At 41.5% G+C, this 72,089-nt stretch overlaps 1 protein-coding gene and 2 long non-coding RNA genes across 3 annotated transcripts in view; all 3 read right to left on the bottom strand.

The window, feature by feature from the left end:
* Positions 1–13,778, bottom strand: part of LMO4 (LIM domain only 4) — a 15,163-nt gene extending 1,385 nt beyond the window's left edge. Inside the window, exons 1-4 of the mRNA XM_030226382.2 lie at positions 13,426–13,778; positions 10,926–11,164; positions 4,032–4,128; positions 3,512–3,667 (exon numbers count right to left, since the gene is read on the bottom strand). Of these exons, the coding sequence (XP_030082242.1) occupies positions 3,512–3,667; positions 4,032–4,128; positions 10,926–11,161 (489 nt within the window). The 5' untranslated portion in view covers positions 11,162–11,164; positions 13,426–13,778. The remainder of the gene's footprint in view (positions 1–3,511; positions 3,668–4,031; positions 4,129–10,925; positions 11,165–13,425) is intronic.
* Positions 13,779–17,443: 3,665 nt separating this feature from the next.
* LOC127059842 (uncharacterized) lies at positions 17,444–26,849 on the bottom strand. The gene is made up of 3 exons (XR_007778041.1): positions 26,426–26,849; positions 25,116–25,147; positions 17,444–19,423 (listed from the first exon to the last, which is right to left on the bottom strand). It is a non-coding gene; the product is annotated as an uncharacterized LOC127059842 (long non-coding RNA).
* Positions 26,850–39,712: 12,863 nt separating this feature from the next.
* On the bottom strand, positions 39,713–58,072 carry LOC115483922 (uncharacterized). The gene is made up of 4 exons (XR_007778039.1): positions 57,867–58,072; positions 44,626–44,777; positions 40,467–40,603; positions 39,713–40,250 (listed from the first exon to the last, which is right to left on the bottom strand). It is a non-coding gene; the product is annotated as an uncharacterized LOC115483922 (long non-coding RNA).
* Between the last annotated feature and the right edge of the window lie 14,017 nt (positions 58,073–72,089).

The raw sequence follows: 72,089 nt of genomic DNA, 5'->3' as shown, positions 1-72,089 counted from the left end.
AAATAGGAATGATCATCCATAGTCTTCAAATACAATCTGTTTGCAATTACCAAAATGAAATAATATATATTACATTTTTATGGCTTTTAAATGACATTTTGCACTTCCCAGGAAGTTCTTTTCTCACCCTTTCTCTAAGTTACTAAAAGCCTGAGGTCTATTAGTAACTGCAACCCCCCACTTCCAAGCTAATTAAAGTAGTAGAAGCTTGGAGGTTTAATTCCCCAGAGCCAAAGCTCAGTGTGAGAAAGGTAATTTGTCTGTCCAGAACAAAGATTAGGGAGCAGCCAGGAAGCATATTTAATAAATGAGCATCAAATATCTTCTACTATGGACACAGACAACACCAATTATGTAACTACAAGGGAATTGTTGAGTGATATGTAAACTACAAGATTTTTAAGATCTTCTCTAAGAGACGTAATGTAACTCATACTTTATTTAAAAGTAGGGAAGCTGAAGACAAAGATTTGTTACAAACACCGCAACCAGCGGAAAACGTACACTTTCAGTAGGTGGTAATACTGTTACAAACAAGAAATACTACAGGAATACTACCGGTACAAAAAAAGCAGAGAGAACTCTTGACAATACAGCCCCTTCAAGTGAAGGGGCACACAGGAGATCACAAACGAAGTCTGCACTCAGCAGGCAAGCAGTATTGAGTTTAGAGAAAACAGGGATTTTTAAACTACAGGGCAAGTGATGGGAAGTTATAATTTACATGTGTGAATTGCCTCGGGCAGGCAAAAGGCAGGAATGGCAAACATCCCTTCGTTTGTCTCCTTAAAAAAACCCCCAAGCTTTTAAACCAAGTTAGGCCATGCAACCTTTCCTGCCTGCACTGGTCACCTGTGAACTGCAGTGAGACAAGACTAAGTTCATCACTGTCACCTTCAATGTGTAACAAAAATGTGTTTTAATGCTGGAAGTGTCTCAATCTCTTTGGTTAATTAAAAAAAAACAAACCTGTGGATATTCTGCTATCTCTGTAATATCTAGTGATAGAATAACATGGAAAATGATTGATTTGTAATGCTTAATAAAAAGTATCTGTTACAGCCAACTGTGTTACAGTGGAAGACTATTTTAATCAGTGGCCCTAAAACATGCAGCTTCTTGTAAAAGATCTCTGATGTTAAAATCTTTAGACTGTTAAAAAAGCAAAATATAAAACTAAAAAAAATGTAAAATATAAAAAATATATTATAAAAAATAACTCTCTTAGAAACTGCCCCTGTAGCTCCCGAAGTTCCAGAAACCTGACACATACATGAAGTATCAACTTATCTCTTTAACTGTGTTTGTTTTCTGGTGTTACGGTGCTCTGCAAATTGCCTTTGAAAAACAGTAGGAGAATTCAAAACAATTTCTAGAGATCCTGTATTATAAAGAAAAAAACCCTCAAGCTCGGTCCCCTCAACCTTCTCCCCCAACAGCTGCTCATGTGCCTCAGCTCTGGCTGCAGCAATGCCACTGCCAGTCAGTGACAGGAGCTCACAAAAAGCTGCTCTCACCACTCCAGCATTTTAGCCCCCACCAGGTAGCTAGTCACAAGCTCTGCAAGCCCAGTCCCTTTTACTTCTCTTTGCCATGTTCTATGTTCCTCATCATGTCTGCTGCTTTTATTGCAACTAAATCATTTTTATGTTTTGCTAAGGCAGAGAAAGAAACTGATAAAACTAAATGACAATTTAGACACCTATTTGAAGTTACATTAAACTTTACATTCGTAGAAGACAAGTGGATAAACCACTCTCAGAATGGTAAACCTTTTACTGCAGTGTATAAAGATGAATGGTTTTACCTATATTTTGAAATGGGATACCTATAAATATTCATTTAACAGAATCACTGCTAGCTACTCTATATTACAGATTTGTTTCATTAAAATTCACAACAGTATAAATCTATGAATCTTTAACTGTATTTGTACTTCCGTGAGAAGAGGCTGCACATTCTCTTCCAATCTTAATTATCTTTGTTCTGCCTAACTATGTAGCATTTTTGTACTCAATTCTCTCATCACCTCCATTGACAAATTAAGTAAATAAAAAAGGTCCACGCTTTATTTTGATGTAATTACACTGTATAAAAGACTTGAAAGAATACTTAAAATTAATCAGCAAATTTATGCACAGAAAAAAAAAGCAAACACAGATATTGAAATGTAGCAACACAACAAAAAAACCCCATAAAATAAAGAACAGTTTCTGTTTTCTCAGACATATTTCTCCACTGACTAAAACCACTACAAAATGCACTGCACACTACAGAATAGATCAGCCTAGCATTTGTCCCAGATTTTTTTTTAATCTTCCAAATTCCTACTTGCAGATAAATGTTATTTTTTGTGATCCTTACAGACATTAATGAAGTTCCTATTGTAAATCTATAAAGAATTACCAACTGAAGTGTGCACTTTTTGTTTCATTGCAATAACTCAGTGCTGTGTGATTGCCTGGGTTAATGATGAAAAAGTCAAATATACTATCAGAGCTGATGGAAAAATCTATCACCAATCTGAAATTAAAATTCATCTGTGGTCAATAAGATTTAATATCCATGCAAGTGGAGCTGTAAAGAGTAAATGAATCAATGTCATCAATACATAATCAGTATGAAATATGATGTGAATAAAATTATGTGCAAGAGTCATACATCCACTCTTTTCTGGACCAGGGTGGAATGAACAGTCTCTTAACTCAAGGTTGACAGTAATTGTTACAAATTAGGCACAGCAGTTATCAAAATGCACTCACTTGCATAGCTTTAGGACTGATTAAGAAGATTAAAATACAGCTAAAACTATCTAGTTTCAGAGTTACAAGACAACTGTTGATCAGAATATTTTTTTCTGCTTCTTCACTCTAGAACCTGTGCAATCATTATTTACTCATTTAGCTAGAAACAAAAACTGTCAACCACAGAGATACACAATCTCTAGCTGAGATATTAGTGTTACGGAACGGTAAGTAAATAGCACTTTGGTTTTAAAATCTGAGTTATGACACACAAAACAGGCAAGAAAATACTTCTGAAAGAGTACTCCAGCATCCTTCCTCAACTAAAATCTTAATATTAAAATAAAATACATTAGCTTAGTCCAGGAACTTTCTCTTCACAAGGCATTTATTTCCATATTAAAGGATCTAATTTTCCTTCCTCAGAAACCTGCCCTTTTGTAGCATTTAATTTCAAGATTATAAAATAAAATAGTTCTCTCTCTTAAAAGTTTGTATTAATGTATGCTCTCCATTTTGCTTTGTACATAAGGAGTTCAACACCTGTACAGATGCACGTGCCCAAACCAAAATAAACTGACTCACCCTGTATGTCATATTTAAAAGGTTACTAATTTGTCCCCAAACCCTGTGCCTAAATAACTTAAGGTAAGTTCAGCTACTTAAAGGTCTCTTTGCAGGGGCAGGGAATGTCCACTATTAGAAGGAAAAGAAATTGATCTTCATTTAGCTCTAAGAAAGCTTATTAGTAATTGTGGAGTATTCACCTTCTGGTCTGGCAGTAGTGGATTACTCTGAAGTGAATTCAAATGGCCATTGATGAGAGCTGTAGGTCTATCATGTTCACAAAATAAACTGCCATTGATGTAGTGAAACCGATCTCCAGGGACCAGGCGATTCCGGCAGGTAGAGCATGTAAAACACTGGGAAAGGAAAGAGACAGCAAGTGAAACTACAGCACAAATTAGGTATGCTGCAGGTTTGAAAATTACACTTCAGAGACTGCAAGTGCAGTTGAGATATGGAGCTGCTTGGTTTCTAGTATCTCCAAATATGGCATTAGTCTTACCTGTTGGGACTATGCAGTACATAACTCAAGCAGAGTTTTACCGATTACGAGGGAACAAAGCTACGCACTTGCACTAAGCGAAGCTTTATTATAGATACTCCTTCTTCTAGTTATTATTTTGCATTTCATTCATAAGCAGATGCAGATTTTACACTAAAGAGGCATGGCAATACTAATCAGCTGCTAAAAACGAAAGTACACAAGAAAAAAACCCTCACCTTAAGATGATAGACATTGCCCTGTGCCCTCATGACCAGCTCACTAGCAGGAATGGACTGTCCACAGGCACTGCATGCACCACTATTTCCAAATAACCTGAAACAGAGGTGATGATCATGAATAATTTAATACACAGAAGGCTCTAGGCATTTTTGCACATCACTGCCACGGTTTATTACACAACTATTTTAGACTTCTGACCCCCATCTTCCAACTTGCTTATGTTTCATAATATGAAAAAGTTTATTTTTGTGTAACAACTGGTAGCTTCACCTTACCTTGGATGTGGTTGCACAGGATTTAATCAGAAATATTGACTTACACCTCTAGAAACACAAACAGTTCTGTACTACACACATTTTATCAGATTACTGGGTTCATCATAAAAAAAAAAGATACAATTCATGACTGGAGTTTAAATGCATTGTGTCCTTGAAATTATATGAAGAACTCTTTTGTACTTTAATCATATCTTGAGATATGAGTCATCAAAAGGGTTAAGAGGATTTGATTGTATATCTAAGAAGACATCATGCTCAGTGTATTGAAACTCCAGTAAACCTCCATCAGTGCAGAGTTTCCATTAGAAACTCTCTGCTATCCAGGTTGATATATAATGTGTATGGGTTAACCTTTTCAATCATGGTGTCAACACTTTAGATTTGCCTCTGCTCATCTCTTTCATCCTAACCTTCTCTCTCTCTTGATAATGAAATGCTTGCTCCAACTTCCCTCTATCTGCTCCTGAGTCCACAATTTAGATTACTTCATCTCTGCTAGCAACAAACTGAATGAAATTTCGATTTGAGCAGAAAGTAATTTACCGGGATCTGGACCCATTTGTCATCATATCTCTCTGGGTGTTTGCTGTATCACTGCAGTTTTCCTATGCAATCAAATGAGACCACAACATCTGCCATTGGGGGGGGGCACACGCAGTGGGGGGAGGGGGGATAGGCAGAAGAGTGGTGAAGAAAAATATATACATAATTCTTCAAATCCATTTAAAGGCACAATGCATCGATTCAAAATATAATACAGTAATGATTATTGAGTTCTACTTTTACAGGCTGCCTTAGCTAGAATTAGAAAAACCTTTATTTGCTTTTGTGCGAGTCTCTAATAGACACAAATATTTATAAAGACTACCACAATTCATTTTGCAGTAAAAAAGGAAATTGAACTAGCTGGCAGGGTCACAGACCCACTTTTCTGTATGATGTAAAACATAGCAATAGGATTTACAAATTAGCGTATTGGTGTCATAATAAATATTAATATTTGCATCTCCTTCCTGTCCAAATAAAGTCATAAAATTCTGTTTGTGTCAACCTAGGACACACATTACAACAGAATACCCGTAATCTGAATGATTGCAGTGTGCCTCTGTATAAAAATAATTGCTTTGAATTTTCAGAATCTGAGCTTGCAGAGGAGGCTTGTCATGTTCAAACTACTAATTTGCTGTCGCCACTTTATTGAAAATAGCCTGTAAGTTGTTATTAAATGTATCGACTGAACGACAGAGAGAGTAGTAAAACTGCCCCTTAAGATGGCTTTTAATAGGAAGCTGAGAAACAAATTTTGCAGCAGCATCGATTTGAAGAGTTCAATCAAAACTCCATTTCAAAACTAATTAGTCTGAGATCCACGACACATTGACACGTTCTTGCAGAATCACAGCGGTTACAAAGGGAAAGCTGAACTAATACATTGTCAGGACCTCCCCGCCAAAGGGACTAAACTGTCTGGAAACTAAAGGTCCATTATTAGGGCATCTTCCAAACCAGGACCAGTTCACAACAGTTACATGATATACCGAGGTTACTTCCAAAGCATTGCAATATGCATTTTTGTTCCTTCATCATTACTGGGAATGAAGTTGGCACTAGAGACAGTGCACGGGGAATGGCTGTGAGAGGAGGCAGGCACTGCTACACTTCCAGAGCAAAGATCCAACAATCCAGAGTAAGGAGGTGGCAGCAAGGACATTGCCGGGTAGAAAGGCAAAGATGGACAGATGATGTCAGCTGTCCAGGAGAATCTGAACATGGTAAGCTGTCTCTCACAAGCCCCCTCCTTCCCCCTGTACAATTGCACGACCCAAATGAAAACACAGCTTTCAGAATGCTGATCTCATTGCACTACTTGTCTTCATTAAGCATTCGCTATTGTATTCTCTCTGAACTAGAGTGGTCCCACACCTTGAATGTCTGTGAATTCTAATAAATGGAGTCAAACTAATCCCGAGGCTTTCCACACATTCAAGTTTTCCCTAGGCATGTTCCCAGAATAACTCTACTTTGGGAAGCCACTTCAGCTGAATCTTCTGCTAAAATTCCTAAAAATTACTTAAAAACTCAGAACACCTTTCTGCTGCTTATTATTATTTACCAACAAAATTAAACTTATTTCTCCATAACTACTGTTATGAATGGTCTTGTTCTGCGATGCCATTAACAAGAAGAAGTTTTATCTTTAAAAAAAATTGTTATTTCTTCTTACCAGCAAAGGAAGTCTTCCACATTAACTATTCTTTACTGAAAAAGTTGTTTTGCATGGTTTCTGGGAAGCTGGAGAGCTAATTATCTAACCAGGGGGACTGTCCAGGACAGTATTTGATTTAAAAGGCTTGAGGCTTTAGGTGCTCAATTAAGTAGCTATCGGTCTCAGACTGGACTTTAATGGGCTCTTTTCTCTTTAACTGCAGCAATGGGTAGAGATACCCCAGGTCAGGCTAATTAAAGCCAGGGGACTCTTTAATTGTGATGACAGAATTGGTTTCAGTTTCCTCTTTGGGTCCTCAGTCCAAGAAGGTCATTAATATTTCAACATTTGGGCAATGCAATCAATCACAAACATCAAGAGGTTCCCTTTACGGACAAGGCAGCTCTTCTACACTTAGCAGCATTTTACTGAGCCACCTTAAATTAACTACTGTGCGGTTCCAACAGAGCATTCCCCGCACCCCCAAATGATTCTAGTTTTTTGGTTTTTTTTTGCTGGTGGGGTTTTTTTCAGAACTTTCTGTAGGAGAGTAGGAACGAAAGCAGCAAGAAATCTTCTCAACCCAGTTTCCCATCTTCCTGCTCAAAATTCAGCATCAGCAGAAACACGTCTCTAGCAACTTGTACTAACAAAGTAAGGTTCCACTGCTTTCCAAAATCGTGAAGACAGATTTAAGACTCTTGATTCTTGCACGACATGGTGTAGATTTGTGCCCACATACATATATCCAAGTCCTAGCAAAGAGAAATGCACATCCAGACCTACTGATCCAGAAGGAATCAATGTTTTTGTACATTCCCCATATTTAATCTAAATTCTGCACCAGCTATATTAAATGTAACAAAGAAAGGCAACACAGAAATTATGCCTGAAGCCAAGTCCATTAAAGGTACTTCAGAATAACTAGAGACCAAGCACCTTAAAAGCACCAGAAGCTATTGATACTTAAAAGGGGGGCTGTGCATAATGGCAAGTGCTGCATTAGAGAAGAGGAAGAAAAAAAAGGGAAAAAAAAAACCAGCCAAATTACGCTTGGTTAATTCAGAGTAACAGATCTGCCCCCAAGTGAATTGGAGGCCTTGAATTAATTCTGTTATGACAAATCAAGATAAACGTTCCCCCTAAATTGCATGCGATTTAATTAATTTTTGAGATCCTGTTTTTTTTTTTTTTTTCCTAGCTAATAGTTCACATGCTCCTGTGCTGTCATTGTGCTTGAGTGGGCAGACTTCAAAGTGATATTAAATAACCAACTATTAGATTTACCTAGCACGTCCTATTGGAAAAGTGCCATTTAATTACCTAGCCTGTTCAATTAAAGGGACAGCATTCCCTGAATATAGCAGCTTGCCGCTGATTACCAGGGAAATGAACTGGCTGCCCGGCGGCCCCCTCCCCGGAGCGGCCTCACTGCGGCGCGGCCGGGTCCGGCCACCCCACCGCCCCCGGGGCTGCGCCCCCGCCGCGCTGCGCGGAGCGGCCGCCCGGGGAGGGGCGCCGGGCGCTGCCCCTTTAAAAGGCGCCCGGGCAGTCTTCCCCTCTCCCCCTTCCCCACCACTCCCTGCTCTCTCTTAGAGGCCAATTTTGTTAATTAAATGTTTTGTTTGCGACGCGGCTCTCATTCATTTCGGACACGTCATTCCGAGCAGATCTAAGCCAGCGACCAGATCTCATTAGATAAAACCCATCAGAACTAAGAGAAAATGGAGGAGACACTAATTAAAGCTTTTAATTGTGCGGATTCGCTGCCACGCTGCTGCTTTATCTGGCATCTCAAGGTTGGGAGGGCTGCGCTCCACTCCTCTCCCTGAGCGGGTTGATCGCCGTGGGGAGGGAAGGGAACGGACTAGGTTTTTTACATCCCTCTTTTCCCAGGAACCTTGGCCTTCAATGAAAGCTGCAGCTGTAGCTCTACGGCCAATTTGTTTTCAGGTTTTGGAGGGGAGAGAGAGAAGGAAAGGGCAGCGTTGTGTTGGTTAAGCAACAAAAAAAACCCCACATACAGCCTAAGACAGCTAAAAAGCTCATTAATAAATGGCCCTGTGGTCTTGGCCCGAAGGAGTCAAGTCCCTTTCACCTGGCGCCTGCCGGGCCAATCAATCCTCTTTCCCATTTTGCCAGTCACGTCCAGCATGTCCCGCATCTCTGACTGAGAACTGCGCCCGTGGCTCTTGCCTGGGGAAGTGAATGCGCCACCACAAAAACCCGCCGGAAAACTAAGAGAGGAGAAGGATGGTAGAGGGGAACGGGAGAGACTCGCTGTCAGAGCAGCACTGCCTCCCCAACCAAATGGAACCATTTCAAACACAAGAAGGGCAAGGGTTTCGCTCACGCCAGCCTGACCCACAAGCAAGCCTGCAAAGTCCATTTCCAGCGGGAAAGCTCCAAGTTAACTCAGCCCTGGCAGCGCCAGGCCATCCTACCCCACCTTGAGTGTACAGTGTCCAGTTCAAGTTTCAGCAAGCATCTGTCAGAGTTATTTTTGCAAGTCAAATTACACAGATCTAAAGAGAAGTCAGGCGACGGGACAAGGAGATCAATTGAAACCCCTCATCTGATAAAGCATCCTATTCATAATTGCCTACATTAAAATAAACGAGTATTAATTTTTGGCAACACAAAACCAGAGGACTGTGATAAGCTTGCCTGAACTTGCCTCTGGGACACAGTGGACGCATCTTCTCTTTTTAATTAGTAGTAATCAGACATGAGGGTTGTTTGATGGTGTTGGTCGAGTGATGAATCTGTACTATGCAGTGCATCTTAACAGTAGTGTCAATTTTTCCACTTCAAACAAGACTCTTTCCCTAACACTGTTTTGCTCTATTTAATTACTATTCTGCAGACTTAGGCTTGTTGCTTAGGACGATGACCAAAATACACCACTGTGCACCCACAATGTGCTGATTTTTTAGCACTTCTCTCTAAAAATACCTCTGAAACTAGCAAAGCTAAGGCTTCGATTCCTCAGACATGGCACAGGACCTGTTTCTTCATGTACTTAACTAAACGAAGCCACGGCCACGTTCTAGGTCAGAGACTGCACTCAGAGTAACCAAATCTTACCTCCACCCTCTTAACTACAGAAGTGCCTGTGCTCAATCCGCATCTTCTCAAACCTAAGTTTTACAACACAACCAAACTTGTATCATTTGATGGCTGCTTTTGGTAGGGTTTTTTTTTCCTTTAGAAAGGAAAAGAAAGTGGAGCTTCTTGGCCATCAGAAAGAAGGGAAATTCTGGGTTAACTCTTGACATTTACTATTAATGAGGAGCCAGAAGCATTTAAACAGAACCCAATTTGTTTTAACCAAGCATTTCTGTGATGCTGGGAAGGTATGGGGCTTTTTTGTTGTTTTTTTTAATTACTGAATGTTGAAACAGAACACCTCCTTGAAGCATTCATGTGCATCAGTCTATCAAACCATTTACTCAAATTAAATGTGTAATCCTTCAAAATGCCTCCTTTTAAATTAATGAGTTTAAGTAGCTTGAGTTCACCTGAAAAGATCATATGGGCACCTGACCTCATGAATTCTATTAATTATATTGGAAACTTGTTGGAAGGGATACTCTGCATAATCTTACTGTACCCCAACAGATGTGAGATTAGCGAGGCTTAGTTCCCCCTACCCAAATCTGTGGCATTTAAAGCAAACAGCTTCAAAAGAGGAAGAGATAAGAAATAAAGGGCAAGAGCATATGCCTCCTCTGCTATCTCCTGCACTGTCTACGCTGGAAGTTAAGAGAAATATCGGTTCAAAGCTTCTCTGTAACATTGCTGAGACAAACATCATACCACTGGTTTTTTGCTATAAGTAGAATCCATGGCCCTCCAACTGATGGTTAATCAGCTCTTTCACAAGGAGAACAGAGAATGAGTCATTCTGTTTCCACTCAAAGGAGTTTAAAGGTGCTTATGTAAATATCATAATTAATCAGATACTAAAGGCAGGCATTTCATTATTTAGCACCACTGCCACAGCCTTATTTAAGCCCTACGATTTTAACATTTACTGTTCAGATATGCACACTTCTCCTTCAACACTACAACAAAGCAGATTAATTTAGCCTCTCTGATTGCTGTTTATTTTTAGTTAGGACTTGTTTTGTGCTGACAAACCACTTTAAAGTTACAGTCGTCGTTCAGCCCCCCCCACCTCTTCCCTCCACTTGGCAGTCGCAACTCGCCCTGGGCTAGGCGCTAACATCCGCACCCGCACGTCTCTCCCTCCTAAGGAAGGAGGCATCCTGAGCCAGCCCGCCCCTCTGCCCTGCAGTCACCCACCACGAGAAATAAAGGGGGGGGGGGGGAAGAGAAAAATAGAGAAAAAAAGCAGCAGGAAAGGGGAAAAGCTGTTCTCACCAGCCTGGCCGTCGCCTCACCTGATGTAGTCGTTTCTGCAGAGAATCATCCCGCTCTTGGTGTAGCAGGAGGTGCCGATGTCCCCCAGCTGGGCCTGGCAGCAGGAGCACTTGAGGCAGCGGCTGTGCCAGTAGCTGTCCATGGCGTAGAGCAGGAAGCGATCGGCGATCTTCCCCCCGCAGCCGGCGCACCTCTTCCAGGAGAGGGAGCCCGCCGTGACCGGGGGCGGCTGCGCGCTGCCGCCGGGGTTCACCATGGCCTGCGCGGAGAGAGGGGCGGGGACGGGTCAGCGCCGGGACAGGACGGGCCGGGGCGGCAGCGCGGGGCCAGCGCCGCTCCGGGGCCTGCGGGGGCAGCGGCGGCCGGGCCGCGGGGCAGGGGCGCGGCCGCGCAGCTGGCGGGGAGCGGCGGGCGCGGGGGGCAGAGCGAGCGCAACCCGCCGCCCCCCCGCTCCGGGCTTGTGCAGCTGCAGCTCACAAGTCAGGAACAGTCCCGGGGTTTGTTTTGCTTATGAAAAAAAGTGTGTGAAGAGTGGAGGGGGAAAAAAAAAAAGTTGTGAAACTGGTTTTTCAGTCTAGGAGAGGCTCCGCAGGCTCGGGGCGGTAACGAGGGGCTCCGGACCGGCCCTCGAGGCCTTGGGATTTTATTTTCTTTAGATTTATTTTGGAGAACTAAATACACCCCGAGAAAACACTCCAGATTGAGGACACTGGCCCGAATAATAGATCATTGAACTTTAGGACGCCTGTTAACTTCCTACACAAACATACTCAACTTTTGTCTCGCTAATCTGCCCTTGATCAGCAGTTTAAATGCTAAAGCTTTGTTACCAAAAAAAAAAAAAAAAAAAAAAAAAAAGGAAAAAAAAAAGGAAAAAAAAGGAAAAAAGAGAAAAAAGTTTACCGACCCTAGGAAAGCAGTAGAGTAATGAGGCTGCGGTTACTCTGGCCGCCCCCGAAACTGCTACTAAGGGCATTTTTTCACTTTCTAATAAATGCTTTATGCAAGCAGGACAACCGAGAGATAATATAGGAATCAATTCATAAAGCTTACTCTAAACCGATTAATTTGTTGCCTTCAATCCAGGGTCCAATAAACTCCCGGTGTTCCTCTAGTCACTTATACTATAAAAAGATCAAGTTATTTACTGCCAATTAAGCAGCATGTTTTGTCTTTGTCCTTTGTAAGCCGTATGTGCTCATGCCGAGGCATCTGGCTATCTGCTAAGGACCTTCAGACTGATACGTCCAGAGCAGCGAGGACGAACTTTTCCTGACACTGGCCCAACTCGGCTGCAGAACTGAGACCGATTTAAACACACATTTCCTCAGAAAGAGTACCTGGAGGTATGTCCAGTGACCGCACAATAAACCAGGAGAACTGCACCAATTAAGCTGTAACAAAAACCCCGAGACTTTGGAACGAAAACCACTCTAAAAGCCATTAGCATTGCATTTATCCGAACGCATCGTGTACCTTTATGTAAATTGATTTCTGATGCATTTGTTCAAGGAATTGCCTTTTGTTACAGTTTCCAGCTACAGCCTAATGAATCTGCATTTCCTGCTCCGAGTCTTTAAACCGTTTTCCTATGCTTTAAATCACTTCGAATTTCTTAAAAGAAAGAAAAAGGCTCCATGCCACCACCTTAACTTGTCTTTGTCGAAGACAAATATGTATAAATATAAAATGGGAAACGTTACACTGAGAAAACCATCCAGTAACCCCATTAAGCTAAAGCTCTTAAGGACAAGCAATACCTTAATGCTGATTAAATCTAAAAAGATGAATCAAGAGGACTGACCAGAAAGTGACTCCCTTGATAACTAAGGACGGGCCCTCATCAAGTTTCATTTAGAGTTGGGGGGGGGAAGCTTTTAACTTAAATAGGCTTACTCTAGTAATTACAGAGCCAAGCAATTTTGGTCCTGGGATAGGAGTCAGTGAAATAGAAAGCAGAGCTAGAAGCTAGAGGCAAAATACCCCCCTTTTAACAGCGTCTCTGGTGCTTTTTTTAATGGAGACCAAGGGAGGGACAAGCGGAGAGCTGGAAATTTGTAGTACAAAAATGGATGCTTAATTCATGTCTTGGTTTTAATTAGGTGATTCACCGATTTTCTCCTGGATTGAAACAAAAGACTGTGTGTGGGGCAGGAAGGGAACCGGAGAGGAGAGAAATAGAGAGCTCACTTTGATCTTTTCTGCCACTGTTTCAGAACAGTGTTTACTACAGGGGAAGCGGGTGCCCCAGCCTCCCCCCACCCACCGCCCCCCCCGTCCCCTCCATTCACAGCCGAGGCAGGCAGAGCCCTTTCCCGGCGGCAGCTGGGAAGGGGGGTAAGGGAAGGCGCTCCAGCGGCGGCCGCCGCCAGGCTTTGTACGGGGGGCCGCGACAATGCCCGGGGTCCGCGGCGCCCCGCTCCGCGCCCCTCCGCCCGGCGGGCAGCGGGACGGCGGCGGCGGGCGGGCACCGCGCATACGAACGCTGCGAGACACGGGGGAGGGACCGGCACTTCTTACCTGCTTCCCCTCTATATTGCAAAAGGCCGGGGAGCGCCGCTCGGGGTGCCTGAAGAGGTCTTCTTGCAAAGAAATAAGCACAGCGCTCGCCCTCTCGCCGGCTGGAGGCAGCCCCCCGCCCGGCAAGGGGCAGCCCAGGCTGGAAAAATATAGATATTGCTATGAGAGGCGTCTGCCCGGGTCCTTCCTCCAGCTCCCGCTTCCCGGGAGGGGAGCTGCAGAGCTCGGTCCCCGCCGCTGAGCCGCACACGCAGGGCGCCGCCGCCGCTCGATGCTGCAATCGCCGGGCAAGTTTGGCAATGTGGCTTCACTTTGTGCCGCTTCCCCCCCGCTCCCCCACCTCCGCCCCCTCTCCGGGCTGCGGCGGCTCCCGAGCCTCCCGCGGCGCGGAGTCGGCCGGCCGCGGCCCGCCGGAGCGCCTCAGCGGAGCGGGCGGGAGCCGGCGAGTTTGAGCGGGGCCAGGCGCGGAGCTGCTGCCGGGATCCTGCGGCGGCGGCGCTGGTGGGGCGCGGGGGGCGGCCCTTGTGCCCGTCTAAGCGTGAGGCTGCAAGTGCGTGTGTGCCCGCACGGTGCGCGTGTGCCCGCTGCCCTCACACATGTGTTACTGACAGAGCAGAATCCCAACTACACTCCGGCTCCGCGCCCTCGTCAGCCCGCCGCAGCCAATCCGCCCCCGGCTTGTTCAGGCGGAATAATAAAACCTGCCAATCCCCGGGAAGACAAAGGAATGAGTGAGAGGGGAGGAAAAAAAAAAAAAAAAAAAAAAAAAAAAAGAGAGAGAGGAAGGGAGGGGGCGAGGAGGAGGAGGAGGGGAATGGAGAGGAAGGAGGGAGTCAGGTGGGCAGCGCTGGCCGCGCCGTCCGCCCGTGCACTGAGGGGAGGCGCGCGGCCGTGAGGGCACCGTCCGTCCCGCCTCGCCCCGCCCGCCAGCTCCCGGCCACCAGTTGAGAAACTTGGCGGCGAGGGGTCATCCCGGCTGTCCCGGAGGGCAGGCCCGCTCCGCTCGGGGAGCGATGTCCGTCGGAGCCCTCCCCTGCCGCTCGGCGCTTCCCCCGCCACCGCGGCCCTGCCGTGCTAGGGCAGGCGCCGGGGGGGGGCGCGGCCACAGGAGCCGCTGCTTGCCGCCTTCGTGGCGCCCCCCGCTGCCGCGTCCGGCCCTGGTGCCCGCACCCCATTCTGGGATCCCGCGCTGGAGCGGGGAGAGGCGGCGACGGGCCGTGCCCAGACGGCCCTGCGAGCCGCCGACTGTCACATGTCTTGCGGGAGCTGCGCTGCGGGACTCAGGCGGGCACGGCCCGCGGTGGCCGCCCCAGTGGAGGTTTCGGTGGGTTAAGCAGCCGCAGCTGGCGGCACCGCTCGTCAGCAGAGTAGGCAGCTGCATTTCCGAGAGAGAAGCCCGGGGATGACGGCAAATCGCAAGAAGTAATGTTTAGTGGGGACGCTTAAAACTATGAAAAACCCACTACGTATTAACTGCACGCCTGTGAGGCCTAAGTGCAGCACACAGGATAAGCACAGCCGCGAATCGCTGGAACACACCCCCGGAATAACAAAGTGCTCCCAAATGCGGGTGCTGTCCGCGGCTCAGCTCCGCGCTCGGCGGTGCCCGGCACGGGGGACACACGCCCCGCTGTCACCCCGCGCACGCGGCCGCGCGAGCGGCGGAGCCCCCTCGGCGGCGCATTGCCGGGATCTGTTAAAGGACAGAAAAACTTGGGAGCAGGAGTTTCTCGATTCCAGACCGCTGACGTAAGCCGCAGCCAATGCAGCGCTCGCCGGACGGCAGCAGCGCTCGGGCCGCGCTCGATATGAGCCGCGGGCAGGGCAGGGCGGCCCCGGCGCCGGCGGGCACGTTGGCTGCCCTGTCAAGTACGTGGTGATGGCAGCGTGACCGAGCTACGAGCTCCGTGCGCACCCCCGATGTCCGAGACAACAAAATATTTTAAACCTGCCCCTGCCGGCGGCTAATGCAGACGCAGTGCCCCGCACGGGCACACGGAACTCTTCCCGGGAGCACTTCCTAAGGAGTAAGCGCCCCGGCGCAGGAATGCTGCCTGCCCGCCCGCCCGGGGATAGCTAGGCGGTGAGGCCGGTCCGGCCGGCGCAGCCCAGGTGTGCTTTATCCACATCGCCACCTGTGGGTCTCCCGCAGCCCTGCAGCCCCGGCCTGGGCTGGGCGCGGAGCCGTGTGCCCAGCAGTCATTTAGAATTGAAAGGAAAATCGTCTACCTGGGAGAAATGTACTTGGGAAAGCGTAGGATAGCGAAGATACATTTTGCTTCTAAATATGTAGAAAATAAAATATCGACATTTGAATGACACCACAGATATGATTTAAACACGGGAGAAAATTCTCTTTCTATCTTTCTCCATAGACTGGGATATGTTCAGTCTGCTTAAAGCAGACTTGAAAGCTTCCATAGGGAAAGGGGGGAGGACCAGTGTTATGGTTAATTTTTTTTTCATAGGTCTATGAAATATATCATCTGGATGTAATCTCCATGTACATATTATGTTTAAACGTACTCAGCAGTTTCAGATTTGTTATGTAGGGTCTGGTACAATTTAAAATATATAAAGCAACAAGGCATGCTACAGATAATCAACAATCACTGATATTTTAGCTCTCTGACAGTTAAGAGCACAAGAACAGAGCAAATGCCAAGCTCAAATAAAAGCTACATTGTCTAATTATCTAAGCCTGTAATGGCTGGAAGCTACCAAATTCAGACTCTGGGAGAGCCATTAGGACCATTCCTTATTGGAAAAGATATTCCACCAAGAAACTCTGCCATAGGCACTAAAATGTTTACTAGCCTTAAAAATGAGAGTGATACAAAAAACAGGAATTACCTTCTCAAGGAGCAGAGTTTTAAATGGCTTAATGATATCTTCCAAATTGCATTACAATGTTCATATCTTTTTTTGAAATCTGATCATCACTAATTTTTGTGATTAATTTTAACAGAGGAAATCTTAACTGAGAGCATTTTGCAGAGCAATATTTTTCTAATTTTTCTTTTGTGCAGCATCTGCTGTTGCTGTGCTGTCATCTTCGTTATGTTTTTCATTGTCTATGTGCCATAATGTAATTAGTTAGTTCAACATCATCTGTGCTATTAGATGAGATGTTTCTATGGTAAGTTAACATAGTTCTGTGTAATTGGTAGATTTCAGCAGTAGGCATGAATGTATCCATCAACTTTAGGTCGATTTGAGTCCACAAGATTTAAATTCACTTGGCATACGTTATCCTAGAAGACTGTTAATTTTGGCTGAATGGATAAAAAACACAATGCAGAAGAAAATCTGGCTGCTTATACTGCGGTACTGTTGGAGTCAGGGAAGGAAAAGCATAAAATTGCTGGCTTAGTAGTTGCAATCTGAATGTCTGGAAAATGTTACAGCCTGGGATCCAAATAATTCTTAAACTGAGATGTGCCCCTAAGATACCAGGTAGTCCAGAATTCATCAGTTGTCTCTCCATTCACAGAAAGACTCTTGGTTCTCTCCCTAAGTACTGCTTCCCTATGGGACCTCTAGGTTCTCTCCCTGAACAGTGCACACCTAAGGGACTTTCTTTTCCTTTTCTTATTAGGGAGAAATGTTGAAGCTGCTGCTTTGAGATCTTTCATGTGGCACTTTGCCAATCCACGTGTCTTCTAAGCTACACCTTTTGAACAAACAAACTTCTAAAACAAACCCTCTGACCCCAGCCTGTCCCGAAACAGTGATGAAAAATCAACAGACATTCCTTACTTTAAAGTAATGCATCCTTTTACTCACGTAGGATCTTCTGGTTCAGGCCTCAATCAATTTAAAAATGTGACTGGATAAAGTATTTAAGTCGGACATCCAGCGATATGGCAGAGTCACATCCTGGCAGAAGCTGGGAAGAATCCTGGATAGCTTCACTCTTAACATTCTTTTCTAAGCAGCAGACAGTACTGTTTGCCCAAAAGAGTAAGATAAGTTACATTTAGAAATATGGATATAGATTTTGACTTGCTTATAAATATATGAGTAACTTTATTTACAGGAACCCAGAACCATGGGAGGTAATTAGTAAGCACAGTTTGCTTAGGTAAGGGCTTGCAATGCCTTTTATCATCACTGTATCTATAACTTAGGATGGGAGCCAAATAATATAAATGCCAGTAATTACAGATATATATTTACATTAACAATAAAGTCCACTTTTGAAGAGCTAAGGCTGTCTTTGTAATGACGTCATATGGCTGAAAATTACGTTCACCAATTTGTCCTGTGCACATTTCTGTCAGGAGAAATTGATACATTACCACAAGCCATCAGTAGCAGCAAGTACTGCAAGTGGGTTCTGTGACTACAGGCAAGATATCAGACTTTGACATTACATATAATTTTTGTTTTAAATTAAAACTCTTGAAAGGTCTCTAGAATATGTGTATGTGATAACAAGTTCACTACATTAAAAAAAAAAAAAAAATTGGAAATACTATGAGAATTTTGAAAGACGGCTTTACATTCCAGACTATAGGAATTTTTTTTGCAAATCAGTTAACACTGATTTGCTACTCTTAAACATATACTGACAATTGATTTTTGTGGTGACATAACGGTAGGGATATTTTTTCTCAAATATGAGTATTTTTAGGACTCATATGTCTCCAACTTAAAAAGTGAAAAAAGTCCTTTGAGAAATACCTAATATAAACTCATACAGAACTTACCCTTTGGGGTAAAAAAGTGTTTTCTTCACAGATATTTTTATAGGACTGGCATTAATATGTTGCCTGTCTTCACTAGTCACTGTAACAAATGGAAGGGTGGGAAAGCACAATTTGGTGCTGTTTGGAAGGCCCAAATTATAGGTAGTCACAGAGCTACTTTAAATTTACAGTACAAAAAAGGTCAACTGGAAAGGAATTACAAAAATAAAAATCTGACTCAATCAGCTGACCAAAATGCACTTACCTAATGCAGAGGTACATGTTTATAACACTATCATTTATGCAATGTGCTGCAATGAAAAATGAAAACTTAACTCTAGCATTTATTATCTAATTAATTAGCCAAGTAACTTTAACTATGCAGAAAAAATTAGTATATTATCCCTGAAAGAATAAATAGCACATTTAATATTTTTTCATGGTGTTGTCCACAAAAAATACCTTTATAATTGCATTGAAATTATTTTCAAATATGTGTGTCCAGTAGCAAATCCTGTGTAATTAGAATATCTGAGTGTATCCAAGAAATTAATTATTTACATGTAGCTCATTGCAATGGAGGAATATGTCTGATAAATTGATGAAGTTCCCATGATCTCTGAACAATGCTGTAATGTACAAAAAAGGTCCAGGAGCAATGTTTTCTGCCTATTTTGCTGCTATCCACAGAGAAGATGTTTGGCTTGGGCTGCAGTAAACCAATCGAGGAACATTTGCTCAAGCTGTTTTCTCTGTAGGTCTTCAGGGGTTGTTCTCAACATTGAACTTCATAGGGTCTTGTTGTATGATACATCATTAATGGGAAGGCACAGGTTTAGCTAATCCATCTAGATGTTTGTGGTGACTGTTTCTGGTGGAAATTTGACACTGGGCGTTGATTTGAAAAGCTGAGAGAAAGCAAGGTACAGGCTGAGCACTGAAACACACACATCACAGAGATCCCCTGTTGAAGTTGTCTTTTTTAATTTAAGGGCTACCAGCAATGGCACGAGAAAATGGAGGGTTACAAAAATGAAGAGGAAGAGCAGCCTGGTGACTTCTGTCTGGCAGAAATTCCTCTATCGTATTTGATTTGAAATTTACATAGATGCCAGCAGTTATGACACAACTGTCACTTTAAGTTCACTTAACTGGACATGAAACAATAATGACAACCAACCAGAATGACAGTTCTTCTATTCTGCAGTGAGGTTCTTCGTATCTCAATTCTGCAACATTTCTTCTGTTCACTCCACCAGACAAATATGTTTCTGTTATTATGATTTCTCTGGCTTGGTGCAGCATTGCTAAAAGCAAGAGGAAGAGTTTCTAAGCTTTCTATTTTGTTTTTCAGCCATACCATTATCAAAGAAAGAGTTTCTTAGTAAGAGTTTTTAACATTAACTCTTTAATAGCTACCTTCCTGATGTAATCCATTATTTTAAAAGATTATATTGTGTAAGAATATTACATTATTTTTAATATAAAAATATAGCTTTATACTCTTAGGTTATTTTTCGTAACTGGAGGGACTACTATACTCCATGACCATAACTCTTTTTATCATTCTAGTATGATTCAGTAGCTTTTGCTGTCTTATAAACAATCTTACAATTAAGAGCTAATGTTAATGGAATAGATTGTTGTCATAGTATAATGGTTTCCTGCTGCTAGATAAATGCTGTGGCAATGCTAGGACATTTATTGAAAGTAATAGTGAAGACAAAGCTAGGAGATTTATTTTTAAAGCAGGTGCCACAGATCCAGTGACACCATTCTGTTAAAATTGTTTTATTTCTATTTCACTAAGAGACTGATGAAGATGGAAGCATTTTGCCTGATGTATGCAAGTGCAGCAAAGTGACAGTGGCTTATTTCACTGTAACTGAATAAGCTGCATTGCACTTGGCTTAGGAAGAGATTTATTGTGTGGCTCATCCAATCAGAAAACAGTTTATCCATTAACTATGGCTTTCAAAAATGTTGTATTTCCATGAACAAGATGGGGCTTGATGCTTTCTTTCACAGAAAGAGTTATACAGGGTTCACAGAAAAGTAGGAGAGTGGGGCCCTTCGGTGCTTGTTCCACCAGTCATTCCAGAAGCCCGCCCTTTCCTCCATGCCGCAGGGATGGCAGGCTGGGGAGAGTGAACCTGTCTGTAGTGTGTTCCCCTCCTCCTAAATCAATGGTTCCTTGTCTCCCTTCTGCATTGGAGGGTGTTGTCTCAGTGTAAGCAAATCAGAAACAGCAAGATTGTTCTTACCAGTGCTGCTGTGCAGAGGGTGGACAGGAAAGTTTTTGTGTAGTGTAGTGTTTCCTTTGTCTTTGCATTCACAGGATCTCAAGGTTTTGGAAAATTTGCCTTCTTCCTTTTCCATGACTTTCAAAATTACTCACCCCTGAATTCTCTAACAGAGAACTGTGAAAAGCAGAGCTTGTAGATCTTCATAGGCCCTTTATCTGCTCTTGTGGAATTGTAATAAAACACCTTGATTGCCCCAAATATACAGCTCCTACAAAACTGGAGTCAGTTGTCAGGAAGTACATGGAATGCATTCAATTCAATGAGCTTTCTCTGGACAGATATGCCCTAATTGCCTGACTTAGGCTTCAACAAATCCTTTGTCTTTTCTTTTGAACTGTGGAGCAGCTATTCCAAGTGGCAGTGCTGTAGCTATGACAGCTTGAGGATATTCCACAAATAATAAAAAACATGATCCCTTCCTACAAACTCTGATCATTGTGAAGCATCTTTAAAGTTGTGTTGTAAAACAGTATAATGACTTTATATAACAATAAAGTCCCTGCTAGGGTTTCCTTAAGAAACAAACTAATTTTATGATTAAGGCCCACGGACCTTGACATCAAACCAGCAATTCACTGCTGCAAGGACTTACTACTCTCTGTAGCTGCTCAAAGCACAGTTCTGAATTAACTTCTAAGACCAGAGCTTGAAGGCAGTAAACAACTTTAACCTTTTCTTGACCCCGGACACATCTCACAAACAGGAGTTCAGTAAATAGAAAAATGTTCACTTTAACCCATGTGCAGGTATTCTGAGAACTACTTCATTCTTAAATTTCTGAGTTTTAAGAAAATGTTTATACTAACAAGTGGGCAAGTGTTACAGTACTTGTTCCAAAGGGCCATCAGGTCCTAAGGTTCATAGGGAAAAACAGAAACAGGAGAGACCTGCAATCATGACAGAATTACCCCTTGCAGCTGTGAGTCTGCTGGGTCATCACACAGTGCAGAGCTCCAGCAATACATATTCTTCCATATCACTTGGAAGATCTTCTGCTTGTGACTTCTAGTATCAATCTCCTATCTGAAGTTTAGGATTCACAGAAATGATCTCGGAGGGGGAGAATTTCCACATCCTTAAATCACTGGAGTCATTCACCTGAGTACCTTTAAGGATGTGACTGTAAGCATTGTAAAGTCTTATGGTTTTACTAAAATATTTGGTGTACCTGTTTAAAGTGCCAACTCTGAAATCATGTCTAAATAGAAATCTGCTTTCAACTCTTTTAGTAGCAATTTTGAGTCTTCCTGGTTAGGCAAAACATTAGCTTTTAAAGATCAACCAGAGACAAATGAAAATAATTTGTTCCCATTTAGCATTTTATTTTTAAAAAAATACTCTCCATTTGATCTAATAAATAGTGAAGAGTCATGATTTCTGGATTTTTGGGATTGCCAGTACAGTAATTGTATGTCCTATCACCACGTACTGAATCTGCCCAAGAAATCCTCCTCAATTTAAGGAATTATTAAACCTATTTTGTTGATAGGTTTCTCCACATCACATGGGACTGCACACAATCAATCAGTATTTTATTTCTATACCCCATACTGCTTCCCCAAGAGAGGCAGAATTCCCCATGTCAGTTATCCTATCCTAAGGCAGATCCCCAGCCTCTTGCAGCTCTTTGAACTAAGGAGGCTGTGTATATCCCACCTGGATCTGGCCCAGATGCTTTATTTCTATTGCATGAGATGATTAATTATGTGGTTTCTTTCTGTTTGTCTGATAGAAGCTGAGGTAAGAGAATGATGGTTGCTTAGTGCACTGTTATTAAAAAGCTGCTTTTGATAGCCCTGAACAGGCTTGAGTTGTGTGCTACAACTAATCATAAAGCTGCTTGCTTGGCAATGTAATGCTTGTTAATACTACACTGTACTTTTATAAGTAAACGAAATTTTGATTGGCTAGAGTTTAACTATAATCAGTAATTAAGGGTCAGCCATCCAGTAAACTCATTAGTTTACACCAATTACATTTGGTATAGTAACTAATGATTTCAGGGATCAAGCCATTTATTTCTAAGCTTTCAAAGTATAATTATTGTGTAAATCAGATAGAGTGTAAATCTTTTCCATACGTTTTGGTTGGTAATTGAGAAATAAAATGGTTTCCAAATGTATTCTCTGTCCAGTTTTTGTTCTGCAGTAGATCTCTCTGGGGACTCTTTAAAGTATATGGAAAAGGTGATGTCAACAGAAGTGTACGCTGGGCAAACTGAAACAGGATTAATTAATAGAGATGAAAGAGAAAAGCCAGCTCCTTGCAAATCGTGGTCCAGGTCTCAACTTGGACATCATACCTTAAAATGATAGTTTACAATCTTAAGCATGAGTCATACAGATTGACAAGTATTCAAAATAGAAGAGAATTAAAAGTCCTTTATGTTTAATGTATAAAGGCCTTTCCAATATGCAGTCTTTAAGATGGTGTAATCTCTGGAGCATTTTGCTTTGAAGTTTAATATGTAGCTCCTCACATCCACAGAACATTTTCAACACGTTAAACAAATTAGTCTCTGGTTACAGAAGTTTTTAGATATTTACAAGTTGCCGTTTAACTAAATTTAATATGTGCCAGCAAAGTTGCTCATGCACTTGTTCATTTAGAAAAATGCACTTTTGGAATGATTAATAAATAAACCAGCCTTTCCTATGCCTTCAACTTTGGTGTTTATTTGAAAGCAATTTACTTTAAAAAGACATTAATATCCCTAGAATTATTATTAGAGTAATTGCTTTTACTCTTCTTGGAACACACATTTTTTCTCATTTCCCTTCAGCTCAGACAGCTTTTGACTCAGATATAAACTTCCTATTATTATTCCCCACTCCCCACCCCAAAAATGAAGAATAGGAATTATACACTTTTCACTAAGGAATAATTAATTTGTCTCAAGTATTAGAACAGAGAATTGTAGAATGACTTTGAATGGTAGTCTCTAAGGAATAGCATTGTTTGTTCTCTTCAGTCTTTAATGAGCTTTAGTAAATGGCCAGGAAAAATTACCTTCTTTCTGTAATATGAGAGAAGCGAAGAATGAAGGAAGCTATAGAATCTCGAGGAGAAAAGGAGCAGCCACACACACACACACACACACACACACACACACACCCTGTACCACATCACTTCTAATGGTTAGTGTTCTTCTTTGGAACTGAGAACTGGAGCTCTAGTTTTCCATTACAGTTAAAACATATAATGTCCCTAATATTTTTCTAGGAGAGAAAATTCCTGGATGTCTCCCACACACTGACAGTATCTGGCTTGTATTGGGGGACGACTGCCTATAGCTGAGTTCTGGAAGTCATTCTGGCTTTCTCTGTTTTGGCATTGATTTTGTATTTTAAGACTCTTTAGTCTATTTTTATTGTATTTCCACCTTTAAAAGCAATTTGCCTTGTAATGCTCCAGTGTGCTGCCCTGTCTTTTAATAGAATTCTTTTCCCTCCACCACATATTTGCTGCCACTCCTGTCCAGAATGGTAACTGAGGCAGCACTGGCAGATGTGTGTTTCAGCTACAGCTACAAACTTGCCACCATGGATAACAGAGTGGAGGAGCACACTTCCCTTCCCTCCCCTGAAGTCTCCCCACGTCCTCACTACCCAGTCCCATGTCAAATCAGCAGTGCTGAGGCAGCTCCATGGCTGCCCTGGGGTATGAGGGAACTGACCCATGGCAGTCAAGTGAGCTCAGCACAGTTCTAAAAGGATCTTGTTGAACAGGGTCTTTCTCCAGTCCATCCTGTTGGAGCTGTTCCAGCTTGTATGGAATAATTAAATGGATTAAATTGATTGTTCTGTGTGGTTGTTGTCAAAGCACTACTGAGAGCAAGAAACCTGGGGTTTGCTACTGTCTTCCAGGGAATACCTCCATACTTGGATTTAAGTATTGACTGGGGCAGGTCCTGGCTGACGTGGTTTCCCCACCCAGGTAAGTGTCTCCACTACAAGACTGAAAAGTCAAGCTCAAGCTTTCCCATTCAAAGAAAGGACTTGGGTCACCCTCCTCACAGAGGAGTTGATAATGTCTTGGGTAGGGTGCAAATTCAGGGGGCAAGAGATTCAAGTTCGAATTGCCTCAGGCAGAGCCTAAATACAAGTCTCCCATATCCTGGCTAAACTGCACCAGCCAGGAGACTGAACCACAAAGCTCAGGAGAGGAAGACGGGCACAGGAGCGAGGAGGAGAGACGTGCAAAAGGTGACAGTGCTGTCATTATTATTCTGTGAGAAAAACCTGGCACAGGTGTGCAGTTCCTAGAAAGCGGCAGAGCAAGCGTGGTAAGTAAAGCAACACAGTGTTACAACACCTTAGTCTGATTGTGGCTTTGGATAATGGGAAGTGCTCTCATGGCAGACATCAGATTGCTGACTAGAGCTCAGGGTCACGAGGGATGTGAAGAGAGATGATGAAAGTGGGGAGAGCCGCCTGGACCCATCCCAGACATTCAGGGAAAAGATAAAAGTAAAAAGTGGCTGCCAAAGTAAAAATAATTTCTATCATGGGCTCTCTTCAGTGCAATTGTTAGAGAAGAATAAATGGAGAAAGATGGTTGAAAGATAGATAGGAGACAGTGAGAATGGGACTAGTAAGTGAAGCAGAAATGTTGAAAAGAAGACAAAGAGGAAGAAACATCAGAGAGCAACAGGAGGATTGGACAAAGAAAATGGAAAAAACCCATTACTTACCAAGACACTTCACCTCTCATTGCCTCAATCTGCTGGCAATAAAATAATAACAGTAAGAGAATCACAGAGCATTTCAGTGACTTTAAAGTCCATAAATATTTAGGAGACATTTAAGTGTCCTGTTGATTTGGATTGTGTTTAAAAGAGAACAGGAAAATTTAGGAAAATGTTTTGACAAGTCTAAATCAGGGCTATCAGGAGGAAAAAAAGGAACAGGATTTATACGCTTAATTTTGTATGTGTAACCAAGTATTAAAATCCACACCCAGAACACTTATGCTTCTTAATAGTAGAAAAAAATTGAGCCTTTTTCAGACCAGAAAGAACACATGGTTTAAGGCATGCAGCCACCCTTTTTTCAGTAACAACCCACTGTAACTCCTATAATTTATTTCTCCCAAGATTCATTTGAACATCTGCAGTATCATTATTTGAGTTTGTTATACTATTAGCTTTAAAATTTTATAAGCCATACAGTAGGATAGGTGACAAGTTGAAAAGTTAAGGAGGGTTAATTTAAAAGTTTTAAAGCAAAGCTATTTTTGAGTTATATAAGTAAAAAAAAGCATCTGAATCCAAACTTCCATGGTTACATTTAAGTAACTCAGAAACTGCTGAAAGGATTTTCTTCAAACTTCACTCAAGACAAATCCCTCTGCGCTAAGACCAAGCATGAGAATTTAACTCAAAAGGTGATTGTTGTCTGAAGGGAGTTTTCTTTTTCCTTTTTTGTTCCCTCCCCTCTTTTTGCTTGTTTTGTTTTCAATGATCTGAAAAAAATAAAGCCTCAAAAATAGTAAGGGTCTGGAGTGTAACTGTTTCATATCCATTTTATCATTATAGTAAGAAAAATGCTGTGCGTAAACTACCTTCTCATTAAAAGCAGATCTCCTGCCTTGCCTTGCCCTTCTAGCAGTCTTGGTACCCATCTCTAGTGAGCATTTGATAATGCTGTAACTGGTGGCTGAACAGAGAAGTATCAAGCTGTACTCTCAGCCCCATCTGCAGCTCCTCTGCATGCCTCAGCAGCTCTGAGCAGCTCTGATACTGAGGATTCTCCCTAACAGGAAGCCTTCAGAGAGCAGACAATCAGCAGCTCTGCAGCACTCTTCCCTTCGCTTCCCCATCCCCAGTTCATGGGAGGTGAAACATGCTCTGTACCTGCACACTGACCTAAACCATGGCTCCATTTCTTGCTGGTCTAAGATTTGGAAGGCAAGAAAGACAGGCTTTTCACACTCACTGTTCATTTGGGGCATCTGGCACTGTTATTCAGTCTTCCCATTTACAGTTGTAGCCAAGGGACTCACCTCCTAGTTTCCTTTTCCCTCTAAAGGAAAAACCTGAACAACAAAAGTGGAAATTTCTATTTTCTTTTTCAAAGGCCTGAAGTCAGTCGTCTTTCATAGCAGCATCATGGGTCCTGCTAACATGATTATCTGGATAAAAAAAAAAAAGGCAGTGGAATTTTTTTCTCCTGTTCATTTCAACTCTCTCCCACATTTTGGTTTCTACAAATTGTCCCAGGGCAGACAAGAGCCTTTCCCTCCGCCTTCTACCAGGCTTGCTTCTGATTTTCTGGCAGCACATCCCAGTTACTCACTCATTTGTTTGTTTGTTTTTCCATTTGCAACTTTCGCCCCCTCCAAAGAGCTGGCTTGCCCAGGGAAATTACAGTAACTTATTTCATTTCAAATGCATTCAGAAAGGCATTTTAATTGGTTTTTTTTTTTTTAATTTGAAGCAGCATCCATATTAGGAATTTGTGAAAAACTGAAGGGGAGGGTTTAGCATGTATTTCCTGCACATTTAACCCAGGCAACTCAGACATATGCAGAATAAGCTTCCCTTGCCTCTCTTCCATATACATGACCTGAATTAAAAGCTGCTTTGGGCAAGGACTAATTCATTGTTTGTGGCCCTAACACAATGTGGCAATACTGTAACACCTAGGGATTTGTTTCAGGAGTTCCTGCTTTTGGAATCAAAATGCTTGTTTCCTGATGACTGCTAACAGTAAACAGTGGGAAATATAGCTGAAATGGGCACACAGAGATGCATCAGGAATCCCCAGCCTTAGATTCAGTTCTTTTTTTTAATTTTGGGAAAGAGTACTGTGGCAAAACAAAGAGGCCTTCAAGTTGATATCAGGATGTGGTAGCCTGCAGAGGAACAAGCACCTCCTGGAAGCTTGCAGCTGCACCACCCTACAGGCACAGGCAAATTTTGGAAAAAATAGAGAAACATAGAAAAAAAAATAAAATCACAATATTTAAGCAATCAGAAGGGTTTTCCATTCATAAATGTCCCATCTACTCTCCACCACCAAATTCTGGGTATCATTTTTCAGTCAGCAATTGGCATTCAGCACTTTTAGCTGTCTGCTGCTATCTCATTCATACAGCTTTTTCATTACAGGTCAATATTATCTGACTAGGTTCAGATTAAATCTTAATACACCGTTCAGCTGAAAAACACCAACTCCAAGCACATTGAAAAATTGCAAACATAAACAGTATAGTTTTCATGGATGAGAATGTATTAAAATGTTTTCCAAATGGAAGAGTAGGAGGAAAAAGAGGAATGTGTAGTTATGATCACAGAAGAGAATGCCCTTTTTTCAACTGGGATTTTATGTAAGAGTGAGAACGAATGTGGCAAAGAGAAGAAGGGTTTGTCTCCTCACTGCTGCTTCTCTAGCAAAGATGATTTTCACATCAGCCATGGTAAAATTAGACAGAGGAATAGCAGATCTGAATATTGTATGGGAAGATGTGAAATGAGGAAGAGTTCAGTGCAGTTCAAGGATGGCAAAGTATAATGAAGGCAAATGGAAAGTAAGAGCTGAAACTGGAAGAGATGAACTGAAGGAGCCTAATATGAAGACCCCAGTTTAATTAAAAAAGACAGGCAGAGCAAGCTGAACAGAGAAGACTCATTTAAAATGTCAAAATATATCTTTAGTTCTGGCAGCTAAAGTAAAAATAAAGGCAACATCCATAGAAAAAACATGGAAGTTGAGGGGTGCAAGATTGGGTTCAAGGATGGGAGTGCTGTGAAAACCTGAGACTATAGGAAAGCTCCTCTGGGGGATGACAGCAGTGTTTATAGCACTTATTGCTGTCTTCCAAGAACCCAACATACTGCTCCATTAGCAAAAGGGATCACAGATCACCTAATCTGTTTAAGCTAAGGCAGCCAGAGTCATTTCACCTGGTGATGAACATGGATATGAGCTAACCAGGCTGGCTTTACTTGTAATGCATTAGGGAATGCTTGCTTGGCCTCTTCTGATGGCAGAGATATGGGGAGGGACCAGAGCAAGCAGCAAAATGTGGTGTGGTTTTCAGCTGGTAAAGGGTATCTAAAGGCACTGGTGAAGATATTTGTTTGGACTAGGTGAACACATAAACATGAAGTCTGGAACCAATACAATCTTAAGGCTGAATAAAACTCAAGGAAAAAGTTATCATCAGCAACACAGAGAACAAGAAAATGTCATCTTTCCCCATCTCACTGATATGAGCAAGGAACACTTGCATCAAGTGAATTGGTAGAGTTAGGAAGCACCCCAAAAAACTAAGTTTCCATACCAATAATTTACTCCTACCAGAGTGGTTCTGTTCTTCAAGGTAGGTAGATCATGGGAAGTTTGTTTCACTTCAGCTATTCCTACAACAATTCAAAGAGAGAGGGAACAAGAATTTTGGTTCTAAAAGTGGAGAGATTTTAGAAACATTAAAATAACATTAAACTGAAACATGGAAAACAGTAGTCACCCCTGTGTTGCTCCCTTAATTATAGCTGAGAATCACAAACACACATTTCGTTGAGAAGCCACCCCTTCTGTATTTTTAGGGGGTCTGAAGCTCTAAAACCTTTGCCATTAACTTCCTCTTCCATGTTAGCATTTATGTTGAGGCCCTTATTATCTGACTCTGTAGGCCTTGTGTTGTTTAGTTTTCCACCATTTATCTCCTTATTCTGGTTGCCTGTCATTCGCATTTCTGTAAAGTTCAGCTGAAACCAGTAGTTCCTGTTACTGGTACTTTGCATTGCAAAAATTAAGCAGTAGAATTTGCAATAAAAGTCGTTCACAGAACATTCTTATACAGCACATAATTTGCCAACAGCTAAATTAATCTTGCTTCACAATATGAGGCTGTGTACATGTGGTTTCTGATACAAAAGGCTCCAGTGAAATCAACAGTATGGGCATCATATTAACTCAGAACCAGCTTCTTCAGGTCCATGAAGCTTAGCCATGTGCCTGCTAATTTAGAACTCAAAAGGTAAGCAAGAATCTCAGCTCTCCTTTTTAAACAGTGTGAAGTTTCAATCCAATTTACCTTGCGTAGATGAAAACATAAATCAGTACTGGTCTCCACTGCACATACTAATTTAATAAGCTGGGCTTTGACCACATGTGTGTACACGCTCTGGGAACCTGAAGACCTTTCCCTCTATACTGCATTAGGTTTGGATACATGCCAAAGAACTATCTATAAGCTCAAGGAAATGGGGAAAGGCAGTCTGGACCACCAGTCAGCACCAGGGTCTAAAATAAGGGTATGAGACACAAGTCAGGGGTCAGGCACCATTCATAACTTCCAACTGATGATCAGCTGAAGATATTCAAGAGCTGCTGCAAGTAGCACCAGAGCCCAGACAGCAGCCCCAAAACCTATCTCAGGACAATGTCTAGGGTCACCACAGCCCAACTGGAAAGGGCTAGATCCAGTACAACACAGAAAATCTGGAAAAAAATTCCAAGAAGTGGGTGACACAAAGGTTTTCTCAGACCTACATTTCGGCTCATTGCCTAGGGTACTACAAAACAAAGCACATTTGGGGTTTTATTCCTAGTAGTCTTCAAAAAAGGTGTGTAATGACAGCTCTGACAGAATGCAAAATGAAGTTTATAATAAAAAGACAGAGGATAAATATTCATGCACAGCCACCAATTCTGCTTTGGCACCATTCACATTGTGTGATGTTTGTTAACCTGACAAAACTGTGACCCAAAATACAGACTTCAAGACAGCAGTGTCTCCTCAACCCCTGTCTCCTCTCTGTCTTGCCCCACAAACCACTGACCCAGAGGGATGAAGCCTTGCATTTATCATTCTTAGACCTCCATGCATCTGAGTCCATTCACAAACAGCTCCCTTCTGTAGTATCAGTCTAAACCAATTCTCCTCACACACTTGTCCAGGCAACAACTCATTCAGTCCCAAGCTGTTCTTTCAGATGTGCAAAACAGTGAAAATAGACTTCTCTGAGGAGATGTTCCTGAGCAGATAATCTTAAAAACATGACTACCAATATCAGGTGTCTTTGGATTCACAGAGGAAGTTAAAGTAAAGCCAGGAAAAGGCAAAATAAAGGCAATGGATATGGGTACAGCACAGAAAACCAAAACGCAGATGGAACATCAATTCATCATACAAAAGCAGAGATTGCAAGGCACATTCAGATAGTACTGGTTAAAGTTACACTCCTCTCTCTACCACACAAAGAATGAAATCAATGTCAGCTTTTTGCTTAGGTGTGAAAGGAAAAACAAAATTATATTAACCATCTCAGAGAACATGAACAACAGAATTAGAAATTTATGCCTGAAATTAATTTAAAAGCATGCATATCTTAGCTTATCAAATCATACTTACTAAAAAGAAAAAATCAGAAGTTCTGTGATGTGAGAACAAGTTACACTGGGAGCGGAATGTCAGGACATCCCCAGCCTGTGGGGGATGGACCATCTGCTATCAACATCTAGGACTCTACTTTCGGTGGGAAGTTTCCTTGTTGCCTCTGTCTTTGTTAGAGTAACTGAGTTTGGCTCTTATTGCTCTGGTTCTATCCATAACTTGAGTTCAGAGTGCCTCAAATCTAGGCCTTGCTGAGGACCCAAGCTCACTGCCCTCTAAAAGGGGGTAGTCCTCTATGCTGGGATCTTTTGGAGGAGTCATGCTGAAATCAAAATAACAGCACAGGGCACAGGAGAATCCCTGGTGCCAGGTCCCAGACCATAGAACAAGTAACGCTTGCCTAGAAAACACAGGTTTTCTGCCTTGAAGAAAAGCCAGCAGAAATAATTTCATCATATTTCTCCCTTAGCTACATGAGAGTGTAATTTTCTTTTGCATGTCTTCATATGCAAAGTCACACTGGACCCAACAGTGCAAGTATCCCCTTCATTATGTTGGTGTTTGGTTTCTTATTAGAAACGTTACCAGAAGATAAACACAATGCAATGCACAGGAAGGTTTGTTGCAAAGTAATGAGGTTTCAATACCGTACCACATCGTGCCAACAACACGAAAATATTTTAACAGGTTAAAAATATTTGTGGTAATTACAAAGAAACTGAAAGAAAAAACATTCCTTAGCTGACAATATACATTTTAAACAGAAAGAGACAAGATATGAGACCATGAAAATTGTACAGACACAAATATTTGAGGTGTATCTGAAAAGCAGAAAAATATATTAAAATGATTGTTGATTGAGCAACATGGAAAAAATTCTCTCAGCAGGAAAAAACAGATTTTTATAGATCTCTGAAGAAGCAGAACAGACACTATTTGTGTGACAATACATAACACTTTCACCTGAAATTTTACAGCCACTTCCAGATATTGATGACTGTCTCTTTTGATATAGCTATTATTGCTTTTTGTTTTTTACAGATAGAGAAACCAGGTTTCCAGAAAGACCAATAGACTTTACAAAGGTCAAACAGTAAGTCAGGGACAAAGACAGAAACAGACTCTTCCCAATCTTATTCTCAGTCTCCCCCATTAACAGATTGCACAACCATGAAAAACGATCTCTTCGCGGTGAAAAGGTAGATTTTGCAAGGAAGATAACAAGTTCCACCCGTCTCTCCAGCTGATACTAGCAATAGTGAAAATTTCATTCTGCAGAAAAACTGCCGATGCAGCACTTGTAAAAAACCTCCAAATTCATGTGCAGATCAGAAACTGCCGGAGCGCTTTCAGCAGCTGCAGCTACCACACACTTGCAGAGAGTCATTTGAACTCATCAGATCTGACTCCGGGACAGACAGCAAAGCCCAGATGGCTCGGCTGTACACAAAGCCCTGCAGCCTCACGTGGGTGAGGCACGGCGTGGCTGGGGCCCCGCAGATTTTCTGGGCGCCAGGTTACGATGGAGAGCCCAGTGCAGCAGCCCCACGGCCGCCCGCAGTGCCGCTAAATGGGGGACGCCGGCAGGACACGCACACGTGCAAGCGGTTAAATATTTGTTATTGGGGACTACACGAAAGCCTATAATAGATATTTTGCCTTGGGATGTTTTCACTGCTCTGTGGCAAAAAAAAAAAAAAAAAAAAAAAAAAAAAAAAAAAAAAAAAGAAAGTGCTAGTCTGAGGGCTCTTTTTCTGCTTAACCAGCCCCTTTATTACTGCCCAGCTTCTCTCAGTAAATACCCTTTCTCCTGACAAGCCTGTACTGCTCCAAAGGGCAAAGCTCGTATCTCAGGCAGGGGTTCCCCACACACACATTTTCACGTGCCTGACTTCACTGCAGGTCAGACTGGGATGGATTTGAGGGCGCCTGTCCACAGGCCTGTGCAAAGCTGACCCCTTCAGCCCGACCAGGTAAGTGACCTCAAGCCCAGCCCGGCTGCGCAGGGAGAGTGAGAGCTGTGCCAGCCCTGCATCCAGCCCCACCGCCCCGCCCGTGGCGCTGGGAGCACCACAGCGAAAGGGTTTTCAGCAGCGCCGGCCGTCCACATCCCCGGCAGAAACCAGCTGGAGGAAGCTTGGAAAGCCCGGCCTTTTTATTCTCCAGAATTAAGACTTTGATTAGCTGCTGGCACAAGACCAAAACTCCATCTGAAATGCTTTAGACAACCCATCTGCACTGGGTTTGGGAGTCTGAGGAGCGCATGCTATGGCCCGCTCTTCACCCGTGCCAGGCAAAAACAAGGGGGAAAGCAGGGGGTGAGGAGCTGCCTGGGGAGGAACGCCCGGGGCAGCGGGAGCGCTCTCGCCCCCGCGCCCGGCCGCCTCTTGCCGCCGCTCCGGGCAGGCCCCGCCGCACAGCTGCAGCCCGCGGGGCCGGCCCGGGGCTCCATGGCCACCCTGGGGGTCGCAGGCAGCCCCTCCCTCTGCTTGGGGGGAGCCCGGCCTCCGCTGCTCCTGCACCCGACCATGGCTGGGGCTCCTTCCCTTCTCTTATCCTCCCGCATCCCCGTGGTTCTTCATGAGCACCTCGTGATAGATTCCATAATTATTCAGCTCTTACTACCAACACCAAAATGCATCGCTCAGAGTAAGTTAGCCGAGATTCATTAGAATAAGACATCTACTAGGCACATGTGCTTTATTAGCCTCTTACACCAATAGTTTTAATTAGGTACATATTTCACAACTCTGAAGCTGCTCGAGTGAAGGGCTCCTTTTATCTCTTTTATTTACAGTAACAAGCTATCAAACAAATACCACCATAATTAAACTCAGATGAGAAAAAAAATTAAATTTTCACTAATGGTGACCTACTCAAGCCTTAGGTTTGGGAAACTCTGTATTTTCAATTGAGGAAGGAAACACCCTGCAGCTCAACAGAGCCCTGGGGCGGGTGCCCCTGGCTCCAGCCCTGCCTCCATGTCACCTTCAGGTGCGGAGGAGAGCGCTGCCTCGGGTAGAGACCGTGGGGATGAGAAAAGTGATTAAAATCCAGAACGTTGCTAAATTATTAATGAGGAATTTAAATGGTGTTATAAAAGAGGGAAATACAGGCGAAAATGTTACACATTCATGGAATTTTTACTCATGCATAATAATAAGTTGAAAACACTTTGGTTGTAATGCTGCCGAAATTGCAGGGCGGGCAGGGGGTGGGCGCCGTGCGTTTCTCGGGCCCGCCCGACCTCACGCCACTCGGCGAGCAAGGGCGCCACCTGGCGGACGCTGCGGCGAACGGCGCGAGGGGCCGCCGATGGCGGGGCCGCCGCGATGGGCCCTGCCCCGGCCCCGGGGGCTCTGCCCCGGCCCCGGGGGCTCGGGCCGCTGGCGGGCGGTACTCCCGCGGCGGCACCCTGCGTTATTTGCTTTCTCACCTGCGGCACAGGCAGGTTTTCACTTCTCAGATGCTGGCAGAGCCCGCCTGCCTGGGGAGAGCAGCTTGTCTGCATACATTCGACCACCTTGTCAGCCTCTGAGGCTAACGCTGCCTATGCTGGAAACAAACAAATAAATAAATGCAATAGTGCAGAGAATAGGCATATGAAAGAGCCCCTTGCTTCCCCTGCATTCTCCGAGCCCACCTGCTCCTGGGCAGCAGAGTGGGCTGCTTGAGCCCGCCAGCCCTGCCAGTGGCTGTGAACACCTATCCAAAACCTCACCAAGCCACCTCCTTGGGAGCAACAGCAGCAGTTGGGACATAGCCAACAGAAGGTTTCCCCACAGCAAAGCTGCAAGTGCCATGTACCCCACAGAGCTGTGTTTTTGTCAAATGTCTATATAGGCTTTTCTGTAAAGACTTACCACACTGTCTCTCAAGTCTCCCCATACTGAAGTGCAGTTTGTCTCACCTAAAGAGTCTCATGACACTTGAGGGCCTCGTCTTTAAAGACCTATTCAGTGTTTTACACAATCAGGCAGGCATTTGTATCACCTGCCACAAGTCCCAGTCATCATTTACCTCTTTCGTGTCAGGGAAAGAAACCTGCAAGCTCATAAAACTGGAACACAATCTTAGCCACAAAATCTCTCAGACCTGTATGGCCCTCTGGATGAATTCCTTGGGGACATCCTGTATTTCCAGGTGCCTTTCAGTCTGATCAAGCCGGTTTTGGTAGCTCTGCAAAGCAGGGAGCCACCAGCTGATTATAGTGGAAGCAAATAAGGCAAGAACAATCCCAGGCCATTCTGGGCTGTAAGGTCTATACAAATCCTGGAAGTCCTGGTGAATGCTAACTGGCAGCAAGCACCAATTACTGAGTAATGGGCTCTCCACATGCTCCTTTACTTAATAAGCAGACACAGCCTGCACTCGCTTTTGGAGCTCAGTTGTCTCTGGTTGTAGCACCAAGTGAATGCTTTAGAGAGGGCCAATCTCACAGTGACTAAAACTCAGATCGTTATAGCAAAGCCTCAACCAAAAGAAATTGCCATGCTCTTCCCAATTGGAGCAGATGAAATAAAGGCCCTTGGACACAGTTCCTACGTAGGAGCCTGCCAGAGCCTAAAAATTGCAACATGCTGTGACTCTAAAACAAATGTGTCATGGAGAGATACCCAGGCTAATTCTGAGGGAGTTAAATTTGCCTGGACAAAACTCTTCATTAGCACAGTGTTATTTCAACCACTGCCCCAGCCACTTGTGTTACCTTTGCCCATGTCACTGCACAGAGTACACTTGCTATTGTGAGCTGTGGATGGCAGCTATAGGGGTCCCTCTGGGCAAAGCAATGACATTCAGTCCTGAAAAAAATTGTGCTTTCCTTCCTCCTTTGCTTCCTATGAAATCTCAATTGACCATATTCTCATTATTCCTTTGCCTGGACAACACTATGTAACATTTCTGCTGAATTTTGGGCACTATGGTCCTTTCACATTTTCTGTCACAGGGCAGCCCAGACTTTAGCTAGACAGAGATGCAAACCAGGTTTCACTGAATGCTCAAGCACCACATTTTTCTCCCTAGATCTTCAAAGGAATATGCTGAAGAGAAGATAACAGAGAAGATCTCTGTGAAATCATGGTGCAAAAAGAAGTTACTGCCAAATAATCCCAAAGCATCTGAGATCATTTCCACAAAGAAAGCAGCAGGGACTCCTAAAACACAGTTTGTATACATCCTTATTAGGAAGGTGACACCATTACTATCACAGCTAACTCTATGAAAGGCTGCTGAAATGTTCAAAGGAGCTTTGGTAGGTTTATTTTTCTCTTTGGGAAACAAAAGTTATCGCTAAAGGTCTTATAAAAGGTAGGAAACTTTGACAACCTTGAATCTGTGCAGGCAGCAATTACATGCAAAAGGTTGCCCCCAGTTTATATCCCTTAGCTGTTTTACATTTTTGACACTGAAAGGAGGGTGTTTGTAGTCAAGTAGTTAACATCATGTTTTTGTTATAATGAAACCAGCTGGATAATTGTAATGCCATGTCTGAGACTTTTTTATATGTAAGCAAGTCAGTGGATTCAGAAGCATGGTTTTGCAGCAGCCGCGATTTTCACCCCATGTATTATGGACTATCTGACAGTATTAGAGAAAAGGAGCCATCTCTGTGTGTGCCAGAAGTGAGAAACCAGCCACTGCACTGAAGCCCAGCTGAAGTTTTAGGTGTCCCAAAAGACACATTAAATTCCAACGCCACAGATTTATTACCATACATTTAATTGATGTGGCCATTTTTATCTGAAATTAGTTTCGTCCTAATTTTGTATGTGCAATAATAATGTGCAACACAGCGAGGTAATCATGACTGTCCCATACACATGTTTTAGTTCTATGCCACAACATCCTGTTAAGTAGTTACCAGGATGGACTTTCCTTTGCTTTTAATTCTGAAGTGCATACAGGAGGTGAAATAGAACTCACTGACTGCACTAGTTCATTGTGTGAGCCAGGCAGCCAATACAGATGTGGAACTCCATATTCATGCCTCAGCATGGGTATCTCTTCTGTATCACACCTGCAGGCATTTATATGATCACACACTGAAATAAATGCAGCATGTGTGGGTGTGTAGAACTGCACCTGTACATATAATGAGACATTCAAACAAATACACTAAGTTTTGTTGGAATCCTACTTGACAACATTCTTGTCCATTTTGTCCTGCATGTTCTGTGTTCTGTAGCCTTATCCTTGATGCTGCTTAATCTTTTTCTGGTCTGGACTGGACTGGACTGTCCTAAATACCCACCAGCCTCTCTCATCCCAGGGTAAAAAACCTCCTACTTTGTCACTTGCTCACCTTTTTCATTCTAAAGACTAAATTTTGAGAACCCTCTGCCCACCCAACTTCTGCTAAGCTTGAAGTAGCTGGAAATTAAACTGAGTACAGAAGGCAATTCCCACCCCTTTGGGTCGGCTTATTTGCCTGCTTCATAAAGATCATGTGGGCTTTTCCTATAGGACAGCTACTGACTGGCAAGTCCTGCTCTGGCACAGAAATATTACACATCCTGGGATTGGTTTTGAGAGCCCTCTTGTGTCCTTTTTGAAAGGACACAAACCCAAAACTTCATGGGCTTTGTGCAGTGTTGAGCCTAGTATGTAGTATAGTAAAAATAATATTACATCAAAGAACACAGGGAACACAGACATCATTCTCCCCATTTTTCAGAGGAGGAAACTGAGCCAAGGTATCCAAGTAAATTGCCCAAGAAAGCATCAATTAGGCTAAATGTTGGAACATCCCTTCTTACATGGATTTTCAAGCTGTGAAGTAATTTAAAGCTCCTTAAGACTGAACATGTGCCTGCCAGAAAGGTTAGACATCACATTATTGGTGGTAACATAGACTGCAAGAGAAACTCTAGGAAAATGAAACCATTATTGCTATGCGAAGGTTCTGAAGCCACTGGATGGAGACTTAGAAATGTTTGGACATTATGTTGTGGTCCCACTCCACCATCAAGACCTGAAGACTGCATGTCTGTATATATTTTAAGGAAACAGGAATATGAGTTGCTCCTTAAAACTTCACAGGCAGATTCAGCATTTCCCAATGGCAAGTGTAGGAGAAAGTGCTACTTAGTCTTTAGGCCAAAGGACTGTGAGTAGAGGAACAAATTCCCCTCTGATTTTTTTTTTTTTTTTGCTTCATAACTGGCTCAATCAATCAATCAATCAATCAATCAATCAATCAATCAATCATTCCATGCCTTAGTTAACATATCTATATCACAGATAACATCTCGAGGTATTTCCTTTTTCCAAAGGGGAGGGCCCCTCTTTGCCCGGTCACAGATTCTATTTTCCCTTCCCTTCTGACAGATGCTTTGGTGAAAGAGATTTGTTTTATGACATTTACTGCATTTGTTGTGCTGACATCACAGAGCCAACGAGAACAAGTATTTATACTTCTATTATGCCTTCATTGAACTGAACAAGGTGTTCAACAGGACATTTTAATTATAATCCCACTTCTAACAGCATGAGTAAAGGTGTTTAAAAAACACAATCAAGCATGAAATAGAACAGTAAACATGCCATTTCAATTACAAAATTATGTATAAGCACATCCTTGCACAGCATAACATTTGAAGACTGCAAGAGATGCTAAAATCCTCACTGAAACCCTGGGAGGTATTGTACACAGGATTGAAGGAGCCAAAATACTCCTTCCTCACACTCTGTAAATTCACACTGCATATTTGATTCTAGAGAGAAATTAATAAAGCCCCAAACTGGCAAATTTTGGTAGAGATTTCCATAGAGAAAAAGTAGCCTTGAGCCTTTCTTTCCCATTGCACTGTCATGTCAGACACCTGTTCTGTTTGCAGAGCTCTTTTTCACTTCCCAACCCAACACTGCAAGAATTTCAAAGCAAATGTCCTGTCATATCCTTGCACTGCTATCAGCCCACCTACCTGTACCAGTAAAATGCTCTCCATCAGGAATGTAACAGAGGAAATACTATTTCATGTTTATAGTTACGTGTGACCCACCAGAAACTAATGGACATCTGTGCCCCTCTGAGCACAGGAGGAGGCTGAGCTGCCCTGCAAAGCCCTGTAAATCCCCCAGGCTGCCACTGATGTACTGTGACTTCACCTAGTCCCTGGTCCAGGAAACTGATGCAATACATTGTTTTACAGTGGATCTTCAGGGAATTTTGTTTCCAAAGCTGCACCCTGGAAACAGCTGGGAAGCTGCCTTCTGGTTGCACAGACACTCACTCCAGGAGCTTCTAGTGAGTATATATGATGTTCAGTTTGGCAAATTCCACCCTCTCTCTCCCTTCAAGTGAATCAACACACACTGCTTAGAATAATCCAACCAGACTGTCACAGACTGACAACTGTGACAGGCTGCTGTAACTCAGATATTTTCAGCATTCTAAACAAAAGAGGATGTTGATGCTTCCAATGGTTAGGGCAGGGGACAGGACAGGGAGGCCAACTCTGTCCAGTGTCTTGGGGTGACTGAGACACTCTGGGGAGACAAGCATGAAGAAAAAGGGCTGCTGAGGTGGGAAGATAAAGGGCAGGGGCAGATTTGCCAGCATTCTGCAGCCAGATGAGGTTGTGGACACTGCTAGGTGTGACTTTCCCCTGTCCTTTAGGTAAACTGCTCTCTCCAAAGTGGCAGAACAATGCCTTCCTGTTTCTCCACACAGCCCCAGAGAGGAGAAAATTGGAACAACTTGCATTTCTGCCATGCAGATTAGACTTAAACCAATGCTGTATGCATTAAGCTCAAAAAGACATCTGGAAATCATAATGTGAAATCTGGTGCTATCTCATGATCTGGAGAATTATCTTTTCCACAAACTGTACGGTTCTGTTTAATAGACTATGTGATTGTCCATGGTATAGACTTGTCTAGAAAATTTGACCTGAAAATTACTCCATTATTGTAATTTGAAATTACTAACTTTCTCAAAAATTTTATGGTCATTTAAAGGACCCTGTAACTGCAGTCAATAATTAGGTAAGGTATGTAAGTATCAATATTTAATAAGCTGCCAAATATGTATGTAAAAGCATTTAACTTACAAGTAATTGTATGGGCATCCTTACGTATTTAATAGCACAGACAGCATTAAAAGTTTGACTGTCACCCCTTTTTTGAAATACAATTTATTATTCTTTCACTAGCCTTTCAGAACTGAAGGAAAAACTCAGTGTATTTTTTCCATTTCTGGAAGAAGCTGTCTTAAAATGCCAGAGCACCTCATTAGTGGAAGGCACGGTTAGCTTGTAGATAGCTGGCAGAGGTGTTTTGTTGTGCTTGTTTCCACTTCATTTTTCTTCGCTATTATGAGTAACTAGAAGCAAAAGCACAGTTTTCATTGCCTTTAATGGGAGCAGAATCTGCTTTTACTTCATGGCTATTTTCCATTCCTCTTCTGGCACTCCACAGAAATGCATGTGAGGCGAGATGCAGTAGAGAGGTGACTTGGTGGTGAGGGTTCCAAAAGCCAACACTAAACGCAGATAACATATTTTTTACTAGTATTGCACATCTACAGGCCCTATATGGAGAAGTCATTAACTAGGATTTAAATTTTGGAAACTGGGGAAATATGGAGGAATTTAAAATTAGAGGCTCACATTTAACATCTCTCTCCTTAAAGCAAGTCAGCAAATGAGGCAAAGCTATGAAGTTCATTAATACTAGAAGAAATAAACATGAGTCCTACCTGATTCCTGAAGTTTCCCCTTGAATGTACCATTTTTGTTAGAGGGCAGTTGTGCTCCTAATTCTCTCTTTCAGAATGGGTGGACACAGTTCAGGGCGTCCCCAACTTCTGGATAAATTGAGTTTCAACATCTACAACTGAATGAACACATAGAAGGTTTTAAATAATTTTCTCACCACTAGATATAACTCAGGGCATAATTGTAAATTGAGATCATAACTAGTTTGTCCTGAATAGTTATGAGAGGTAACGATGCATAGGAAGGAAAACATCTCATTGATGAAGAGAACCTTATTGTCAGGGTCAATTTTAGAAAGCCATATGTTTTATCTATACGTTCAACACAGAAACAAGCATAAAGCTTGGCATTTGAAAGGTCAGATTTTAAATTGAAGCCATTGTTCAAACATCTTCCCTTGCAATGAGAAGCAGAAACAGCTTAGGCAAAGCAGTCTAAGTCTGCCCTTTCTGAGATTGCTCTTGAATCCAGTTCCCTCTTGTGCACGAGGGAACTGGATTCAAGAGCAATCTCAGGGCTGGTCTATCTGTGCCTGCCTCCGGTAGACATTTGTTTCTCCTCCCCAGTGACAGGCATGCCCAAAGGATGAAACCTGTGCAGGATGAGTTCCTGACCATTGCTGCTGGGCATTGCTGAGGCCCAGAGCCTGGACCATGGTTACCATGTACTGCTGCAGGGCTGGGCACCCGGAGCACCAGCCAAGGCCACAGGTGGGGACAGGGCCTAGAGGGGTGACATCGGCTCATCAGCAAGCCCAAGAGGTGTCAAGACCCTGCAGGCACAAAGGCAGAGGGGAGTGGAAAGGAATTAGCTGAGAGATGATACAACTGCTCTGCAGAGCACAGCCACAACGGGAGCTGTAATCACAGAGGAAACAGAGAGTCTGTCTGAAACACTATTTCTGCTTTTTTTGGTGTAAATATAGGAACTATGACTTCATGTCTCGCACTTTGAGAGATGTACTCTTGGGCTTGTTTTATTCCATATCAGAGCTCTAAGAAGTCCAAAACATGTCTCTCTATTTCAGTTCTGGCTGGGGGTTAATCTCTAGAAACAAGTAATGTAACATTTCCATCTATCTTTTCTACTCTTTTGGCAGTTTTAATTATACTAATATGCTATGACAATTTAAACAAGACACATCTCAGCTTCTGGCCTGCTCTGTAATGGTTCAGCTGCTACATGTGCTCCAGCATATTTTGCTCAGACAGGCTGCTGCTGGAGGCATGGGGGAGGCAGAATAGTGCCCTTCTGTCATGAGAGGTTTCATTGCACTGATCATTGTATGTTTGATAGATTCTTTGTCAATGTCAAGTGTCTTTTGTGGTTAAGCCCAGTAAAGCTAAAACAAAAGGTCTCCTAGATATTAGATATATAGTGACATTACTGAATTCACTTGGAGGCAGTAATTTTTTGTCAGCCTATGAAAAGAAAAATGGCGCTAATGGCAAAACAAAAGAAAGATGCCGGCATGCCTTTTTAGCTATTTTTGTTTATGTCAGACATTGTGATTGACATCTGGCCCAGAACACCCCTTCAACCATTGAGCCTGGTGTCATGAAATAGAACAAAGAGAAATTGCCAGCCAAGAAAACACTACTGGCTCAGAAAGCACTGCTTTTTGTTTATTTTCATTTTCATTTTCAGTAATCAGTATTGTTACACAAAAGTAGTTCACTCACATGCACCCCCCAATTACTACTTGGTCTTTTAAGTTTCCTTCATGTTTGCTTTTTTCCTGCTTGCTTGAATGGCAACAGAATGCTGGTTTGGTTGGATGACAGTCTGTCATAACAGTGATGTTTGAGGTTAGTGAAAACTGACGTGAAAAATACAATCCACTGGCCTTTAACCGAAATAGCAGCTCTGGTTTTTGTGGAGTTGGCAGGCAACGTTTTAAAACCCCTTTCACAGTGAAGGCAGTTACAACATGTTTTCCTCTGTATCAAGCAGTTCCATCATGAAGTACATTATCTACCTCTGTTGTCATATCAGGATATTGCCTTTGAAGAGCAGTCTCCTGTTTCTTATATGAGCACTGCTCTTTTGAAGTGTCCTAAAAGGGTTAAGGTAATTTTATGGCCATTCTCCCGGGCCAGGACAAATACAAAGCTTTAAAATTTGTTTAAGAATTATTTTAGGGAAATACCAGAGAGCAGAATATGTTGTGCAGACAGAACACCAAGGAGTCTTTGTCACCATTTCTTTACAAGTGCTGTAGAATTTCAGAGACCCGGTCAAAATTATGTATTGGCAGGAGGAAATTATTCCTTAAATTTCTAACTTGGTTTTAAAAGTATGATGCTGAACATAATAGCAAAATAAGACTTTTCGGAAGATGACAGCAAGACAGTCCACTTCCCTCCATACACTTATATGCTGAAATTGTATCATAATATTTACCCTAATAAAAAACTGCCTTAATCACTTAAAAAAAAATCTGTGGAGGTTGGTCCTTGAGTGCATCACATGTGCCAAAGTTAAACATTTTTGCACCATTTTAAAAGGGTGCCCTTCAGGAACACTTCAGGGGTGTATTCTCCTGTAGAAGCAGACACTTAACTCCCCTCAGCATTAACAGCAGATATGCTTACAGTTTTAGTGGAGAATTTCTCTCTGTCTCTTTGCACAGTGCTCTAAGAAGAACTTTGAAGAAATTGAGAAAAACAGAGAGCACAGTATATTAATTTTAAGGAGATGAAAGCAGTACATGTCATTCCTAAATTTCATGGAAAATGCACCGTTAGTAACAAAGATGAGTAGAAAATTTCGAAATCATTCTGAGCAGCATTAAAATCAGTCTTCCCTGATTTTCTGTTTTCCCCTTCTTTTCAAAGCACATACATTAAACTCATTTTATGCTTATAATGTATATAATGATTCTAGACAACATAAGAAGGACACTGGGATTCTTCCTATTTCAACGTATAAAGTGGCAAGCCAATTTATGCAGCTTAAACCATTGCTAAAGAAGATGTATCAAAAATTGCCTGTGATCATTACAAATAACAGCCTGAAATGTTCACAAGAAGCTGTTTGCTTATCATATTTTCATTAAAACATCTTTTCACCTGATTTTCTTTTCCCATGCCTGTAACCTGCATTGTAATCAGTCTTATTAACTGAGAACATAAATATGATTTATTATGGTCTGATAATGGAAGCTACATGGACCAAGAGAAGGGATATATTGTCCTTTGATAAAATAGCTCTTTTCTCTCAAATAGAGCTCTATCATGAGAGCATGCAGAATGTAGTGAGTGATTATTTCCTGAGGGTGAATGATGGCAGAACCCTACAGAAAATCTTCTTGTTGGCCATGACAGCCTCTGAGTGTCCCCAAATCTCACTGAGTTTGACAACCTGCAGACACTTTTGATGAACTGTATTCTTCTGTCAGAGACAGCCTGTCTGGGAGGAGAAAAGGGAACCTTTATCGTCTGATCTGCTATTATTGTCTTGATCTTTTATAAGCAATCTCTAATGCACATGAATATAATATCCTTTCACAGAAGTGCCAAACATAATAGAAATGTAGTTAAAGGACCCTTTTCCCGGTTATGTAAATGTCCTAATACCATAATTAGAAAAGATGGGTTGTGAATGATAGCAGCAAGGAAAGGGTAATCAAAATGTTTTAACATTATCTTTCTGTTTTAAAGACCAAAATCTGTGATAAATAGCATTTATGGTAGATATGGGGAACCAGCTTGTGCTGAAGCTTTTACCTAAAAAGAAAATAGTTCTGAGTGTAAAACTGTTATATTTTCATAAAACACATAAATGGCAGCTGGTCTTAAGCCAGGAATGATTACTGGCAGATATGACTTAAAGAAAATGAGTATTCCACTCAAAATCCCTCCATGGCTGTTACAGAAAGAACAAAGAATTATTATTATGTAGTGTATTTGAACAAAGGGGTGTTCAAGACTAACTAAGTTTGCCAACAAAGCTCTCTTTTATCTACATCCAGAAGAACAAGTATACCCAAATCTTTTTCAATTAACAGCTGTACACATTAGCAAAACACCCGTCTTTCGCAGCTCAAGCAGTCTGGCTTATTTATCAAAAAAAATGAACTCTTGGGGGGAAAGTTTCCAAGTTCCCCAGCAAAAGCAAGATACTTGATTTTTCATTAACCTTTTGACATCTGGAGCCGGGATGTCCCAATATTAACTACTAATGGTCTTCTGCATTACCAGTTGGTGTTGAGAGAAGTCCCAATTGTCAGAGTCAAAAGGTTAATCAGCAATTTCACACCGGTGATGTGGTCAGAGTTCGCATGTTACTGCCTAAACAGGAGGAAGAAGAAAATTAAGTCATTAACAGAAAACTTCATCCCAACATTATTAAATCCCTCTTGTATTTGTTTTTTGCTAGAAAATATTTTATGATAAATATTCTGACTTTTTAGAGAATTTTGCAAACCTTTGCTGGGAAGTCCAAGTCCAAATATGTGACAAACTTCTTTGGTTTATTCTACTTTTGAAAAGGGAAAAAAGTAAAATTTTACTTGCTCACCAAGTGCTCAGTCCAGACCAGTGTGAAATATGAGTTTTGTGTCTGTAACCCATGGACATTTTGGTAAGCCTCTCCAAATAGCCTAATTCAGCCTGAGAGTTGTGTCTTCCCTTCTGGAAGTGAAGACATCTGAGTGTCCATTCATTCAGGGTGAATTTCATAGTGCAGATGCTGTATCAGAGATAAAGAACACTGCAGAGCAAAACCCAGTGTAGACTTTTCCCTCCTACTCCTCTTTCTATTTTGATTGTAGAAAATAAGTCAACAGCAGCATTCCCTTAACAAATATGGACAGCAATATTATTTCATGAGAAAGTACCCACATAAACAGCCAGGCCAGTACCTCAGCTGGTGTCACTTTACCATAGCATACTTTAACTTGTGGCTCAAGAGTTCTTTTATACATAGAGAAAACAGATTTATTTTCTAAAACAAAATATAAAATATCACTGAAAACATTACAGCTTAGCATTTGCTAACAATAACAATGTTCACACCAAATTACTTCTTATTTGCCCAACTATTATCTGAAACTGTTAACCATTGCTTGTCTTGCATTTAGCCCTGACCAAAACCCTTCTGCTATCACCACATTTTTCAGGAGTTTTATGGTCTTGAGACATTATATCTTTTTTCCTGCGTCCAAGACAAATAAGTAACGAATCTTGCCCACAACAACCACCTTCATCCTGGATATTTTCTGCATCAGATAGTTTCATCTGTTTCTCTGGTTCCAACAGAATCTATAGCTAAAATCTTTCCTCTCTTGATTGCCTCAGTTTAAGTGGGGACAGGATTTTATCCTAGAATGTTCTGAAAAAATACCAGCCTTTCCAAGTGCCCTATTGCTTAATCCACCAATTAGCTGCTCATGGAGCCTGAGTGTCCTTGTACATCATCCCAGTCACCACCTGCATACTTGGCTGCATATGTTTAGGCAATTAGAAATTGTGAAATTAGTAAAATTAGGACAAACCTGAGCTATAATTCTGTTTAATTTCTCAAACTGGACTGTTGAAAACTTGTTGAATTCCCCAAGCCTATCTCAGGTGCCAGTGAGTGAGTCAATATCCTACCAAAGATCTCACAGCATAGCAAACATAAATTCTACTTCCAGAATCTCATACACACCCTCAAATAATGAATCTAATGTCTCTAAAGTACTTTCAGGAGAAAAAAAAGCAGTTTCCTCCAATTACCAGCCTTGTACTCAGTGGCCCAGAGTGCAAAGAACACAGGGCAGATTTGTGTGGAGAATGAGTGGTCACTTTAAAGGCCTGTGCCTTCCTATACTGTATTTGTGTATATGTACTGGAGCAATCCAAGTCTCCTGCCTGCAAGGGAGACCACTGACATTAGCATACTTGGCTTTTCTAGGTCCTGTTGGCAAAACCTAGGTCCTGTTGGCAAGAAACTCCACATGATGGGAGAATGAAAGTTTGTTTCATCTCAATCTGATGCCTCTCCAGACTTTACTTTTAAAAGCCTGTTTTTTACTTTGTTTTATAGGGTGATGGTAATTGGTGGCTTGCATAAAAAAAATCACCAATCTAGAATAATCCCAGATCACTTCAGAAGTGTGACTTTGGTTGAAATAAGAAGGAATTTTCCTTGAATGGGAGAACAGAATTATTTAGAGTTGAAGCACAGTAGCTCAATTAATAACTCTGCTCTTGGAAGAAAGACCCCAAGCTCTTTTAATTCAAGTTGTGAGGGCTTTGGGTTTGTATCTAAGCCAAATTAGGTATTTGTTGCAGAATGGGGCTGTTCAGTATGAGGAGGAAATTGCAAGTTTTGTGGCTTTGGGTCCATAGGTAAGAAGAAAATGTTGTCTGCAGATCAACCAGTTCCTTTTCCTTTTTTTTTTCCCTCTATATTAATTTTCCTCATAAACTTCATTTCCAAATTTATGCCTTGCCTACTCTTTGAGATCATAGAGAATTTCGGTGAGGAAGTGACCAGGTGCGAAACAGGTTTTTCATGATCACATAACTGAGGTACTGCTCCCACTCAGGCATTATGGGATGGTCATAGAGGTCATAGAAAATAGAACTGAAAGGGTTCATCCAATAGCTGGCAGCATTCCCCAGATTTTTGACTACTCTGTCATAGAAATACTCCAGTGATGGGTACTTCATCATCAGTCCAGTCAATTATCCCAACAAATAACTCTCCTTTCCTAAGTGATAAATACAGTCTAACTGTTGCATCTGATGCATCTGATTGAAGAGAAACTGTGAGAGAGACTGATGGCATTTTTAGGCATGTCATCAGTCCTTCACCATTTTTTATTTTATATTTTTTCTTTACATTTTTTACTTTACAAGGTGGACTTTCTCCATACTATCTTACCATTTCTACATTAAGTCATTCCCTCTCTTTTTTGTCTTCTGAACTATGTGCTCATTACCCTTGCATTTCTTTTCTTCTTTGTGTCTTTCCAAACCCATGAAAAACAAATTCTCACATGCCAGCAGCCTCGCTACAGAGACCTATCCCTTGACTTCTCCCAGAAGGCAGCTAAAACACCACATTTTATTCATTGCATCAGAATCGCTTTCCTTAAACAATGAGGAATTAAAGAGATGTAGTCAAATTCAGGTCTAAAGGTGATGTTCTTGAGATATGACTGAAGAGCATAGCTAGCTTTGGGAAGAGCACAATATGCTCTGAACACACATATGAAGGAGCAGGCATTACACAGCCTCTGAAGAGGGAAATCAGAACTCCTGGCAGACATGGGAAACAGAGGCTTGCTTCCTGCTGGCTGGGAAGGTATTTCATGTACAAAATGAGTTACAACACAGGTCTGGACCTGCAGGTTCCAGAGCACCAAAGAGACTTTGTATCAAAATTATGCCAGATGAAGTACCATCAAAAAGAGTTAAGATGGAGCATCATCATCGGCAGAAAATTGTTTTACTTTTGTTGCCTCAAGTCAGGCCCCTTGCAATATTGTAAGGTACAGGTAGTACAGAAGTCCAGTACTGTTCCTGGGGCACTGAAAGCTGCTTGGTCTGACAGATATTTGGAGATCCCAAGATAATGTCCAAAATTAAGAGCAGCTCAAACACCAGTGTTTCTTAATAAAACCAAAACTGTTTCAACTTATTCTTTCAAATTTTGACAGAAAATTATTAAAGAGGTGACTATATTATGTTCCTGCTGTGGCAGGAAGCAGTATGATAAATAAATGGGTAGACTAAGGAAACTTACTCCATGCTTACAGGAGGAAAACAAGTTTGTTTCCTTCATGTTTCATAGTGCATTGTTGCTACAATGTAATTTTTTTGAACTGCAGGGTTGTCCTACCTGCTTTGAGCAGGATGTGTGCCGGAGAGGGCTGAATGCACTGGTCTGAAGCAAGACTATTGAGGTCACCTGACAGAGGAGCAGTTTGCATTAGCACTCAAGATGCACAGCAACAAGAAGCTCAGGCTGTGCCTCTGCGTGGATGGTCCACACATAAAGCAGGGAAACTAACTTGGACTTGGGAGGCAGAGGTTCTGTGTTCCCTGCATGATCTCAAACAACGTATTTCCTGTCTCCAAGACTCATTTCTTCCCAAAATAGGGACTGACAGCTTCCTGTCTTCTCTCAGAGAGAGAGAGAGAAGAGCTGGTGGCTCTTCTGGCTAGTGGCTGTTTCTGATTATGGGTAGGTCTGATGACTGTGAGTCTGACTTCCAGGAGGCCTCTGGACACTTCTATATTATATTTGATAATGAAGCCTCCTGTCTTATCCAATCAAAACAAAAAAAAGAAAGTCAGACCAGAGAAAACTGTCTCAGCACAAAATGGCAGCCTCAGTGCAGCAAAGTCAGAGCCATTAGCTATTGACTACTATAGAAATACTGAAACTGCATCAGGGATTTCTTTCTTTAATTGCTATTTAGGGATTTAAATGAGATTTTTAAAAAGAGAGAAAGACAGAATGTTTAGTCTACAATCACTCTTTGCTGCCAATACAGGCTATCATATAAATTACTTAGACACTTTTAAAAATACATTATTTACTCAATAACCCATAATGGGTCCAGAGCTCCTTTTACACGCTATTATAGAAGTACATAATTGCTGAATTTTCAAATAGATATTTCTTCTATGCAATAGTCTGTAATGGCTCCTTCAAAGCTCTTAGGCTTTTATCATATGAGGGCCTAAGTAGAAAATGTTTAGTTCACTGATCATTGACCTAATAGAGAGCAACAGCTTCTCTGGAACAACTATTGTCTGTTGGGGCAGATGATGTATGAATGACATTTTAAAAAATTCTTGGAAGTATGTGCTAGGGAAAAATTACTGTTCTGTACAAAGCAAATACTGCTGATGAGCTTCTCAGAATTCTTTTGTTTGGTTCTGCTTGGTTTAGTTTTTATTTGCTGTGTGAGCCCAAGAGCAAAAGAAAAGAGTTGGTTTTGTGTATGAAATGCAAACTCAGTCTAGGACCCATTCGGAGCAATAAGAGACATTTTGATGTTCTCAGAGATCATTCAGCTCAATTAAAAGTTGTCTCAAATGAAAACACAATGTAAGAAGCTGAAATCTGAAATTAGAGAAGTAAGGGATGTTGCAATGGGACAAATCACATTTCTTAAAGTCATGCTGAACACAGTAAAACACACAGGACTATCCTGAGCTTGATCTAGAAAGGAAATAGGCAACTTGACACGTTTTCAGCGCTATTGCTACGAATCTCACAATCACTGAGCTGCTGTTCTCTTCTTACATTTAGCTTTGAAGCCTCCTGCTTCTGTTTCAGACACAAAGAAAGGTTCAGGTTCCTAAAAGCTTGATGTAAGAGAACACATTTTCTCTTCCTACACACTTTGGGCTGTAAAACCCTTGGTATTACTGCCAAATAAATGTCAGCTGTATCTAAGTGCAGGACCAGAGAGGCTGAATGGGAGCTGGGGACACTCAGGCAGAGACCCTCAGAGATGCTGAAAGACACCTCCAGCTCTGAGCTTGATGGGCCAGGGTAGCGGTCCTTGCTGGGTGGCACAGCTCCCTCAAGGGCTTGGGGCAATGGTGCAGCTCACCAAAGAAGGCTACTGAATAACCTGCTCAGGAGCTGGGTATGATCTTAACATAGTGTGCCATCAAACCACACCAACTATCCCCAGCACAGCACTGTTTTGTATGTGATCTGACATCAAAAGCACTCCCATGCTTTTTATTGTTGGATTTCTCCAGCCTGGTAAGGCTCCTTGGGACTCCTAGTATTCTGGCATGATTAACACTAAAAAATACAGTCGCTGGCAATTCTAATAGTTCTTTCTGTTTGATGCATCTGATCGAAGAGAAACTGAAATTACAAACCAATATGCACCCAGGCTGCACCAGTTAGCCTCATCATGCAAATGAGGCACACTTGCAGGTGAACTTATTAGAGATCAAATAGTTTTAGGCACTGCAGATAATGAAGGCAGAGCGCTTATGTTGCAACAGTCAGAGGTGGAATTTAATCATGTTGTTGATACCTACTGCAGCAGTGAATAAACACAGAAACAGCCACAAAAATAAAACTCCTAGAATGGAAGGATGTTATAAACCAGACAAATAATAAGAATAAAAACCACCCAAACCAAGGAGCACAGTGGTTTTCAAGAAGGAAAAATCTTGCTCGTTAGATCTGGAAAGACTTTGAGCCCTGCTTTTTTCAGCTAAGCAGCTGGGTAAGTGGGGGTTGCAAGGAGAAGCTGATGGGGTGTCACTGTCTGTTCCAAGAGGGAAATGGCTCCTACCTTTAGAGATGGCTCTGCAAGGAGAAAGGGGAATGCCAAGCAGCACAATGCTGGAAATCAATGAAACATAGCCCACACTGGGAAGCAGCATCTACTAGGAAAGAATTAAGAATGAAAGAGAGAAACAGCTTCCTGGGGTGGACTTTATAACAGAGGTTACACAACTGACAGGCTGGATTAGCAATTTGGGAGACATTAAGAATAAATGCATTTTGCAGAGGCATTAGCGTCTTCTGTCTCAATAACCCCTCACATGCTCTTACCATCCTTTATGCAAACATCTGGAGAGACCCTGAGAAGGCTCACTAAGGTTTGCTCATTTTAAGAAGCAAAGATGCGACCCAGCAGGTGAAACCTGCAAATGGGAAACATTTGAATTCCTTTTGGCAGACAGAAATAGATAAAAATACAGCTTGGCATTTCTTCTAATACCATTTGGTAGTAGAAGAGCTCCAGAGATGTCAACAGGAAGCCCTAGAGGTTAGAAGGAATGACGTAACCATATGTGACATAATGCTTGTTGTAGAGATTTCCTGGAACTGATTAGTGCCATTCATGATAACAGCAGCCAGCTAGAGTGTGAGGACTGGGTGAAGGCCCAGGCAGCATTCAGGCATTGGATATTTTTCATTCTCTTTTAATGCAATGTCTGGTCTCTCTTGTTTCAGATGCATAATAGAAAAACCATGTAATATTCCCATGCAGCTTTGTCTGGGAAGACTTGGAAGCAGCACACTTACCAACAATGTGCAGTTATTCCCACGCAAAGGGCCACAGAGAGAGAACTAGAGGTGGAAGGAATACGAATACTCTGAGCTCCTCCTTCATCTAGAATGTCCTCCCTTCCATTCCTCTCTTATTCCCAGAAATATAAGGTGCAGTCAGGTCATCCTCATCAGGATTTTGTTTTATGCCTAGTCTATATAGAAATACTATGAAGTGCCATCTATATTTAACAGGAGGCCTCTGATCTGTGTGAGTGGGTGGAAACCGATAGTGAGTGACATGGATGCTGACAATGGCACACAAACTCCACCATACTCTTAAAACTTTTAATTGCATTTTAAAGTAGTGTAACAAGGCAATGTTTAATGAGTACTTTGTTAAAGAAATTCTGACTTTATAAGCTAATTAAAGAGAAGGGAGGGTTACTGCATTAGGGCAAGAAATCCAGGCTGCTGAATGTCTATACTGTAGCAACATGTAATTCAGATTCAATTGGCAGCTTTGCAAATCTCCAGCCAGCCAGAATGAATGATTACTTTTTTTTTGATGGGCAAATAAATTATTATTATCAGAATGATTATGTTAATAGAAAAAAAGTAAAGGATAGGCAAGTACTTTTTTTTGCCAGGGCTGGTAAATTTTCATGACACTTTTTGCAAAGCTGTCATATGGCTGGCTTAGATGAAACTGGAAGGCTTTATGTGGGTAACATTTAACTTTAAACATTCTTCATGGAAACTTACATGGCACATAATTTACATATTCAATACCAGTGACAATTTACTTCTCCCATCTGAGCAGGGCTTTCAACTATGCCACTTGAACTAAATTAATAAACAGTAATTAGAGAATGTTGTGCGAGCGAGCTGTTGATGTTGAGAAGATTCTAATCAACACCTTCTTTTAAGGGCCAATTAAAGCTGAATGTATGCAATATAAACATCTTCTTGTATTTAGACATGAACTGGTGAACAAGGTAAAAAATAAAAATCAGAACAATTACAGCAGGTTAGAGATGATCCAATGGAAAGATGAAGCTTCATTAATAGTGAAAATAGCAGTAATTTCTGAAAACCAATAGCCACCTTCCTCGGAGAAGCACTGACAACTTGTGCAAGTTAAGTCTTACCAGGGTAAACCTCACCGCTTTTGCTGTCAGGCTTTTCTCTGAAAGCAGCTCTGTAGCTGCCTCCAATTTCTACTGCAGTATTCCCCCATCTGTAAGACAGCCCTGCATCTGGAGTGAGTCCAAGCTGCAGTAGAAAGAAGGCCTTCCTGGGGGAGACAGTAAAGGTGAATGTAGCCACCCCATTACTGCTACCTCATAGCAGAGAGAGGCTCCCTGGAAGGTGATCTGGGGAAGAATTTGCTCAGCACAGCCCCCAGCAGCACTGCTGGTGGGAATACAAACACAAGGATGAGCCTGAGTGAAAGGTAAAGCTGCCCCACATTGTCTCAATTCTATTACTGAAACAGGAACAGTTAGGCCAGAAGAGCTAATGCACTTGTAGCTGTTACCTGTGAGTAGTCCCTCACTCCACCACAAAGATAAGGTGGTTTACTCTTGAAAGGTGAACTTAAGACAACCCTTGTTTCCAAAATTCCATAAGGACAGAGGGAAGGCCATCTTTGACTTAAACAGAGAGGATCCTTAGTGTACCAAAGGGAGCCTGCAGTAGCAACTGAGACTTGTGTATCACCACTATGAACTGTCAGTAAGTTCAAAATATGCATAACTTTATCCAAACCACAGCTCACTGCTTCCTAAAGCACATCTTTTAAAAAATTCTCTAAGCTGGTGCAATGAAGCACATGCAAAATTTGTCCTCCAAGTTAGAAGATACAACAGGCTAATAAAGGTAAGGGAAACATCTGTTCCAGTACTGCACCAGTATCATTTGGAGAAAATGACTACATCACTTTACGGCCATTTGGTATCCAGAAACACTACCACAGTTAACAGGATGTTGTCACCTCAGGCTCTACTGAAATCTACAGGAATTTTACTTGTTTAAGAATATAGGATTAAGCACATGATCAGTGTTTCTTCCCTTTGAAAATAAACACTTCCACTTACCATTTCTATAGGGGTGTGAGATCATTATCTTATGACAGTGTTTCATTCCACTGGCATTATCTCCTAATTAGCTATATTAAAATACATGTAAAGGGGTGAAAGTGGTGAAGTGGACTTGTAAACCTGGCAGCTCTGATGTGTTCTTACAAGCTCTGCTAATCCCAAACATTGAAAACATATTAGTAAAACCAAATTAACACTTTAAAGAACAACACAGCAAAAGCCTCATGTCTTGAACCCTGTAAGTTCAGCATGCATCAGAGGGGCTCTTACGCCCAGAACAAAGCCCCAGGAGCAGGGAGAAGTGAGGAGTAGCATGCCAAATGAGAAATCAGCCCTGGGAAGAGAGCACCACTAAAAGGCTGATAACCTCTACAGTGTGGTTAGCCCTACATCACAGTAGTATCATTACCTAAGGTGTTTGGTGTAGGACCTGGGGACTTCTGAAAAGCCAAGCACAGAGAAGTTTACCATGGATGAAAAGATACAAGTAATACCAAGAGAAAATATCTGACAAACTGTGTTCAATATCCTCTGCACTTTCTCCATATCCTGAAAGATTATTGCATTTATAGGCATAAAATCATAAAAGCTTCCTCCAAGTTGCTTCATAATTTATGAGCAGGTCTCGGGGGGGGGGGGGTCTCAGTTGTGGAATGGTAAGAGTTAGGAAGGTGGGTGTTCTGGTAAACTGGACTCATTTCTTCTCTCAAGAGGTAGGTTAAATTCCTCAAAACTCTCTTTGCAACAGAAGAAACCAGGACACATGCAGGAAGCATCCACTTGGCAACAGTATTCTTCTAGCCCACAGAGCCAAAAACTATTATTTGTTTCTATTTCTGAATTGTTTTTAAAACTCAGTTCAGTAGATGTGTTGGTGATTTTCAGGGTGTCCTGAAGGAGCAAAGTAGATGTTTGAAGACTACTGATAGTATGAGACAGGCTCTAAACAGGCATTTACTCCAATATTTGCAGATCAGTTCAATATGCAGCATGCATTATTACTTTTTTTTCTGATCAGATGGAACTTCTAGGCCCAAATCTGCTTCCAATAACCATGGCCCATCAATAACTTCACAGCAAACAAGGAGGTGCAGAGAGAAAAACTCATGTAAGCAGGAAGGGAATGAGTCTACTTTTATGTCCTCTGTAGATTTTTGTTTTCTATTGAAAGTTTTCTCTTGCCTAGCATCACTTCATAGAATGAATTGTGTTGGAAGGGATCTTAAACATTATCTAGTCCCAACCCCTCTGCAAGGGGCTGGGACACCTTCCATAAGAGCTGGTTGCTCAAAGACCCACCCAACCTGGCTAACTTCAGTCCTTTTTTCGAGGCTATTTGGTGAGTAAATTAAATTAAATTCCTCACTTGCTCTTAATACTTTTTAAATGCAAGCCAAGCATCTTGGCTTTTTATACCTGGACATCTACATTTTTAGAAATGCTGTTGGATAATTTCCCTCTCTTTCATAGGCTGGTGCTTTGACCTATATGCACCTTGTGCACTCCCTGAGGCTCATGCATAACTGCAATGGACGATTAGTCCAGCTAAGTCTCGAGCAATTTCAATGGCTTATGCAAGAGTAGATGGGGCACAATATGTAATTTCAGCTTTTTTTGTAAGGCTTTTCAATCTTTCCATGAACTAAATAATTTTATCAGTTTCATTCTCTCTTTCTTTTTTTTTTTTTATAATTTGTCCCATTAAACTACAGAACTGGAACATATTCATGAATAGTTTCTTTCTGCTTTAACTCAAGGAGTTCCTGACATAACAAAAACTGGTAATTAACTGGCTCGAAGACTTTTACAATAGCTGCTTTAAATAAGTCCTACTATGCAGCACTTGGAGCACTGACTCCACACTGCTGATACCACTGCAATGCGCCCTGTGATACACAAGCTTTGCTACTCCACCTCAGTGACAATTCTTGGCTGTTTTCATCACTGCTCTCCTGCTCAGAAACACCAAAGTCCTCCCATATTTCTTTGCATGGAAAAGGCTACTGAGCTCCTACATGATGATTCCCTGCTCTCAATCCACTTGGCTCTGTGACACTTCCTTAAACACTACATTATCAGAGGGCCACTTGCCACCAGCACAAGGACCAAGTGGCAGGACTCCAGAGGCTGAGCACAGCCTGGCCTCCCCTCCTAGCTATTGTCACAGCTGCTCTGTGCTGTTGGCACAGATGCATTTTGGCACGCTTTGGCAGTCCCTATGACCTGCTCCTGCCTCACACCCTACTTAGAGCAGGAAGGGCTCTTCTTGATAGAAGAATGAGGCTTCAGTTTTTCAGGTGTCACTCAGCAGTGTATGATTTGTAGCTGCTGTTGCATGTTGGCTCTAGGCATAGCCAGTTTTGCCTACTAATGCTTATCTCCCCTGGTTACAGTACATGCTGTCTCTGATGAAAATATTACTCTGAGGAGTATTTGGCTCCACCATACATTTATGCTCCCTGCTAACTAGCCCAAGCCTTATTGTTTCAGTTCCTAATATTTTACATCATTTGTAGAGCCAGCAATACATTCGGTAAATAGCATGAAAGAAAACTTTAATATATATCTTTCCCCAATGCTGCAGACAGATTGCTTCACTGTGGAACAATTACATGTGTTAGCTTATATTTATTATAAAATCAAATCATGTAAGGACATCTCAGCCAGAACAAGCCATAAAGCTAGATGAGGAAAGGAAAAAAAATCTCCAAATATATACAGCTTAAGTTACAAAACTGTAAGAAAATAAAGCAAAATTGAAAGGGCAAAGGAGACAAAATGTAAACACAAATTTTTATATACTGTGTAATACAGAGTGAGTGTCATTTTGACATTCTGGTACCGTGGGCTGCCAATATAGTTCAGAAAAGAAAGAGATATCTCCAGAATTATGGTAATGCTGCTTTCACATCAAAGCTGGTTACAAGATCTATGTTTGTGGTTGCTCAGTCTAACTGCCTGCTTGGAAACTAAGCAAGGAGAAATAATATCCTGAATAATTGTATTTTAAGTATCCAGAAAGATCACGAATCTTCAGAACTACCTATGGAAATGCAACCTTTTTAGTGGGAGCCCACAACCACACCCCTCAGTGCAATGAGTGCCTCATGGCAGCTGAAAGTCCCCCAAACACACTGCACTCAGGCCTTCAGCAGGACATCAGGGAAGCAATTGTAACACATCACTAAGTTGATTTTAGGCCTTTGAAAAATCTCCTCCTTAACACAAATACTCTATCACTGTCAGCTGAACACATGTAACTTTTGAATTATTATTATTTTTCAGAGGTCAGACATGTGACAGTAACAAAAGTCTTTTGCCAAGCCATGTATTTCAGATCTGCATCTGAATTTCCCCAGAGTCTGGTACTGTTTAAATATGAGTAACTGCCTCTGGCTCATGGCTAATGCAAAACTTCTGTCCTCTGGAGTCCTCCAAGGCTCTGCTCATGGCTTCCTTCCCCACACAGGTGTGGGGAGACACATCCACCCAGTGCCCTCTCTCACAGTATGCACTGCCTAGCAGGTCAGGCAGAATGCAGGAATGACGGCAGTCATTTTCCCTCCCATTTTGTCCCCAGCCTGAAGACTGCCAGGTGTTTTGGTGGAGCTTTAGATGGCAGCCGCATGGTTTGTGAGGAGTCATGCCTCCACCGAGGGCCACAGCTGCCAGGCTGCCCTGACACCCCCAGTGTGGCTGCTGGTCTGCCTAGCACTCGTGGGATGGTGGAGTGGAGCAAAAGCCTCTGGGAAGAGGGGTAGCAGCTGCCCACTCACACAGGTGGGCTCTTAGAGAGAAAGGCAAGAGGAAGACAAGCATGGTCTCCACTCCAGGGATGGTGTGTTTTACATTACATTGCAATTGTATGAAATACCAAACCAGCACTCTGTACAGTAACTTCTGGTGATTATACAGATCTAGGATGTTCAGAAGTATTCCAGGAAGCACAATTTCTGGAGACACATGCAGCAAAGATGCCTAGGCTCTGCTTTTTGCTAGAAACAAGTAACATTCCTGCCCCACCACTCCAGTCCCTGCGACTCCAGCAGCCATTGTCAGTTTCAATGAGCTTTGGGACAGGTCTGGTCTGTGAGTAGTTCCACAGCCCAGTTCCCCTGATAAGGGAAGTCACAGATTTCTGCAATACAGTTTCACAGCAAGCCTGCTGTCACCAAATTAACTATTTACAATACCAACTAATATTGCATAAACATTGACATTAGCTTTTCCCAAACAATAATGCTATCAATCCTCTGCTGTGAACTGCTGAGAGGATTTGAGGGACACAGTCCCCCTCTCCAGACCTACCTCCAAATGTACATGGCAATTCCTGTGACTCTTTTTCTCTCTGTCTCTCAGCACAGGTGGGGTCCAGATCTTCTGTCAGTTAAATTTTATTTTCCAGCCTGTGTAGTAATTCAGAGAGTGTTTTGGTTCACTTGACTGGCACAGAGTATTTTCACCACACCCTTGTCTCTTTAGACAAACAATGTCTTTTCTAACCGCTGGCAGAGCCAAACCTAGTGAGTAAGAAGGAACAGTAGTTAAGGCATAATAAATAAAGCCACTTGGAAGAAATACTTACACAAAGCAAGATGAATGGGCATCAGCTACCTGGACAGTGCTGCTGCTAAACAAGGCAGGAATAAATCAGACATGTCAGGAGCACTAGGATACCTGACAAACAGGGAACAACATTTCTTGAAACTGTAGTTTTATCTCTGCTTATTTGGATCAAACACTTGTAATAGTTGTGGATTAATTTCCTTCCCATAGTCAAAACAATAAAAGCCAGGCACTATTTTATTAATTTCCAAACCAACGCCAGATAAGCAGAATTGCATTTAAAAAAGTAAACACCCTGCCATAGAATTGGAGGATATGTAAGCGTTTGGGGTTTTTTTTCCTGTGTCTATAAAAGGGGGAGGGTTTTAACATTATGAATAGATTTCATTTTGTAAGTTGTGCTACAAAGCACTGATAAGACCACGGGAAAGCAGCAGAGATTGAGGCAGAGCAGGAAGAAATACCACCCATATTAGGAGACAGCCACTTACTTAGTGGCTCCCATTTGAATAAAGATGCCATTGTTCAGCCAGAAGAATGCACATATTCACAGGCCCTGCACAGAATAGCTCAGTGTATCTAGAACTCCAGAAGTGTCCAAATTACAGCCGCGGGGCCAAAACTGCCCTTGAGTCTTTCTGAAGAATGACCCTCTGCTTAATTAATCAGTGCTTTAACTGTGAGTGATCCCAGGACACACTTTTCTCAGGCCTTTTTCTTAGCCCTGCTTGTTCAGAACAAACCTTTAAATGTTCTCTGAGTGATTTTTGACCATTTTTTCCCCTTTCAAGATTATTATTTCCTGTTTTACTGTGAAAGCTCATTAGAAGCAAAGACCAGAATCTAGATGATCTCAGTCCAGTTTACTTGGATAGGAAATGACTGACTCGGGATGGAGAGACACTGGCTCCCTTTCAAGGCCTCCCACAAAAGTTTAAGTCCACAGACTCCCAAAATATTGCTACTGCAATTTTCTTGCCATATAACACATAAGAATTATAGCAGGGCTGATGAGCTTGTAAGTGCCATTCTGTTAGTCATATTTGATCCCATTGCCATAACTCCAGCTGTTGTGCATGGGATCTACCAAGATCTCTTTCCCATTTACTCTACACAAGACATGTTTGAATTTTCAGCAGTGAGTACTCCTCTCTGTCACAGGCCAGATTGTCTGGATTCTCATAAAGCTTTTTTCTTTCCTATCTGGAACAAAACAGAAATTTGATAGCAACGAGAAATGCATGAAGGCAATGAAAATCATTGTGCAAAATTTCTCTCCAAATGGGACTCCACCTTGTCCAACTAGTTATGAAGATAAAATTCCTCCTATTCAAGTTAAACAAGGAAAGAGAAAGGTTTTGCTTAAATGAAAACAGCATCATCATTTTTTAACAGTGATCTTGACTGTGAAAACCAAACTCATTTTGACGATATTTAGAAACTTGTAACAAAATATACAAACTAAAAAATGTTAAGACTTTAAAAAAGTTAGCATGAATGTTTTGAAAAGCTATAGTGTTAATATAATCTGCAGCTGGGGAAGCTGGAGCCATACTGTTAGATAGGCCCTATCTTATGATATCCAGTATTAAGCTAAGTAAAATGATATGACCGGATGTCCTAACTAAATTTAGTAGTCTGGTGAATTGCCACTCTACTAAATTTAGTCAGCCCATAATGGGCATTGAATATCTACAGCCCAAATGATAAAATCTGTCATGCTTTTTTAGGCTTCCAGCAAAGGCACAATGTACTATGTTGCACTATTAAGAAATAAGCAAATCTGCAAGGGAAAGCATGAAAAGGGGGAAACCAGGACCTTCAGGAACACAGAAGGAATGAGGGTGTGTCAATCCACATCCTCATGCTCAACATTACCTAGCAGCAGATGAGGGCCATGGGTGCTCCCCAGATATGTGACCTGAAGGAAAAGGCAGTAGAAGGGGAGGAGGAGGAAGAGTTTCTAGGCACCCTAATCCTCCCCACTATAAAACTGCCACTCCAAATGTACCTTTGTGTTGGAGTCATGGGAAGAAGATTGGTTACAAATGGTAGTTGGGCTCTCTGAGCCTTGCTGCTCTTACAGAACATGTGCTGGCTCTGATTTCATACCATTCCTTTTGCACTTTCCATTTTGGGCTCTGAAATCCTGATGGTAGACAGAGAAGTATATTTTGCAGAGATTTCCACGTATCTGTGAGCCAGCCTTACAGCTGTGAAAACTGCTAAGTCACTCTTCTCAAAACCATATTTGAAGTGTTACACATTTCCTGCTGTTTAGGGGGATTTCTTCTCAGTCCATGTGTGTTGTGACCGCTCTACTGGTTTGAAACCATGCAGGACACATTTTTTTTATTGAATATGAGATATAACAAGGCTAGAAGCTTTTACAAAATCTTCTATTCACAAGTAGAAAAAAGTAATTGGACATGAAAAGGAATTACTATTACATTATTCTTAAGAGAGTTGCATCCTTCTGTCCTCATATAAAAATCTATTGGGATGCCCTATGCAACTCAGTGATGCTTTTTAATAACAGGCAAGAAATAGTGCCCTTGTCCTCACTTCAGTTCTCAGTGCAGCAGCAGACACAGATATGATATTCAGGATATTCTGCAGGTCTAGCTTTACACTGAAGGATGAATATCATAAACTGTAAGTGAGCTTTGATCCCCTCCTAGAACAGGCAAATTTAACCTGTCTGAAGTTCTGTAAGCATCATTCTCTGCAAGAAGCAATTTTATTGATCATAGCTGGGTGTACATGTTCAACAGTCAGAGACTGGCTTTAAAGAATGGTATATCTCAAAATAATCAGTATAGAAACTCCTTATTTTCTTAACCTTTTACACTAAACGGGAACAAATAGCACCTTGAAAAAATGCTTTGTCCTTTTGGCAGGGGAGTATGGGAAGCTTCTAAAGTAATAGCTGAGAAGTAGGTATGAAAATAAGATCATTACAACTATTGTCTCTATGTTCTATATTCATGTAGGCACAGTGTTGTAGAAACAAGAGAAAGGAGAGAGGCAGGGTCTCAAAATTCAGAGCATTTTGTTAATTTGTGACATTCCAATTTTCAGTCAGAATTTTCCCTCTTTTAAGATTTTAAAGTCTGAGTTCCCAGTAAATGGTTGTGGCAAATGAGACCACTGTCTGTGAATTCCCTCCTCAGAACTTCTGGAAAGGTTTTCCATTTGACCCCAGTTGCATTTGGAGGTTGTGTAGGGCTCAAACATGCAGGACTATCGATATCATGAAGTGCACCCCTACCAATGTCCTCAATGAGGTGCCAGCCCACCCCTGCTTCAGAGGGGCTGTCACAGAGGAAACTTATCAGCCACCTAGGCACAGTACCTAAATACATCAGGAACCAGGGTGTCCTAGTTCTGCTGCTCACACAGTAACTTGTTTTTCTTTTTATAATTATGTCTTAATCATTCTTTATGCTGAAATAATCATAACATATTTACAACCAGACTCTATTTTAATTTTTGTCTTCAGATCACTTTCTATGTGGCCTCATACTGCCATTCTCAGCCCAAATGACACCCTTCCTATCAAAGCCAATTTGGATTTATTTTCTCAAACACAAGTTTGCAAGGTATCTCTGTCAAATGATTTACTCAAATTCAGATGTTGCATATAGAATTGCTGGTGTAAAGAGGCAGAGCAGCAATTCTGGATCTGACCCAGCAGGTATTGGATTTCTCCTTGGTGTATTTTGAAACTCTATAACGATACCTTATTTGTGTAGCACAGCTTCATAACCCAAAAAATGTGATGCTTGGCTTCATAACCCAACAGATATGTTGCTTGCCTGCTCACTCTAGTTTTGCTTCTTGTTTTGAGTACAGATGAATACTTACTGGCAGGTAATCACTGGAATCCTTTTTCCAAACATCATTAGCTTTTTTTTTTTTTGAGGCTGTTGTTGCTTTTTGTTTTTTCCTGATATGACTTTTTCCTCATCTGCCATGAGTAAATATTTGGAAAAATACATTAGCTTCTCATTATTCTTTAGATGAGTTTCATCTAGACTTGCTCATTTACACATATTCATGTTTTACAAGTTCTTTCCCCCTCACTTTTTAATCAAACTCCTGTTTTCACAAGGCCTCCACTTATTCCTAATTGTCAGTCCCTATTATTTTTGTTCAGGACTGATTTTTTTCTTTTAAAAAAAGCAGCTCTGATGCTCATCCATTTTAAAATCATAATTAACTTCATCTCCTTCCTCATTTGCTAATGGGTCTATTTTCTCTCCAGTATTTCCTTTTCCCCTGGTAGACTCATAAAGTCTCTCTTGTTTCTCTTATCCCCTTTGGCTAACTTTAACTCATTCTGCCTTAAGCTGAGGAAAGGGAGACCTTCACAACACATTGCTCAGAACTTCCACACCATTTTATACTTTGAAAGTCTTTTGCAGACATCAACTCATTAACTCTCATAACATGCCAGTGAGGTAGAGAAGTATTTATAGCTGTATTTTGATAAGGAAAGGGAAGGGGAGGTCTTGCATAATTGATGCTGACTCCAGAGGGGCTGCTCCGAGGGCCAAAACCCCTGTCCATGTGTCTAGGCAAGCAGACAATGAAGCTTGGTGGTGGACACAGCACCATCAACAGCTAAGCTGGAAAGCTGAGCTCAGGGGAGGAAGTGAAAACCTGGCTTTCAGCTGCCTTTATTTCAGTTTAATTTTTAGGTGAAGATTCCACAGAGGTTACACACCAACGTTTCAGTTCAGTTCTGCTGGTCAGATGTTCCTCTACAATACAAGTACCTCTGGCCAAAAAACACCAAGGGTGAAAGCAGAGCAATTGTATGCCTAGAAGATATTTTTGTGAAAAGTTGTCACTTTATACAAGTGTCCAACAAAACTCTTTACTCTTTGATAGCCATTACTTTTAGAAAAACAATTTCCAAACCATATGCTCAAGGTGCTTGGATTAAGATTTAACTAATCCATTTTACACAGGGGCATATAATGGGCTAGGTTTATTTTTGCATGCAAATATGCCAGCCAGGGTTTCCTGTAATTTCCTTTAGTTTCGATATACCCACACAGCACTGTGAGTACAGGATTTTCACAGTGTTTCTTAGCGTGTGGTCCATGGATCACTGGTGGGCTACAAGAAATCAGGAAGTGGTGTATGAAACAACTGCATGATTTCCAAGGAAGACCAAGAGCCTAAGCCATGCAAGCATGTTCCACAGTGAGCAAACACAAGTGAAGGGGGTGGAATCAAATTAAAAAATGATCAAACCTATCTGAATTTTTTGTTGGTTTGCAAATTAAAAGCATTGTGGTTAGGCACACAGCAAAGCCTGGGGATATTTTTGTCATGATCTTAAACAGTGGTTAAACACTGCTTTGTATGTCTGGCAATCTAAAAAGTTAAATGATTTTCATGAGCCTCTTCTTCTAAGCTGATGTCAGCAACATCATCATCACCCTTGCTTGAATGGTGGTGCATCACAACACTGCTCCCTAGAGCTTATTGCAATCCTGCCCCCTACAATTGCTGACCATGGGGATCCTTACTGAGCTCTCTGAGATGTCCTCTCCCTTCCCTTTCTGTCCACACTGCCCTCATTGCCCACCATGCCTCTCTTTTACAGGCACAGCCCCTGCCCAGGGGCTTCCAGAGGGCAAAGTTGGTGCCAGGCTGCAATTTATGGGGCTGTCAACCAGATGAGGTACAGCCCTGTAATCTTCCTCTCTCCAGGGGACTTCCCAGGGTAGAAAGTGAGATGGGATATCAGGTCTAGTTCCTTCATTTTCAGTGCCTTTTCAAGAAAATGGTCCACTTTAGGTCCTGGATCTCTATTTGTATTCATGTGTGTGTGTGTGTGTAGGGGAAAGCATGGGAAGCATCCAACCCATAAAAGTGACTTGCAGGAGAGGCTCAGCACATAGCCTGCTTAATAGCACTCCCAAATTGTGCTGGCTAACTACCCAGTTCCGATGTTTATGGAGGTTTCTTTCTGAGGGCTGAAAGTTTGCATCTGTGCTTCTAGTTCAAGTCCTCTCACAAATTTGAACAAAGAGCTTGTAAAGTTCTGCATCTTCCAAATTGCCCCATATAAGTTACTACTGAAACCACATCCAAATTGCTCCCCCCCTCCACCATACCTTCCACAGAAATGACCTAAACTTTGTCAGGTTCACATGTCCCTAGAGATGATCTCATTTCACTGCTTCAAAAGAGCTTTGGTCTGCACAGCCTGTAGCAGCAAATTTACACTTCAAAAAGCAGACAGCTTTTTCCACATCTTATTCACTTAATGGGTGAGAATGTAAAATTAGTTCCGTTGCTGATGAGGACCTTGAGCCAAATGAAAAGTGTTCATTTGTCAGCACAGACTTACAGCCTAAAACATGATTATATAGGTAATCCAATAATGGATTTTGATGCTGAGCATTTATTTATATACAGAATGTCTTGCTATCTGTTGATAATCAGGCTCTACAATTTACTCTCTTTTGTGTCATTAGCCATAGCAACATCTTCCAGACATATTATATTTGTGTGTCAACATACAAACACACATAAAACCTTCTTGACCAAAATGCTGTCTTTGCCTATTTTCCTTGAAAGAGCACTGGAATTTGAGCTTTTTGTAGTTTAAATATTAGTAGGAAATGAATCATTTTTGACTGAGAACCTCTCTGCATCTTAGAAGTCTTAATAGATTAAAATTTGAAACATAAATTTTGTTTCCTTATCTATAACATCATATGAACTGATTTATCCCTTTTTTGCCTGATGTGAATGCCAGTACCTAATTATTTCAGGTATAAATTTATATACCTTAAATGGTGCCTGTCCTAAAGTATTCCATGTCCTAACATCAGAGGCTATATTAGACTTTGCAAACTATGCGAACATCATTATTTGATGGCTGAACAGATCCACCTTTTATACAAAAGTAAGTAAAACATGTTAAGGTCAATATCAGGCATTGATCCTACATCGGGCACATTAAAATCAATCAAAAACCAGAGAGCTGTTTCTGTATCCTTTTTCAGCTTTCTGACTAATTGCTGTTGCTACCTGATACTCCTGCTGTTGTGTGTATGGCTGTAACTATCTAACACTGCAGTACTTGGACAGTTTACTACTCATTTAAATACAGAATACATAACATTCAAATATTTAAAATGGGGAGACATTTTAATAGCTATGCTACAGTAACAGTCACCAGATATTAAAAAAAAAAAAAAAAAAAGTCTGTGGGAAAGTAAAATCACTCCGGTATTAAACTGGGAGTTAATTGCAAATGTGGGGCACACCTGCAAACTCTGTGAACAATCCTACAACACCACACAAAGCAATTTCTGTGCTAAAGGATAGCTCTGCCTGCAGAAACACCTAGGAACACCTCTGGAGGTGGGATGAAGTCTTTTCTAAATTTGGCAGTCAGGAACAATTTAAAAGTAAAGTCATTAAGTAAAATTTACCTCAAAGGATACTGCAAATCAAGGATGCAGATGAGACGATGTATGAGCCAAACTCGAGCTGTGCCACTGCCTCTCCTCGAAGCAGGATCAGGCCTCCCTGTGTGCTTTTGTTTAGCTGAAATTTAGTCTACAATAAATACTTATATATTGCTGCAACATGATGTTTTATTGGGCTGCACTAGTTTACTAAAAACAGCAGGCTGGTAATAGCAGTGCTTGTGGTTCTGCCTGTAATTCATTTGTGGATGGTAATGCACAGGGAGAGATATGATATAAGATAATAAGGCAAATTAAAAAAACTACTAAACTAAGTACTGGCAATATACAGTATATTAGGACCATGTTCAGACAGGCTGATTCTTTGGATATTTTTATTTTTTGTTTTACCTCAGCAAGGTAATTCATTAGATATTCGCTTGGGTAAAGAATAAATGAATATAGCATACGTTATATCCTCACTTTAGTTGCAGAAACAAATCTTCCCTGTACCTGCCAATGTAATCTTCAGATTTTCGTTATATAAAACACCTCAAGAAAAATGCACCTTGGTAAGATTTACACTTTATTACTCTAATGATTCCACAAACACTGCCACAATGTGATGAAAGGCAAAGCAGTCCTGATCTGATTGAGAGCTAATAAAAATCAGTACTGAAAACTGAAAATAGCACCCTTATCATCTTTCTTTCATTTAGACCTGATTACTAGGGGATTATAATGCAATCACAGCTATGTGTGAGAGGTAGCTATGGGAACCAGTTTTAACTGTTTATCTAGCCAAAGATCTTAATTTAAGTTTGAACACTCTGATTCATTTATATGTAAGACACCAAGGAGACAAAATGCAGAAGAAACAGATGCTCACTTGTTCTTTCCATTTAACTTCATAAGCTACCAGCCAATTTGTCTTTCAGGGACAAAATTAATTTTTGATGACAATGTGAGCAAGTAATAAACTAGGAGTTCCTGTCCTGGGAAACTTGTTAAGGCCATGTAATGTTCTGGAGTTATTTAGAAAAAACAATTTGCTCATAGACTTGCAGGGACATCTGTAACAGAGTTTTCTTTGTCCCTGTGCTGTTACTCATTTCTGGGGGCTTTATGACACCTTTTCCAGAGGCTGATTTGAAAAAGTTCAAAAGGAAATATATTGCCCATTATTTCTTTCCTTTGGGGTATTTTCTTTTTCTTAGTCTGTTCCTTTTCTTTCCCCTTTATATTCACAAATCATGCAAACCTCAACCCACTTGCTTTGCTACTTTCACACAGCCAGAGAAACCAACCACCAGCCAGGAGACCTACAAAATTAATCAAAAATTATCTGAGGGAAAGAGTTTGTTGGAAATTTTGAGGTAAGTACACACCTGAAAACATGTGACAGAACACTATGAAAAAGTCTGTGGCACATTTAGGTGGAAGGAGCTTTGCCCATTACTGCTGTAAACTCTGTTATGTTACCATAATGAAAAAATGTCTAAATGAGGCAGGGAGAGCAAAAGAGAGAGAGATATCTCTCCCTAAGAGCTTGCATTTTCAATATGGGCTCTGTGTACATGCTCCTGCATCACTTAACCAAAATGTTCTCCATCTTTCAGTATCTTTGCTGGCACTATTTCCCCATTTCAGTATTTATTTCGCATGTACAACTCTTTACTCTGGTAATACTTTTCTATCATTTGGCTCATTTATTGGGGTTTTATCCTAACCTGGCAGGCCCTCCACATCTCAGGTTTTCTCTTAGGTAAATTCCTACAGTGTAATGTCTGTCCATTAGCACATTTAAAATCGCTTCTTCTCCGGTGCTTAATACTAATTTATAGCTTATGTGCTTCACATGAAATGTTCCTTTTTCAGCAGCTCTTTTGAAGAAAGTTTAAAGTAAGTTGCAAAATATTTCTTTTTCATCTAAACAGGGAAATGAATTTAAGAAAGGAAGAGAAGAGCCTGAAGGTTTAGCTCTTTCAAAATTTAAACAGAATTCAAAACACTGTTGGAACACATCTGTCAGAGAAAGCATGAGAGCACCTGCATTTTAGAATGAATCTTATCCCTAACTCCCTCTTTGATAATAGCTTGCATGAACAGCACCTTTAAACCACATCAATCCCAGATGCTTTCTATCCATCCAGTTATTATTTCCCTTGGCACTGAAGTGCAGCTACCTCTAGACTGAAGCTTCTCAGTGATGTGCAACCTACTGTACAGCATCAGGGCTCACAACAAGAAGTCATTAAAACTATTCAGCTGAAATTATAAAACAAGGGGAATTTTAAACTAGAAAATCAAACCCCAGCTTGGCCAGGGTAATGCTTGGAGCAGCATTAACTCTTTATTTAAAGGCCAGGTGGTTTCAAACACAAATAATAAGAATGAACTTTGGATAGGAAAAAAACCTAAGAATCCAATGAAAATTATAAACTATCATGCTTTTGTTTGTATTTACACAGCAGGATCTCACCAGCCCCCTGCTTCAGCACACAGCATGGCCTGGCTCTGTACCTGCAGTGAACAGTGCATCACAGCTCAGCAGTTTCCCACTGCTCTGCTTTGCCTTCAGTTTTCAGTGTTTCAAGACAAAGCTTCTAGACACAGCCACTCAAGTGTAGTGGCTTGGCCATTAGCACCAATAAGGGTGTCACTGGTAAGGACCACTGCAAACTTCTGATCAGTAGGACCAATAGAAAATTTCATTTCATTGGTTGAACAGCTATTTCTTTTCTGCCTTTGCCACACAGCTTTGAAGGCTTTTATGCAAAAGCAGAATACATACTGAGGCCACACAGATGAAAACAGAGCATTGACTCATGTTTCAAGAACACAGAGTAAGGAAAGTTCACACACTTTAGAAAAAAAAACCACAACACTTTGCAAATTAAATTAGTGCTTGGGAGATATGAGATCAGTCAGTGCTCTGGCATCCTCTTTCACAGGGATCTGCAGCAGGGACATAAGAGCAGAGCAGTGTTCCTTTAGGGGGATACTGGTGAAATTTCCCACCAAGACACTCCACAGGTTTAGGACATATTGATTACCAAGACAAGTTTAATAAAAAGAGAATGTAAAGATACAAAAGAAAGACACTGTTGAGAAGGTTAGGGTGGGGAAAGTTTGACTGGTTATTTGTAGAGCTTTGTGACAATTCTGAAAATTCATGTTGGCCTGCTGGGAAGCCAAAGAGTCACACTGAGGAAAAAATCCAGTTGGTTTTCTGGGCTTTAAGTATAGGAAAGAGATGGCTGAGGTTGGCCTACAGTTTACCAAATATTAATCCTCCACAAAACAAAAATGTTAGTTAGCGTATAATTAAGGTAGAAAATATCCTTAGGTTGAAAAAATCCTAAATTAATAATGTAGATTAGTCATAAAGTACAAATACTGTAGAAATAGAACATTTCAGTTCACTTCACCAGTTACTCAGAATCCCTGGCAAACTGACTCAGTAAGAGCAATTTAAGGTGGGGAAGTGCACAAAGAAGAGGGGTGGGGCGTTGGGCTGGGGCAATTTTGGGAAACCTGTTCCACAGAATCACATCTGCCACTTTATTTCCTGTGAAAGTCTGAGACCTGACAACACCACAGTGCAAAATTTCTTAGCTATATCTTTTAAAACCTTGCAGATCAGGAAGACATTAGTAGAACAATGAAAAACTTGGCATCTAAATAACTCTATACAGTATTTCCAAAACCAAACAGATATTTTCCAGTCTTCCACAAAGCTCAATATAATGTAACTTATTACACATTTTAATGCAGAAAGTCTTACATAACTTGTCTCCATTTCAATAAAGCTGTAAATTTGGGGGCTGTATATATGACATGCAATTTTGATGAAAAAAAGAAGGGGGAATAGCACAGCTGGGCTGGAGTCACACGAGTTAGAGAAAAGAGAGATTCCACAGGCCTCTTTAAAAGTTCTCATCACAAAGTGAACCTACAATGTTGCCTTTATGGTACTGAGCCTACAAGCCCAGAAGATGAAAAGCTTGTTTAGGGTGGGAGATGTTGAAGCAGGATGCCCGTGCCTTGGCCTAGTTTATTGTTTTACAGATTGTAACTACCATATTCCTGCAAAAACAGAAGCAACATGAGCTCTCTCAGCAGTACACTAGGATCTAAACTGACAACAGAAAAAGGAAATGTTTCTCTTAGCTCTAAAAATTAATGCAAAAAACATATGGGAGCTACATGCAAGCTGTGTCACTAATACCTCACTCAGTCTTCAGTGAAATGATCCCAGACTGGTTCACCTCTGATCTTGGAGAGCGTCAGTTTTCAGAAGACCAATAAGTCAGCAGATGCTCATCCTTTCTGCAATGCCTTATTAGAAAGCAGATCTTTGTTTCATGGTGCATAAAGGCTGTGAAACTTATGAAGCACAGAAATCTCAAGGACTACAAAATAAACCCACTCCTGTGCAGTGCTAATACAGGAAATTCCAGTGTGAGGGAATGCAGCCTCTGTCCAACATACCACAACTAGCAGAAGAATGTGGCTTCCCAGGAAAAAACCTTTTAATTGGTTCCTAATGGGCTTATGCATAAGTTGACTTTGTGTTACAGTTACAAGTCCATTGGTCCTTCCAGCCATGTTTGCATTCCAGCTGGCCTTGCTGTGAGAGCAGCAGAGCCATGGTGGACAGCCTGCTACACGTCCCACATGGGTGTGCATGACCAGGCCCATGTGACACATCAAAAGGGTGATTTGCTTTTCCTGATGAGCTCAGGGGAGGCAGGCAGCGCTGTGAAAGTCTCTCCTTTTGTGTGAAATTAGAACTACCCTGAGGCTACCACTTTCTCTCCCTCCTTGTGAAGTCAGTAAAAACTACCTAACATATTAATTTAACTAAGTAGAAAATACAAATTGAAGCATATCCTGTATCATGAGAAATGGTCTTCAGTGTCTTCTGCAGCTGGCAAGACTAGCAGTTAGCACATGTGCTATTGTCTGTACCTGTGCAATAGCAACCTGACTACTGAGACCTACAACACAAACATGGACACCATACATGGCCTTCAGAGATAACTATTCTGAAATTGTTGGGGGGGAAAAAAGAGAGAAGATGAGAATTGGACTCTGAACCTGGCATAGCTTCAATAATGACAGCTTAGAGTGTGCCACTCTCATCTTTCATCTGATAAACAGGTGGTAAGAGAATGCAAAAGATGCAAACGTAGGTTTGAGAGTCCCTCTGAATTGGTCCGAGCACAGTGGCACCATGCCCAGGGGCACTGCAGGGTTGGTGGCAGAGTGTGAATTGGGGTGAAGGTCCCAGAGTCTGCCTTTTCTTTCCCTTCCCCTCCAGTTCTACCTGCCTCTGTGGCACAGGTCAGGGACAACACAGATGCACCTGGTGCTTTGAATTTGCTACTCACAACATTTCCTTACAATGATGCACCAACTCAGCTGTAGTAAATCTAGTCTTTCAGGTTTAATCATATTATAAATGTTAACCAGCTGTCACAAAAGCAAAATCCCCTCCTTTTTTTACAAGGGCTCTCTCCATCACCCAAGTGAAAGCTAACAACCTGAGAGCAACTGTTACCATCACATGAAAGCTTGGTTGTTCCAGCTAGATGAAAGGCACCAAACCTGAGACAAATATTTTGTCAACCCTCATGGGAATCTTACAAAGCCATCTCCCATCCTGTAACAGCTCTGTGGTTAAATAGCAGCTTCAGTTCTCTGATGTTGCAATCCAGCACCTTTCACAGGCATTAAATTCCCTCTAAATTAATTCTAAAGGAAAAAAAATGCTTTCTGCTCAGAGTTATTTCTACTGCCCAGTTATTTTATATGAATCTGATAGCTAGTTTCCTGCTACAGGGGTTACATCTTGAATACTTAATGCCAATTTGGAAATTTTTTAGACAAAACAAAAATACATCTAAAACATAACACACACAGTTTAGATAAGTGTAGAACATTAATGCAAAGCATGATTGTAAAAACAGCAAATAAATTGGAGGAGGGGAACAGATTCAATGGATATCTCTCAGGGTTAGTACATGCTGTAACTGGTTATTCAGACATATCTGGTTCTGTAAGTACATTCTTTTTAGCATAAAAATCCCAGAGTTCAACAATTAAAAAAAAACTTAGAAAGAAGGAAAGAGTGCAGCCAAAGGATAGCCTTTAACAACCATTTCAAAATGAAATCTAAATATGCTTACATAATAGATAAATGTTGGCTTCCAGGGAAGCTTTACAACACTTTATTTCCATCCTGGACTGGGATATATGGAATTGTTTTGAATTTCCATAAGTGTGCAGAGCTCTCAGCTATGCACACAAGCTGATATTTGATTCATATAAGAGAAGCTGGTTTTGCCCTGAAGTAACTCACTGGGCTCTCTTTGGCAACTTGCTGTTTTTCCTTTTGAGCCACAGTACAATTTCATTAATAGGACTATACATCAATTAGTCTTCTCATATTTTCATCAGCTAATGATAACTCATGTGCCCTATTTTTTGATACATGGATTCCAGGATCTACATTTTAAAA

The sequence above is a fragment of the Serinus canaria genome, chromosome 8 (assembly GCF_022539315.1).
Source record: "Serinus canaria isolate serCan28SL12 chromosome 8, serCan2020, whole genome shotgun sequence".
Classification (NCBI taxonomy): domain Eukaryota; kingdom Metazoa; phylum Chordata; class Aves; order Passeriformes; family Fringillidae; genus Serinus; species Serinus canaria.
The sequence above is the reverse complement of the archived record's forward strand: the minus strand, read 5'-3'. Positions and strand labels throughout refer to the sequence as shown.